The sequence below is a fragment of the Neltuma alba genome, unplaced genomic scaffold (assembly GCF_004799145.2).
Source record: "Neltuma alba isolate B1F8T4 unplaced genomic scaffold, ASM479914v2 tig00010758_pilon, whole genome shotgun sequence".
NCBI classification, from domain to species: domain Eukaryota; kingdom Viridiplantae; phylum Streptophyta; class Magnoliopsida; order Fabales; family Fabaceae; genus Neltuma; species Neltuma alba.
This window is the reverse complement of record NW_021635583.1, coordinates 1-61,237: the sequence shown is the minus strand read 5'-3', so window position 1 is coordinate 61,237 and position 61,237 is coordinate 1. Positions and strand designations below refer to the sequence as shown.

The following is a 61,237-nucleotide window of genomic DNA, read 5'->3' as shown; positions in this document are numbered from 1 at the left end:
AATATATTGTCCATAAACTATTCTCCAAATCATGGTTTGGTTTCATCCAAACACCCCCTAAGTGCCAATCTAGCTAACAACATTATGATTTAGGAGGAAGATAATAATAGCCCACCAAGCTTTGAGAGGGACTCAACCCCTCCAGATAGTAACTCAAAAGAAAGGGAATAATGTTAAAATACACACACACACAATATATCATATAGTAAAAAAAAAATTCTTGAGGCAGGGAACATTTCATAAATTGCCACTGCTAAATAGAGAATTATTAAAAAAAAAATTTCATGTAACTAAGAAGTTACCTTCAAACAAGTTGCATAAACAAAAACAAAGTAATAATAAGCCCAAATTTACTTAATCAAATTGTCTGCACTACAGACATCTTTACTCCTTTTGAAGTTAGCCCTTATAATGCATCTTCATGCTAGCAGTTAGTCAGAGCATTCTTCTATCTCTTAATTTGTTGGAGGTTTTTTGGCTATCAATTTGAGTAGTTGTAGTAGTTGAATACAACATTTTTTTATGAATTGCCACTTTTCTTTAATTTCATACACAATTTTACCTTACACTTTATATGAGGGGGGGGGGGAACTTGTTAATAAGGGAAAGCCATTATATGAGAGGGACTTAAATATAGGAGTGCCATGGAATAGTAGTAAAAAGTTGTGAGAGTGACTGAGATGCTTCATGGGGAATGGTCTTATCCTGTGTTTAGAACAAAAATCTTCAAATCATGTGACATATAATTAGTCACGAAGGATTAAAAGAGATGAAAGGAAAAAACAAATGTTTCAAAAAGAGTAATAAAATAAAGCATTTGACAGAACAATGTCTAGAGAGAGTAAAAGGAATTTGGTAAACCACTATGTGCTTTGGTGAGTCAAAAAGGGGGAAAGAAGCATTCAAACGTTTTGATTGTTTGGTTGATTTTGATCTCTATCAACATCAATCTTTGCTTGCTCATATCATTTGATCTCGATTAACATTATGCTTATTAAGTGGGGGGGCCCTCCTCATTCACTGCCCTGCCAACTTTTCCTTAATATGCTCCTTGTCTCCCTTTTTATTCCCTCTTTTTTTTTTATTGTGCATAATACAATAAAATTGGAAGTGAGAATTTCATTGTTGCTGCCAAACAAAATATTAACCTTGACAAGTGAATTGTTCCAGATTAATGTTTTTGTTATATACTAGAGTTTGTTTAGTTGTGCAATATATATAGTGTGTGTTTGTTTTTTTAAAAAAATGATCATATTTTTGCAATCATTATTCACTTTAGTTTGAAATTATTGTCATTGAAAATAATATACATTTTTTTAAAAAATAAACGAAAATTATTATAAAAAAAAAACCTCGTTGCATCATTTGACTAAAATACTCTAATAATTAGTCATTGCATGTTTTTTTATGTAAAGTCAAGAATTAATAAATATTCCATTGTAATTTTAAAGTGATAATTGTCCGAGATGAAACCAAAACTCCAAACTCTAAAGCATCAGCTATTTTAAAAAATTATTCGTAAAATACCTAATTATCAGAAATACACACAATTTCCTTATCTTCAAGATTATCCTTTATTATCCATATATATTGAGTGCAGTAAACAGAACTTTACAGGACTGAATTAACTTTGTGTCAAATAAATTATGTTCATCTGAGGCTATCACATATATATACCCAATGGAGCATCATTTGTGCATCTCCAGGCATTGCCGAATTACCAATAATCAAGAGAATCTGATGAGTTAAAACCCCACCACCATCATGTTTACTTTTTTTTTTTGGCCAATACCATCATGCTTACTTGTTTGAACCCTTTTAATTTATTCTAATTCCTTAATAATTAAAAAAATCATCAAAGTGCTATGTGTTTCTGTACTAAAAGGTATGTATGTAGAAAATAAAATGAATTCAACAGTTGAACTTCAAGCTATATAAATGAAATCATGAGCTTCAAATTTATATTATTTGTACCAAAATTTGTTATACTATAGTCAATAAACCGTTGGTTGAGATGATAAGCAGTATCATCCCATTAGAAGGAGAACATAAGTTCGAATCCAAGAAAACGTACTTGTTAATGGGACTTTAACATTAAAACTCCTAACTCAACAAAAATCAGTTTCAAGTCCAAAATGACTTGAGAATGCTCTAAGTTATTAAAAAAAAAAAATGCTATACTATAGATAAATTCCTGCAATCCCTTACAATTAGCATGAATGAGCAGAGTATTATTATTATTAGTGGTAATAGTTATATATGATGATGCTCTCTACGTATATTCACAGCATGTGATTGGTTGGGTAAATAGTTCTCTCAAAGAGGAAAATTTCAATTTATAGTCTTATCTTTCTTTATATTGAAAAGAAAAGGGTCATGATAAAGCGATCGAGGTAAACCACACGCTTCTTATTATTAATTATGTCAATAAAAGTTATCAACTTTCTAACTTTTCTTTTTCATTTGTAAAATATGATATGATATGATTATTAGGATGAACAATCAAATGAGTAATTTCCTGTCAACTGAATCATGATGTCTTCTCAACCCAAATTTTTAATCCGACAATTATAAGATCAGGCCGTCATATCTTATTTCAGACCCACAAAATTAAAATAAATTAAAGAAAAAAAAAGCACGCGATGTTTCACAAGAGATTATCCCAATTCAGATGAGCTAATTAACATGTTTTATCAAGTACAACTTTAATTTGTTTTAGAGCTTCAAGTCATCAAATGATCAAAACCATCTTCCTAATCAAGAGGCTCCAAGCTGATAAGAAGCTTATCACAGCAAAACTTGGGGCATCCACATACGAAGATGAAGATTGGATTTTATTTGACTTTTTTTTTTCCCCCTTTTCTTCTTTTAATTTATCCTTTGAAAAAATTAAACAATATGTTGGGTACAAGGTTAATTTTCATTCCTTTTTAAGTTGAAACCTCCATTTTTTTTAGGCTTCCCGTCCTAGGAATCAACTTTATTAGCACTAAAACAAGCATCCAAGGACATGCTCAGGATCTTCTTAGCCAGTCCCCAAAATTTGATTAATTAAGGGTTCAATCAAATATAGTTAATTAAATGTACGTAATACGCGTCGTATTGTTACAGCATATATTCATAACATTTTAATGATAAAGCCTCACTCTTTATGGCAAATTATGGGGTCATTAACAATGTCCGTAGGACCAAAAACACAGCACATAAATGCCGAGGCCGCAACTTTAATTTAATTTTATTATCATGCATTTTATGTGTGTGTGTGTGTGTGTGTGTGTGTGTCATCTTCAACGTTAATTAAAGCGCGTTTTTATAAGTTCATCACCAATGAGTGCGTGGTGTATATATATTATATTATATGGTAAAAGTTGTTTATGAAGTACTCAATTTGTATTTATTATTCATCATTAGGACAATGGTATTGAGTGACGGTTTGCATAAGAATGCTGGGGCCTACAATATGATTGGTTCTTATACTCATAAAATAAATAAATAATAATAATTTTATTACAATAATTTTTTGTAGTGTTATCCATGGAAATTTAAGATATTTGCCATAAATTTCGACATTGATGAATTGTCAAATGCCAATAGAAAACTTCGTAGCGGTAAAGCAGCAATCACAACAGACTTTGCGATGAGTGTAATCACCACATAAGGAATCTCATTGTTGGCAATTTTTCACCTTTAAAATTTGAGTTGATTTGAGGCTGTGTATTACATCGATCAATGTAAGATAAATCGTTTTATTTAAATTGTACATTACATATGACATGAATATTTACGATGACTAGCATCAATCTTCATGTATAAATGAAAAATACAACAAAAAATCATATTTTGTTAACAATAATCTAAAGTGAAAAAAATTAATTTAACGCGGCAGGTATACAAGTTGAACCAGCTTGTGCACACAAATTACCTTTTATCTAATTTTAACTTTTTAAAAATCAGATTAAAAATAAGTGACTTTTATCAATCCAAACACAATTAAACACTACGCGTTTGTGTAATATGACAATCTTCATAATAATAAAGGCAAATTTGGCAACTCCCTACAATCATTAAAAAAAAAAATTTTACGTCAGGTGAGCCAAAACTTTTTTTTGTATACTTATATATCGTAAAATAATTTTTAAAAAGTTAATCCAAATGTTAATTAACGAAATATTTTTCCAGGGAAAAAAACAGTACACACAGATCAATACATCAACTGATGAGCAAGCATGGGCTAAATGATAACTAAATATTGTTGAGGCCTTTTGAAGCAATAATAATCAACAAATAAAACTCAAATATTGCTTCCAATTCACCTCAACTTCTGGTTGACCGGAGACAATTTAATGATTTGTAATAATGAATCATATTGAATGCTCGCTTTCGTGCAGTAGATATCAATGGAAGAAGAAACGAAACAAATCACTATTCAGGTACGACTTAAACGCGCAAACCGCTAGCTATGAATAACTTCTTCTTTAGTCTTTCCTTTTTGCCGGAACAAGTATATCCATATCCATCATTATCCATGAATAGCCGAACAGTGTAAAATTTGGCCAGTTTTAACTGTTAGTGTGCGTCATAACAATAATAATAATTGAAGTGTATCACTAAAAATCAACGATGGGTTGGGTTACATCAAAAATCAAAATGGATGCGCAAGCGGAACTCAAAACAGTGAAAACATCATCAAATACTTACAAAATTTAGATAACACACCTCCCTAACAGTTCATCTCTACCCTATATACACGCGCACACTCTCTCCTCTGCTCTTTAATACATGACCTAGTTGATGAGTTAATCCTGATCCTAATTACAAGACATATTTTTCATGTTTGTTAATATTTCTTAAATTATTCCTATTGGTAGTTCATCAACCATAACCAAATAGGGGAAAGATAGAAGATATTGAGAAAGATAATTATGATATTTTAGGAAAAAACATATCATATTTTTTTTATAATTATTTAACTTACTAAGCTTTTTTAATTTAATTAGATTAATTAAATAGATATTATTTTAAGGACCGGAAGAATGTCTGCCAATTCCTACCCTACACACATCTAGCTATAACACTTGATTCCTTCATTGAAAACAAATGTTTTGTCCAGCATTGAAAACAGTTAGTTGATCCATAGAACAAAAATGAATGAAATGTAAATAATGTGATCGATTTAACAATTTTGATGGCGCTATTTTAAAAATAACAAGACATGAGAATTATCAAAGGTAATGAAAAGAATGTAATAAATATTATAAAAAAAACCAATGGATCGCATGTATAATTTGGATTTAAAAATCTCTGTTGTTTTACTACATCAGGTGAAAGGAAAATACTTTTCTTTAAAAAAAAAAGGGGGAGAGGTTTACCATTGTTTTACTTAACCTTGATCTAAATTTCTATCTGTCATAAAGAAGGACCTAGTTATTTTTGTTATAATAAATTTATATAAAAACTGACGGGGGACTTATTTCTTTTGTCTAGTTAGTTTCTCTCTTCCTAATCACAACTTCTAATTTCTATCCTGAATTTGAACATAGGTAGAAATTGGATCGTATAGAATTAGAGTAGAGAAGTTTAGATTAGTGACGTTGACAACTTACTCAATTTCTCAATGAGATTTCATCCTCTGTCTCTTCGCATTTTTACGGTTGTCTTCCCTTTCTTTATATACGTGTGTGTATTTTTGTAGAATAATTAATATATTAAAATATATGAAAACAAACAGATCTATAGTTAGTTAAATCTTTATAAATTTGACATGTCCCCTTATTTATCTAATCTAATACTTAAATAATTTCCTTTTTTAAAAAATAATATTTTGGGGATGTTACATGGAACACGTTTTCTCCAGACTTTAGCATCTCCTATCACTTTCAACATCCAACAGCTCTGAAGATTTTTCAAATGTTTGCAAGGCACAGGCTATCAGTGAGTTTCTAGGTAGTCCGTTGGCAAACTCTTCTAATTTGCCAAACAGTTTTCTCTGGCCAACAAGTTTTCAAACGTTATTAATATTAACAGTTCAAAATATGTTTGTCTTGTTGCCTTGTGGATAATTCCAACCTCCAAGAAGTCTAGAGTTCAAAGATCTGCACCACTTTAAAGATTTGGTTGCTTTTGGGTTCCAAGAAAAAATCTAATAAATTATTATTGATCATCAATCGAGTCAACTATTTAAGATTTTAAACTTCAAGAGAAAAAGGGTCAACTTTTCTTCGCCTTCTTATTACCACAAAAAAGTCAAAAGTATTTACGGTGGGTGATGACCATCAGAACCCCAATTAAAAGATATTTAGATAGAAATAAAATCATAATTTTAAAAATCATTTTGACAATATACGAAGTAAGTTTACCTTTATTTATGAAAAGTATTTTTTAAAAGTATTTTTATAATTTTCCAAACAACTCCTTAATCGAAAAAGATTTTGTTGTATAACATAGCAACAGGCATGGATGTTGATCTTAAAAATGAGCATTGAAAACTTATTTTATCCCGAACGTCCAAATCAATCTAAATAGTTCAAGTTTAACATTTTCAATTCGTTATTTTTAAATAAAAATTATTTTTAAAAAAGTGATGGTTAAAAAAAATACTTTTACTTTATATTCTATGCCCATTGAAATAATTATTTAAAAAATGAAAAAAATAAATTTGGACTATGTAAATTAAATGAGCTTTGGATGATAAACACCTAAACCAATTCCTAGTAGTATAATAGTCTATTCCTAATTTCCTATAATATAATATTACCCCATCCATAATATAAAAACTAATTGAATAATTTGAGTAAATTTAAAAATTTAGTTAAGTTAGTTATTTGTAATAAATAGATATTTCTTTCTTAAAATACTCTTACTAATCATGTATATCAGCTAGAACTATCATTTAATAAAACATTTAACATGTATAGTTACTATAAGGACTACCTTAGAAAAAAATTACTCCCTCCGTTCCTTATTATAAGAGACACTTGATGCTTATGCCATGTTCCTATATATAAGAGACACTTACAAGTTGTCTCTACTTTTTTGTGTTGATTTACTATTTTACCCATATTTATTATCTCCAACTCACACTCTCTCTCCCTCCCACTTCTCTTTCTTTTAATAATTTAATTATTCTCTCTCATGCTCTCTCCTTATTAATGAGGGCATTTTTGGAAAAAAAATTATACTTTTTATACATTAATTGTTCTTAACTAACTTTAACTGTTTTTTTGATCAACGTACTTCGGTTATTTGTCTCTTATAATAAGGAACGGAGGGAGTAATAAATATGAGAGATAACACAAATTTGGGTCTTGTATTTATAATTATATTAAATATTAAACTAACTCTTATATTAATGATTGTAAGTATCAATACTGATGTTATCGGCCGCTGAAGAATACTAAACCTTTCGCATTAATTCCGACAAGAAATAATGGGATTAATTAGTTTCGATTGGTCGTTTGAACCAATCCAATTGTATTTTGTCCGTTCGTTATTAAACTTTATCTCAGCATGTAAGTGATTCAAACTAGAGTCTCAACTAATTTTTGGAAGGAGATTTTTTTTTTCATTCTTATTCTTAATTAATAAAATATAAGCATGCCTAACAATAAATTAGTTAGTTGAACTTGAAATCAAGTGTCTTTATATTTTCTTCCTTTGTTTTCTTTTTTTTTGGGGGGCCCACAAGCAAGTGTCTTTCAAATACATTAGAATATTAGATCCACTTACTCTTAGTATTAGAAAATCAAAATAATACATGCGCTTTTAAGGTACAACTACCGTTGAAATATTGCAATTCTCATTCACATGGGTAATTCCTATTGAAGAGTTGAAAACCGACCCCTTAATGAAGGCGACGATCAATCCTAGTTTCACACGGTCACTCATAGGGGAGCATTAAATAAAATAAATTTAAAACCATTATTATCTGTGCCTCACTTCCAAGTTTAAACATGCATATACATATAGATTTTGAACCTTGAACCAGGTTTGGGTCACCATATATCCTAAAACCAAACAAGATTGAAAATGAGATGAGTTTAATAAGAGGACAAAAGATGATGTATGCTACTAATTCGTGATTTAAGGTTTAGTTGATTAATTTGAAAAGATTAAAAAAGCTAAATAAATAACTTCATTATAACATATATTACATGATTTTTTTGAAATATTTATGTATATCATTATATTATATATTCATTTATGATCGAGGCAAATTAGTTTAGAAAAAAATAATAAATATAAATACTTTAAAGTAATTACTCAGCTTTTAATCTCCCAATTAGTCAGCTACTAGATCTTAATATCTCATATACTACCTCCAAAATTTAATGTAAGAGTTAGATAACTAATTTGATGATATTAAAAAAATTAGCTAAATTTGTTGTTTGTTATAAATAAATGTTGTCTTATTTAAAATATCCCTATCATATGTATTGAAACTACTCTCTTAGGGACTACTTATGGACAAAATATATAAATAAGTGAGGCAAAATATATTAGGGTTTTATGTTTATAACATCCTGAGTTTTATCGGGTTTTAATAGCCTCTTTTTGGTTGATTTTGAGAATAGATTAGTGATTTAATGTTGATCTTGGTGTTCGGGTAGGAATTGAGATGTGTTGGAGGAATAGGTGAACAGACCCCTCTCAGGGTATGTTCGCCGCGGCGAAGTTGGCGAACCGAGAGTTCCAAGGGGAAGTGTCTTTTCGGGAAGGTCTTGCCGCGGCGAAGGTTTTTTGGGCGAGCGAGAGTTTCTTCTCGGAAAGCTTTCGCCACGGCGAAGTCAGGTTTTCAAGCGAGTAATCCTTCTCGGGATTAGTTCGCCGCGGCGAAAGGGGTCGAATCTATATAGTCACGGGAGGAGTCTGGTTCTGCGAAAATTAGAAAATCTGAAGGAAGAGAGAGAAGCTCTGCTAGGGTTTCGGTGTTGTGGCTGGGGAAAGGTGTTTCTAAGGATCTATTACTTCAAGTAAGTGATTTTAACCTCTAATCTACTTTATTTCTTGGAATTTCTGAGGATTTATGGTGAAACCCTAAAGTTTTCTAGGTTGTTATGGAATTGAGGTTTTTGATCGATTGTTTTGAGTTTAATTGATTGCTTTAAGTTAGTCTAAGTATTTAATCGGTGTAGTTTTCTTGGATTTGAAGAACTTTGAGTTTTTGAAATTAGGGTTTATGGAAATGAGAGGTTTGTGATTGAGGATGATAATGTGGAGGTTGATTTTGAGTTTTGTGATTTGGGTTATGTTAAGGAGGGTTAAATTGGATGTTTAATCGGTTTAGAATGTTGTTAAGACTTCTATTGTTCAAATGGGATGTTTGGGTGTTGAATTCCTATAGTGGGTCCTTGAGGTTATGAGTTTTAATTGATGTTTAGAAAGGAATTAAGATTTAAATAGATTTTTACGACCTTGGAGTGTTGCCTTGGTGGTTATACCCTTTTGAGTTAGGTAGAGTTTGGTTGAAGTTAGGAATTGTGTCCCCAAATGTTGTTTTAACCACATTATTAGTTGAAAGCTAATACATGATGGTTGTGTGCTTGTGTAGACCGATTGTGAGCCTTGTTGGTGCACGGGGCCGTGTTGTTGGTTTGTTATTCCTTGCTCAGGCGAGAGGTAACCACTTTCTAATCCTTTATACATGCTTTTGTGGTATTGTGAGTAGATTTATGTTTTGTGCTCCGAGTAACAACTGTATTCAAAGTGTATGTTGTATATTAAAAAGGAAAACCGTCTTGTGGGGTTTCAATTGATATTGAATGAATTTGGAACTTGTGAAGGATAGGCCACTAAAAGAAGTTAATTGTGAAATGATTATTTACTCTTTGATTACAGTTTGAGCATGATGCATGAATTGGGAATTGGTGAGAGTTTTGATTGTTACTACCATGTGGTAAGGCCTCTATTAATGCATGATGGTTGGCTCTTTACGTCCCCCCATAGTGAGGGATAGGCCTTTTGGCTCCCTACGTCCCCCAGAGTGACGGATAGGCCTTTTATAGCTCCTTACGTCCCCTATAGCAAGGGATAGGCCGAGTTCGGCTCTTGAAAATCCCCCAAAGTGAGGGATATGGTTGATGGGATGGCATCATTGCACTTGCATGACTTGTTGTGGCTATCATTTATCATATTACTTGTGAACTGCCCCACTTGACACCTCACGAGCACCTATTTAGTAGTACCTTCAATTGGAAAGATTGGTTACTAGGACGTTTGTCTCACCCCATGGTTTACAATGTTTTCAGGTGAAGACTCTAGGCGTGTGCCATCGGGAAGAGACGCAAAGGCTTGAGCTTGGTTAGCTTTAGGCCTCTAGCCCTTGTATATGTATGGCTAGTATATATTGCCACCTTTAGGATTCCTTTTGAAATATTTTAATTGCCCGACCTTATTGTAAACTGGAGGGAATGTTATCTCCTTATTTTGGGTTGGCCAGAGGCCATTTCTAGTGTCTTATGAAACTCTGATTTATCTTGTTAGAAACCATTTGGATGGGCTGATGTGATGACTTTTGTTACCTGGGCCGGAGGCTCGGAGGCCCAGTGGATGTAAATGAACGATTTTAGTTGCATGCAACGGAGTTTGAGTTTGAACCGAGTTTAGATGTTAATTTCAAAAAATTATGTAAATTTCTTTCTACTATGGTAGTTTGTTGTAACAGCTTTCCTTTTCTATCATAGTAGTGATTTTATGACGAGTTTATAATGTTTTGAGGAAAAAGGTTTTACAATATTTATTACTAATTTGAATTTGAGAAGAAAGGTACTACCTCTGGTCCTAATTATAAGAGCTAATTGACTAATTTGAGGAGACTAAGGAAGTAAGTTGAGTTAGTTATTTGTCCTAAATAGGTGTTGTCTTTTCTAAAATATCCTTACTAATCAAGTGTATTGACTAGAACTATTATTGTTAGAAGGGTTACTTTGGAAAAAAATGTATAAATATAATAGACAAAGTGGATTGGGGTCTTATATTTAGGACCAAAATAAAAATTAAAACAGGGTCTTATATTAAAGACCGGAGGTAGTAGTATTTTAAACGATAAGGATTAAGGAACCTGGTGACAAAACCATGTTTCCTTTTTGAAGTGAAACGTAGAATGTGGTCACTTCAGTTCTCTCCACACACACAGATATATGCTTTCCATGTGCTCTCTCCTTTAAGCTTCAGCCCCTTCCTCATGTACTATCCCATCATCTTTATTAATCTCTCCTTTATGCCTGCAATACTCTCTCACAATAATACATATATAATATTTCGGGACAAACAATTTCTCACACGCACAGACGCATCCTTTAACGTTTCCGATTTTTAAATCGCACAGAATCTGTACTAATGCTTCTAAAGTTATGATACGTCATGAAAGGTTACTATAATAGAATGTCAATTATAGATATAAATCTTATATATAGAAGTGACATTTGTTACATTATTTATAAAAAAGACTTGTAAAAAAAGGTTTTTATTTTTTCACTAATTGATGTGTGTGTGTGTGTTTTGGTATGGTTTAGGTCATGTCAATTCTTGATGAGCATATCTTGGGAGAGAGAGTACTCAGATATGATGGGAAACATGAGAATTGTGAATCCACTAAAGAAATAGAGTGAAAACAAGAAAAAAGAGATTCTTGTATATCGATCTCTGCTGGCAATAACTTAGTTGGATTCCCACCCTATACATTTACATAATTTAGTTGCTTTTATGTGTTTGGCAGCGTCTTTTCAATCTAACCCACATCAAAGCAAATAAAGCATATCAGCCTCACCTTGACCATATGAATTTGCGTTAAAACCCACCATGCATGGAGTGAAAATTATGAGACTGCCATTTTTAATAACAACAAAATGCTGCCTCATACCAACAGGTGTTCGTTTAGCCAGAAGGGTTAGTCCCTTATAATGTGATAACTGAAGATTCAAATACCTGTTAGGAGAGACATTTACAGTTAATACCCGAAAGTGCTTTAAACAGATTCTAATTTTTCAAAAGTGATTTTATCATATACCAGATAAGAATATAAAATGAGTTTTATCTCAACTTAAGTGAAAATATTTTTTTTAAGTGTTTTTTGGAGTTGTCAAGCACCTTCATCCCGAAGAAAAGATCATAGCAAACGAAATATGAGCTAGACTAACTCTTCACGTGCCCAAAGAATTAGGTTTGAAAAGCCTGTTCATAGAAGAAAAAGATAAAACAATTGATGTCACAAAATTTCTAATTCAAATCATAAATATTAGTAAATATTAACAAACAAAAGTGGTAAATTATTGTCTAAATATCCAGAGCTAAACTAAATCAGATAAGTATCCTGAATCCTAGTACAACCATGTAATTTTTTAATAACAGTCAAATAATTGAGGTACGCATTTGACCATCAAGATAGTAACCCTAAAAAAATGCTTCCTACACTTCTATCTCAACTCACTTAGCAACTTTCCTACTTAAACAATAAGTATTGTCCTACTCGATGGTCATCCCAGTAAAATACTATCTCCTGTTCTTAATGTAAAATCTTGTTTGATTTTTATTTTGGTTCTAAATATAAGACCCCAATCTACTTTGTCTCTTATATTGATTCATTTTTTTCTCAAGATAATTCTTCTAATAATGATAATTCTAACCAACAAACTTGATTAGCAAGAATATTTTAGGAAATATAACACCTATTTATTACAAATAACTAACTTAACTTGCTTTTTAAATCTATTCAAGTTAATTAACTAATTCTTATATTTAAAACCGGAGGTAGTACTCATGAATTATGGCTACTTGTAAATTTTAAATGATGCGGATATGAAACCAGCGGAATGAAATTGAAAAAGGGTGACCCATTAACCAAATATCATGAGATGCATTTTGATATGAGGGTGGGCCGGTACACATCCCACGAATTAGATTTTTTTAAAGGAATTTGTGTGTGTGTGTGTGTGTGTTTTTTTTTTTTTTTTAAATTTCCTGCGTTTATTAAGATGCATCAGAACTCGGAAGCAGACTAGGTGGGGATTGGAAATGACAAAATACAAAGTAAGACTATTTAAGAACTTAAAAAGGAGAAAAAGATTCTGAATTCAGTTCGTTTTTTCCCTCTTTTGCCTTTCGGATATTGACCAACACTAGATTTGGATTGGGCTGGGCTTATACACATGTCCAGTTTACTCTAGTTTTTCATATATTTATTATAGACATTCAAGTGAAAACTATGCAACTGGTAAGGGCATGTCAAAAGAAACTAAGGTTTGAATTTTTGTTCAAAGAGGTATTTACATTTAACACCTGATAGTATCTCGAATAAAATTACATGTAATAGAAAATACCTATAACCTAATAAAAGGAAGGTGGAAAAGGTATATGTTGTTCGGGTATGCTATTTCCTCCTTTTGGGAAATTTCGGTCTCTTCGGAGCTAATCTTGGCAAAGCTAATATCTGTGGGTCATTTACAGTGATTGCTGGCATGTCTGTTTACACTTACCTTAACCTGAAAGAAAGAAAAGTATACATTTAAATTAACAGAGTTAGGTCTAATAGAAGAAGCTAGTTAGGTCTAATAGAAGGAGCTAGTCTTTCACAACATAACAAATTAAGTTTCAAATCCTTGTTGTGCCTTAAATAAAATTGTCTTCAATAAAAAGATATCCACGTCTAGGCAAAAAAGTATAAATTTATAAAACATAAAAAGTAGAACATGACAATATATACCTGGCCTTTTAAATTTAATTTAATTAAATGTTAATCAATTGAGGGTCGATAAATGTTCAGGTTAAATATTTGCGCTTATTTAGGGTTTGAGGGTTTGAAAAGGACCTGATATTTTTTTTAATAGAGAAATGGTAGGTTTGAAAACCGAAATTACAATTCCATTCCTTTATTTTTTTTTTTTTGGGTACAGAATTCCATTCCAATTCCTAAGCGGAAATAAAATGTTAACGTCATGAAGCCCATTGAAAAGAGGCCCATAAGAAGCCTGAGAGATAAAGCCCATTTATATGTTCAAGCATTTATAGCTGTCTAATTTCTCCCGTCAGTTTAATCTCAGCCGTCAGATTTAGGTTTGGAAAAACCCTAATTGGGCTCCTCCTCCTGAGCTGGTATAAGAGACCCCTCCACTGTTCCACTTTCACTCTCAGCCTGCAACCGCATTCTGCGTGCTTCTCTCTTACCATTTCTTCAAAGACGAATAGAGGTTAAAGAGACGGCGTTGCTCTGCTGTCCGCCTTGACCTAGCTCTGCTTCGTCTTGGCCCTCGATTTTGCTTCACTCCCATCAATTTTTACTTCTAGTTTCTTTAGTAGCATCATCAATGGCGGTGAAACCCACAAAGGCCGAGAAGAAGATCGCTTACGATGCCAAATTGTGCCAGCTTTTGGAGGAGTACACCCAGATCCTTGTGGTGGCGGCCGACAACGTCGGATCCAACCAGCTTCAGAACATAAGGAGGGGTCTGCGTGGTGACTCGGTGGTTCTCATGGGCAAGAACACCATGATGAAGCGCTCTGTTAGGATTCACGCCGAGAAGACTGGCAACGATGCCTTCCTCAACCTTATCCCTCTGCTTCAGGTGAGTAATCTATTCGTGGCTCCTTTACGCACGACGGGATTGAATTAAGTCGTTTCCCTTAAGCTGTGTTTATGGCTTAAATGAACCTTTCTTTGAAATGAAAGCGTATGAGCATATGATGCGCGTTTGGCTATTTTTTCCCCCTTCCAATGCCAACGCGGGCCTTATAATTCGTCCATTGTCTTAGGGCAACGTGGGGCTAATTTTCACTAAAGGAGACCTGAAGGAGGTTAGCGAGGAGGTTGCCAAGTACAAGGTGAAGTATACATTTTTCTGCGATCCTATTATATATATTATGACGAGGTTAAATCATTCTGTTGACCCTAGTTAGCTTTGAAGCTTTGCATACCTTTGATAATTATCTGCAGTAAAATGGCGATATTATTTCACCAAACCTGTTTAGCTGTGGTGCTTTATTTTATCATTGATGTACAGTCTGCTGAATATACAGTATTTAGGAATGTTCACTTCATTTTAACAAACAAGCCTCTTGTTAATTCTGATCCTTATAATGGCATCTTTTCATTGGTGAAATTGACATTCACTTTCTGGTGGTTTTCTCCTTGAGTCTTCTAAGGAAAAATCCTTTTTTTCAAGTGTTTCCTTTATTTTGGTCCTTCAGACAGTTTTGATTTTGAAAGGTCTTCTGCCTAATTTTACAATCTATCTGGGTATCTCCTTGATGAACTAGTCTGCTGCCAAATTTTACAATCTATCTGGGCATCTCCTTGATGAACTAATTCTTGGAAAGTGTGGAATATGCTGATTTTATATACTTCAATTTTAAAGCCCTTGTAAATATTTTAAGGATTTATGCTTGGGCTATTCTGTTTTCCTATACCCCTCCATTAACAAGTGTCTGCATTTGTACAGGTTGGAGCTCCTGCCCGTGTTGGTTTGGTTGCTCCCATTGATGTCGTTGTTCCTCCTGGCAACACGGGGCTTGATCCCTCCCAGACATCTTTCTTCCAGGTAATTCGCAATCTTGAGTTGAAACAGTTTCAGTTCCATTCTTGAGAATACTGAGTCCATGCCTTCCACATTTCAGGTCCTCAATATCCCCACCAAGATTAACAAGGGTACTGTGGAAATTATCACCCCTGTGGAACTTATTAAGAAGGGAGACAAGGTCGGCTCTTCAGAAGCTGCTCTGCTTGCAAAGCTTGGGATAAGGCCCTTCTCTTATGGGCTTGTGGTCCTATCTGTGTATGATAACGGTTCTGTGTTCAGTCCCGAGGTTCTTGATCTTACTGAGGATGACCTTGTTGTGAAATTCGGGACTGGTGTTTCCATGGTGACATCACTCTCTTTGGCCATTTCATACCCAACAATTGCAGCTGCACCGCATATGTTCATCAATGCCTACAAGAACGTGTTGGCTGTTTCCGTGGAAACTAGTTACTCTTACCCTCAGGCAGAGAAGGTTAAGGAGTACTTAGAGGTATTGTCTTCAACATTTTATGTGGCTGTGACTGTCAATTATTTCTCCACTATATAGCCCTTCGAACCTCAGTTCCTAATTGTTGTGTATTAACTACAGGATCCCAGCAAGTTTGCTGTTGCTGCTATTGCAGCTGCTCCTGTTGCTGATTCTGGTGCTGCCCCAGCTGCTGCTGCCGAGGAGAAGAAAGAGGAGCCAGCAGAAGAATCTGATGATGACATGGGTTTCAGCCTGTTTGATTAATTGCGGGTCTCTTTGGAAGTTAAACATCATGTTTCTTTCTATATGTCTTGAGTCGTTAAATTAGGTTATTTCCCTTGTATTGAAGATATTTAGTAATTAAATTTTTGGATGCTTTTTTTGGCCAAATATTTCTTAAAACTAAGTTGTAATTTGATATTCCTAGTTACGATGTGTCCTCGTGCTTTGCCTGGTTTATGCGCGGTTGTTTGATGTTTCATGTTTTTAAGCGTGAAGGCCTCTATGAGTTGGCTACTACGTTACTGTTACTATCGCTTTTTAGGTTTTGCGATCGAAAAGGCCTAACATTCTCCTAGCGGAAGTGGGAAGAGGCTATTTGATCCCAAGTCTTGCCCGTGCTTGAATAATTTAGTATGGAAATTTAAATTCGAATGTAGCTTTTGTTTCTCATTCTTTGTCCATGATTTTACTGAAACATTTTAGCGGCGGAAATATTAGATTTATGTAAAATCAACTTTAAAATTCAGGTTTTCCTGTTTCCGTTCCTTTCTTGGTCACTTGCAACTGGATGTCTAACTCAAGATTGCCCGCCGTGTCATGTCGAGGTTGACCCTCAGTGGATGTTGTACTTGTAATTCTGGGCGTCAAAAGCAATGATTATCAGTAACTGAATCATGGTTGTGAGGAAGCTAAATAACACGGGAATTAGTTTGCAAGAGACCATGTGCTTAATGGGCATGTTTTTGTACTTCTCTTTTCTTCTTGTTAGTTCTGCATTTACATCTCCGGAGGTTGCAAAACATGAAAAATCTGTATTAATTTTCGGCATGCTTCGGGTGGGGTTCATGAATGAATTGATCCTGTTGAATCTCATCACCCGCCTCCCACTAACACGGGAGTTTTTATGCCACTAGGCTATATTAAATTTATTATTTTGTTTTGCTTAATTTGTGCCTTATTCTTTCGTATCTTTGTTTTATATCAGCCTTCACCCAAATATTGTCCATGTTTGAACTCAAGTGAACGTACTGAAATCATAATGGAATGGAATTTATGTGGTTGCTTTCTGTATTGTTTTGAACGTGGCCTTTCAATGGCTGGTTAATTTGTGATTCTTTGTCGTAAGTGGTGGCTGGAGCAGCCACATTTTAGTGCCCGACAATTATTAGTCACAAATTTAATTTCGTCAGGAACTTAACTGTCATTAATCGCATATCTTGGGACTCGACTGGTATTCTGCGGAAAATCAATTAAAAATTTCGAGGAAAATGAGCTCTGATGGCCACCTACGTTTATCCGAAAAAGAAAAACACCACTCATTTTAGTGGTTTATACTTTATGCGCGGAGATAACTATCAGAGAAAGAAAAACACAGAATATGGAAACAAAATTGGGAATAAATGAATGGATCAAATTCAGATGGTGACATCACATTCTGTTACTGGGGCATCGCATAGCCAACGTTGGAGCTCAGTTACCCCAAATATGATCGAAGATGACTGGTTTTGTTTGATGAAAGACATGATTGGCATTTCCCCAGTTGTTGTGGGATTGATCGGTCGCTTTGCTTTTTTATCTCATCGAGTACCCTAGTGGTATTAATTTTATAATCTTTTTCGGTGAATTAATTGTGCTATATTTTCTTTTACTGCAGTTTCTTTTACTAAGGGATCATTAATGTTAATATTTTATTAATGAGATTATTAATTCAGTATTTGAATAACGATTTTGTCAAAATAATAAAATGATTTTAAAAATGTTCTCAAATCCCATGACATGTGTTCCGGAGGAATCATTTAAGCCAATCTGAAAATAAATAAAATGGAACAAAATTTTTTAAAAAAATTATTCAACGATTTAAGCAAGCAGATCTTTGTTGCATGTTTATTTATTTAACTAATTATTTCCGTGGGGAATAGATTTTTTTCCAAAAAAAAAAAAAAAAGGAGTGTTGCGTGTTGAAGTGAGAGACGGCTAACGGATTCTGACCTATCAAAGAAAAGAAGTGCGAGGAAAGGGCGATGGATGGGTTTGGATAATACTGCTAGGTTGCGCGCCCCTACGTGCTAATCCCTTTCATTTCCTATGCTCTTCAATTCACCCTTATCCCCCCACTCATCCTTTCTCCCTCACCACAACCCTATTTCAAATGAATTTGAAACAAAAAGTATTTTCATAAATAATACTTTCTTCATTTTTAAGAATCTATTCCAAGATTCATATGCTGACGCAAAACATGAAAATTATATAGAGCTGGGTTATTCATAAGTCATACTCTGTATTTCCAAATACAAGGTCCATTTGAGACTTTTAGTTTGTTTTAATTACGAAGTCCAATTCTTTCTTATTTGTCTCCTATTATCTCTGGTTTTAGTCATAGAAACTGAATAAAGTTAATCACAGCTGCTTCACCCTTTCTTATTAACTTCAATTTTGGTTTTAAAGAAATAGCACAAAATTATCTGAAAACATACGGCCCAAAATTCAGTAAATCTGCTAATAAAAACATATAATAACATTATTTTTCTAATATTTTAATGCCAAAAATAATTGATACTCCCCACGAACCAACTCTTCATTATCATAACTAATGGCCCCGACTTTTTACTTTTAATACCTAATATAATAATTTTTAATACTTTCTCTTATTCATAATATAAAACAACTAATAAATGCGTTTTAAATTGACGAAAACTAGTTATTTCACTTTTAGATAAAAAAAATTCTAATAATTTATTATGTCAATCTCTTAAATTCTTGCATCGAAATTTTGTTTTAGGAGGATTTTTATATGGATAGGACGGGAAGGATTAGCGTGCAAGCCAAAAATGTAAGGTTTCAAATTCAATCTCCACGTGGCGGCGTTTAGCATGGCGTATAGTTGGTCAACCATTTCTGTAGTTTCTGGTGCCCCACTTTTGCCGACAGGACAGACCCTCATCACTCCTTGTCGCCTTGACACGTGTCATAGGGTTTCTGGGCCAGCAGCATTGTGGGTAGGTTGAAGAACAACTGGCTTTTCCCTTGATTATCTCCGGTTTGGCATCCTGCTAGCGCTGGTGACAAGCCAAGCCCCTACTATTTGTTTCTGCCCACAAAATAGAAGTAATAACTCACAGATCTCATTTGGAAAAAAAAAAAAAAAGGTAATAACTCACAGAGTTCTATTTGTATTTTATTATTATTTTCTTTTGCAGTTTATTTTTGCATAAGACTTTTAATTTAAAAGAAATATTCACATTTAAAATTGAAATATTTTATTGATATACATGGTCGCCAAAATAATTTCGTGACAAATGTTTTACAATTTTTAATATAAAAATTTAATTTTGAGTTCTCTAAAAAAATTAATAGGAAAGTGTTATTTTTTAAAAATAAAAAACTTGTTGAAATCATCAGCGCAGGTATAATTAGTCCTATGGTGCTATACATAGGGAAAGAGAGAGTATTTTTATGCTTAATATAGGTGATGTCATTAAATTTATCAAATCAAAATATTACCCTTTCAATCCTTAATATAAAATCTAATTAATTAATTTAAATAAATTAAAGATATCAATTAAATTAGTTAATATGACATATTTTTTAAAATGCCATAATACTTTACCTTAATTCACTTCATCCCTCTCCTATTTAATTATTGTCGATAAAATATCAATAGGGTCAATTTAAAAAAAAATTGATAAATATATGAAATAGATCTTATATACAAAACTAACATTAACTCTCAAACGATAGTACCATCTCCAGTCATAATTATAAGATCTTATTAGACTACAAACGAGATTTTATAATTAAGATTATAGATGATATAATTTTATTCTTAATTTATTATTTTTGGTAGGCACAACATTGATATTCTAGAATAGGGGTTTCAGATAAAAGTTGTGATCCACTTGAACTATCTGATGGTGGATATCTGCACGCCTCGTATCCTTCTTTCTGATTTACTTGCAAAATATTCTTCTTATCATGGCAACTTGCTCCCTTCTAAAATTCAACACGGTTCGGTTACGGTCCAAAAACAATGGCTCAGTTAGCATCGTACATATCGATATTCACCCTTTTTGTCATGTTATTATTCTTGTTAAACGTTTTTATTACGTTTTAAGAAACATTTAGAAGAGAATGAGATGTGGCATAATTAAATTATTTCTCACGAGATACAATTGGTGAAATAAATGTTTCAAATTAGAATTAAATCGAGCATGGAATCAGTCGGTTAGATACATAATAAAAGGCCTAACAGTAGGAAAAGCAAAAATAAAGAACCAGAAAAATATGTATGGCTGGAAAGCTCAGGAATTCATTCGAAACTATAACCTAGTTGTTGAATTAATTTTAGTCCTAAATATAAAACCTATTTCTTTTTTTATCAATTTTTTCTAAATTATTCCTATGAATATTTTCTCAATCATAATCAATAGAAGAAAAAGAGATATATCAAGAAGATGATTATGTGTTTTAAGAAAAACATGTCATATTTCTTGTAAGTAATTAACTTACCTAACTTTCTTAATCTAATCAAATTAGTTAAATAGGTCTTATATTAAGGATTGAAGGAGTATCAATTATTATATGCCTCCGCGTGCTTAGCCTAACTGTTTTTGAATTGGTTCCCAAATCCCAGATTATCTCATCAAATTAGAATTTATTCCAGTGCAACTTATCGTTTTCATCACCACAAATTTGGTTGACCTTCATAATTTGCCTGATTAAAACTATCCAATATTCTAAAATTCTTCGTGAATATTCAATATCCAGAATATTCTCCGTGCAGAGTTGAACATCCAATTCCTGGTCAAAAAAAGAGTTGAACATACAACTCACCCTAATGAATTTGCGGACGGTAAGCACATTCTAGAGACTTTCCCAAGGCAGAAACTATATATCCACCAGTGAGCTGATACAAGCATGGAATAGAACCATTAAAACGGAATAAGCCAATTGGGTCCGTCTGTTTAAACCTTTTTAAGCGAAAAGTCAGGCTTGTATTTTAGAAGGTTCAAAAGAAAATTAGACTTAAAAAGTTAGCTGACACGCACATATATATCATTAAATACTTGTTTATTTTACATTCGTACTTGTTAAATACTTGTTTGGGCACCCAAAAAACACCTGTTTACATAAATTGGAATAAAAATCTTTTTATATTGTTTTTAAAGGACCATACGGCCATTCCAAACAAGTGCTTAACTATGAGCACGTAATAAGACAATTTGACAAATATCTGAATTCCGCATGAAATAACGGCTGGATCCATTCATTGAATAAATGAACAATAAATGTGTGATTAAATAAAGAAGATTAAGGGACATGGAGTATGATGTGGCTATAAATTAATGTGCGACGACAATTTTGCTTGCCTACGATGAATGCACAACGTAATATGTCCTCTGTGTTTACTTCTTCCTCAATTCCAAGTGACGTGTCCCACAAGCTCAACATACTAACAGACGGATTAAAATTAAAGTCATCTAATCTTAGTTTATATATGTGTGTAATTAATCGCAAAATTATCGGCCAATATAAACAGACGGCTAGCTAGCTAGCTCAAAAATAGATAGACTACAAGAATTTTCAGTTCTTGCTTCATTGACTCGTGAATGTGATGACTTATCGCGCAGGTTATTTGCTCGTGAATAGATAATGCTAAGTTACATATAATTTTGATGAATTAATGAAAAAGTTTCAACAATAATCTACCACTTGTATTGTGTCCGGCCACAAACTCTGAGACCATACAAAATGATACTACTTCTGGTCTTATTTATAAGATCTTATTTACAGTTTATAAATTAGATTTCATAATTAAGACCGGAAGAGAAATATGATTGTATAATATATATTTGCTGGAGACATATATACACATGTAGTATATATTGAATGCTACAGTATATTGCTAATCTCGAACGAAAAATCAAACACCGAATCTTAAAGCTTACACGTGTCCAAGGATTAATGAACCAAACACGAGATTTTTCATGATGCAATTATACTTGAAGCATGCGAAAACAGGGACATTAATCTGAAATTATGGTTCATTAATTTTTTTTTCAACAGTTCCATGTAAATTATTATTAAGAGGTTAGTGATTTTGGACCACAAAATATCAGCTGGCAAGAGTGTGTCATCTTGTTATTTGGTTTTTTTTTTTTAAATAAAATGTACTCCTATTATTTGTTTTATAAATTAGGACGAAGAGACGGGAGAAGGAAAAGAAGAGGGCGTAATTGGCGGGAACAGGCGAAAGCGGAGGGAGGAGGCAGAGGCGCAATCAGAGGGTAAAGCCGAGGCAGAAACGCGGCGCACTTGTTTTCCCACCAAAGTATTGACCGCCAATGCCTTTTTGCCCTGCGCCCTTCCTTCTGCTTTATTGGTATCGCCTATCGGTTCTAAGTTTCGATCCTACATGGTAGTGTCATTTATACTTAAAAAGAATAAAAGTTAATTGACCGAATAAATAAAATAAACAAAATAAAAAGAGCTGAGAGCGTGGTCTTTATGGGACGGCTCAGGCGTCTGTGCATAGAAGTGGCCACCCTGTCAAGCGGGCGGCCGCCTCTTTATTCATCACTTCTCCTCTTTATCCCCCAGCCTACCCGATATTCCATCTTCCCATTATTATTATTATTATTATTATTATTATTATTAAATTTTTAAAAACCATTCAATTCATAAAATCATATTTCATTGAGGACCTTGATTTTATTAATCAACTTCATTATTTATATATGTGATCTAGAATGTTTATTAAATCATTGCAATTTTTGAAAACTTCTTTATATTATTCATATTTCTTTTATATCCAGCCAAACTCCCGCGCTTTTACCTAATTACTATGAATCTTTTTATCTATTTAATTTCCCCCCTTATTATTCCACATCCTCTTGTTTACATTTTTCTCCTCCAAGCTGTTTTTATAAAATAGTTTTACATGATTCTCTTTATAATTAATTTTAGCCAAGAAATTAAGCCGGGCCCTGATTACTGATTAGAGAGTATATTAATTTACGTTCATCTTTATAAATAAAACGTAGGTCACTTCTCAGGTCCCGCAAGATGCATCGTATGCATATACGTACGTGTGTACGTATGCGTAGTTTCTTCCATTGGACTCTCCACGTACAGACTAGCTGATCAATACCTGTAATAACGTAATGAAGGGAAAATGATAAAAAAAAAAAGCTAAAAATTATTAAATCTCAACCCAGGTATAGTAACAACATTTTATTTGGCGTTGATAGTATTGAATTTGTAAATGACAACAAATTTTTATTGACATTTAGTAATTTTCTGTTTTTTTGTCATTTTTTCTATAATGATTTTCTCAAATTCACTTAAAAAATTCATAAAATCCACTATCTGATTAATAGTGTAATAATTCAACCATGAATTTTTGGACCTAACAGAAATTAGTTTTAAGTTATATTTATTTCACCTAAAAAATAAATTCAACCCTAAGTTTGGATAGAATTCGCAATTTCATTTATATATAAAAAAAGACAAGGAGAAAAAAAAGAAAGAAATGGCGCCGCAAGAGGGTGCATGATTTATAAGAAGTGAATAATGATTTAAATTATAATCACAGCCTTGAAATTATTTTATGTTGGAGGCATGAATAATGTTATGGTTCGCATGTTAGGAGCGTCGGTGCCACTCGGGGCACGCCCCCACAAATGTCACTGCTCCAATTTCCAACTGTCTCTTTTTAACCCTATCCTTTTCCTAATTAATTCACATTTTCGTAGATATGGATGAAACCCTCTCCCTTACCCCCAAAAAGTAATAAAAATATGGGCAAATTGCAACACGATCCCATATAAGGGAATTAAATATAAAAAAGTCTCTTAAAATCATTAAATTATTCTGAAGTCTGAATGAACCTTACTGCAAAAGAATTTATTTATTTAATTACCAAATTATCTTTTTTTTAAGTTTGTATTCATTACTGAAAGAGTAGTTGTTGACTACTTAAGGTGTAAGAATTGACAACTATTATAACAGGTATTGACAATTCTCAGCATATCACAAAATATAATGTATGAGTTCTTAATACCAGGCCTAATAGTTGTCAGTCATTACACATAATGTGGTCATTGATTGCTTTTTCAGTTGTTAATACAAACTAAAAAAAACAATTTAATAATTAAATAAATAAAATGTATTGCAATAAGGTTTCTTGAGACTTTAAAATAATTTGATAAATTTAAGAGATTTTTTTTATATTTAATTCTCTTAATTGAAACCTTATTGCAATTTTTCCTAAAAATATATAACTGTGTTTAGAAAAAGAAACAACCGATGATGAAAATAAAGCAGTAAAATAAGATTAAAAAAATCGGCGGCGTTGGAATAAGGATGTTACTTTTTTTTTTTTTTTAAATGCTGAGTTATTAACGATTTCAAACACAAAAGATAAATCCAAATGTGGAATAATCCATTGTCCCGGCTTATCCAGGATAGACGTATACCCGAGAATCTTCTGGAGTCACGGGAAGCCCGATTTTGATCTCATACTAACTCCGCAAGTCAATATAATTATATAACGCATTCATTTACATTTCATAGGATCCGATTCACATGAAAATATAAGGTTGTCACAAGTTTCTTTTTTTCTTTAAGAAAGAAAGCAGATTTCAAGATAAAAGTTCTGATACATGAGAGTATAGAGACATGAATATGAACAAGTTAGATGATGCTCCTCTATCTTTTTTTATCAGTAACATTGTAGTTCATTACATAAATCAAAATGTTAGTTAAAACTAGTTAAAAACAATAAATATATAAAAATTAGAAATTCTTTTTCTAAAATGCCTTTATTTATAGGGAGAGGTATAAGAAAGAGAATAAAAAAATTATTATAATAAAAAAATTATGGAAGAGAAAGAATATGTGATGGAGAGATGATTGTTTGAAAAATAAAATAATAAATATATTAAGTATTAAAATAAATAAGTAACGGGAGTAAAATAGATAATTTACTTCAAAAATTTAAAACAGCTTGTAAATACTGTTGATATTTAGGAATAAAAAAAATATAAGAGGCACTTTTAACACCGTCTATGTCGGCAAAAAAATAATAATAATATAGCAATAAGTTTTAAGACAAAAATTTACCCTGTATTTTAGTTGTGAACAAAGGCTTTTCGGCCCTGTGACGCACGCTAGGATGCGGGTTCGACCCGCGTTTCCTGCACGCGTTAGCTTTTAATTAATAATAATCAAAAGAAAATTAATACAACGGGGAAAAAAGGGCAAAATGGTGCAGTTGGAAAATGGATGAGAGAGAGAGAGAGAGAGAGAGAGACGGGAGTGGGTTCCATTAATTGGAACGAATCCATTATTTATTCACACTTTCAAAATCCAACACCACCATCTCCATTCCATGTTAGGTGTTTTGGATAAGCTTCTACTCCTCTTCCACCATTCTTATTTTTAAATATTTATATTTATTTATATATATTTGCCCACACCGGCCTCCTTATTCAAATTCCTTGGTTCCTCATTGACCTTCCTGTATGTCTCGGTCCACACGTCTTTCGTCGTAATTTTCTTCCAAATTACACGACCCTCCTTTCATCTAAATCCCTACTATATATATCCCTCCTTCTCTTCTGCCTCCTCTATCCAAGTTCAAAATTATTCAACTTTCTTTCAAAAAATGGTCGATTTGCATTGGAAATCCAACATCGTCGGCTCCGATATGCCTACCAAGCTCTCTCCCGCCTCCGCCACTATACCCCGTGTCATGTCCCTTCCACCTCTGACGGCGCCGTTTCAAGCCGCTGATATCTCTGCCTCGTCTTCCCCGGCCTGCTCTGCTTACGACCACTATCTTCGCCTTCCTCAACTTAGGAAGCTTTGGAGCGCCAGCGACTTCCCCGATTGGAAGAGCGAGCCTATCTTCAAGCCCGCCCTCCACGCGCTTGAGATTACTTTCCGTTTACTCTCCACCGTCTTGTTAGATCCCAGGCCCTACGTCAACCGCCGCCAATGGCTCCGCCGTATCGAATCCCTAGCCGTCGCCGAGATCGAGACCATCTCGTCCCTCTGCGAGGACGACGAAGATGACCCCGACACAAGTGGCACCGCTCCGACAGCTGACCTCAGCAAAAGCGAGGGTGTGAGTTACAGCGAGGCGAGCTTGCTTCCTCGCTTGGCCACATGGTACAAATCTAAGGACGTAGCGCAGAGGATCCTCCACACCGTCGAATCTCAGATGAGGAGGTGCCCCTACACTCTGGGTTTGGGTGAGATGAATATAGCCGGAAAACCAAGCCTCCTGTACGACGCCGTATGCAAGCCGAGCGAGATTCATTCCCTGAACAAGGCGCCCAACGACGATGTCATCGAGAGCTGCGAAAACCAGACGGTGTACACGACGCACCAGATCATAGAGTCGTGGATTCACGTCGCCCACCAGCTTCTCGGCAGAATCACCGAGAGAATACGAAGCAAGAAATTTGATAAGGCCGCGGAAGATTGCTATATGGTGGAGCGGATCTGGAAACTACTTGCCGATATCGAAGAACTCCACCTTCTAATGGACCCCGACGATTTCCTGCGTCTGAAGAGCCAGCTTTCGATCAGATCGACAGGGGAGACGACGGCGTTTTGCTTCCGGTCGAAGGAGCTGGTGGAGGTGACGAATCTGTGCAAGGATCTGAAGCACAAAGTGCCGGAGATATTGGAAGTGGAGGTGGACCCAAAGGGAGGACCGAGGATTCAGGAGGCGGCGATGAAGCTGTACGTGGACAAGAATGAGAAGGGAGGGTTCGAGAAAGTTCAGCTGCTTCAGGCGATGCAGGGGATAGAGTCGGCGATGAAGAGGTTCTTCTTCACGTACAAGCAGGTGCTGGTAGTAGTGATGGGGAGCTCGGAGGCGAGCGGTAACCGAGTTGGGACGAGGTCGGAATCGGGCGACTCACTGAGCCAGATATACCTTGAGCCCACCTATTTTCCGAGTTTGGATGCTGCAAAGACATTTCTGGGGTACTTCTGGGATAACGAGCACCGATGTTACTAGTGTTGTAGGGAGTCATTCTCCAGGATACTTTCGTAATTTACACATTGAAACACGCGTGAAAGAAAATTAGACACTTAAAAAAAAATTCTTTTTTCCCAAAAATATGAATTAAATTATTCTTGTAAGAGGGTGTATCATTATCTGTTTATAAGAGATATTTAATAAGATTTTTTTTTGCACCATTGCTCACGTTTTGGATTGGAACTTTGAGGTATATTCTAGGCGGTCAGCTGTGATAGCAACTATGTTATCCTTTTCCATTTGTGCATTTGAAGAGGAAGCGATAAAACTAATGTTGCGTTTGGAATTAAAATTTGATAACTGTGTGTGTCCATTCCTTATTTTCAATGGATATAAAAAATCAAAACATCATAAAGACGCTGTTTTCCAGAGATAAAAAGGCTTAATTTGCGCGTATGAAACATAGTTTTGATCAAACGTTCCTTTGAAAACTAGACATAATAGAAAAGAAAATGTTGACCTTTAATAGAATAATTCTGAATTTTGCCCAAGAAAATATTTGTGAATTCGTCGTCGTAAGAGTGAGTCTCATCACTTACATCTTTTATCCTGAAAAGATATTTATCATTGTGATAAACAACGAGTGGAGTGGAGATTAATATAATTTAGCTCCAATTTTCATATGGCCGTCACCCGCCTAAAGTTGTTTTGTTAAATATTTCTTTCATGAGCAAACCAAAATATATATATACTACCTCCGGTCCTAATTATAAGAGCCAGTTGACTAATTTGAGGAGATGAAGAAGGTAAGTTGAGTTAGTTATTTGTCTTAAATAGGTGTTGTCTTTCCTAAAATATCCTTGCTAATCAAATATATTGACTAAAACTATCATTGTTAGAAGGCTATTTTGAAAAAAAAATATAAATATGAGAAACAAAGTGGATTGATGTCTTATATTTAGGACCAAAATAAAAGTCAAACAAGGTTTTATACTAAGGACCGGAAGTAGTATATATATATATATATATATATTTCTTTCATGTTTAAAGCCTTTTCAATTGTGCTCATATGTTGGGCACTCTTTTAAGTTTATTGAATTGAATTATCATCCTTTTCACAGGTTGTTTAATATTAATAATTGTATATATGGGATCCTTGATCCATCTGCATCTAGACGCAAGCGTTGTGGTTGAGGTAATATTCAATAAATGTGAGATATACTTGATCTAAAAGGGAGAGGCGAGAGGGGCCCAGCATGATAGAGTCGTTGGAAAACATGGGCGGAGAACAAAATGGATAGTGGTTGGGGGAGGAAAGCTCCGAGGAAGGAGCAAGTTTAGTGGGTCAGAGTTGTGTAATCAAATCGGAATGGATAACTGCCAACAAAGATTGCTTTCTCGCGGTAATAAATTAGCTCATAATTTAAGAAATTGTGAGTTCAGATTTCATTTTTAACGAGTTTTTAAATCTAATTTTTATATTGTCAAATGACAATATTTGTATCAAGTTTTTTATATCTGTCATGTCAAGTTTTCTAATCACATATAATTATATCTTTTATTTTTAAAATATTAAAATTTAATAATAAATCCACATGAGATATAAAAAAAAGATACATGACTATGCATAGAAAACTTAATATAATAAATATAAAATATTTGACCTAACTTTTTTCCATTATCAAAAAGTGGCAATGGATAACTGCGAGATGCTCCTGAGGGTGAGCATCAGGCGATGAGCACCCAGGAGTGATGTGACGCAATATAAACGATAAAAAGCCCTAATGTTTTTTTTAAAAACCAAAATAAAAAGCCCTAGTTAAGACAACACAACTGGGCAATTAGTGGATTACCAAGCAGGAAGGAAGGAAGCAGAAATTGAGTCAAATTTGGCAGCAAATTGGAATGAATGTGTGTGGCTGTCTCCCTCCCTTTAGATTTTTCTACGTTTTACTCTCTCAACACACAAACTGGCTCTCACTGGATAAACTTCTTCAATCACTGTTATTATTATAACAATATAACTTTTCTTCCTCAGCCCCATGGAAATTCAATTGATGTCGTCAACCTGTATCTCAAAAATTCAAACGAATAGTTTATTCACGGTCAAAATTCATTTTTAATTTTTTATGGGTGATTTTAATTGAATTAGATCAATTCGTTATTTATAAGAACAAATCAAAATCATATATTAAATAAATTCTAAAATTAAAAATACAAAAAATCACCATAATTTAATATACCTGGAAAAGTCTGCTAAGCAAAACAAAATTAACTGTTAACTATTGACTATTTCAGTTCATATTTGACTGATTCACCTTTAAACGTAGGCCAGACCAGGTTCAGAAGTTTTGGTCATCTAGATACAATTAACACTACTTATATTATCTGTGATCCTTAATATAAGAACTAGTTTGACTTTTATTTTGGTCTTAAATATAAGATTCTAATCTACTTTATTTTTAATATTTATCCATTTTTCTTAAAGTAGTCTTTATAACAATAGTAGTTCTAACCAATACACTTGATTAGTAAATATATTTTAGGAAAGATAACACATATTTATCACAAATAACTAGTTTAATTAGTTTTTTAATTACTCAAATTAATTAATCATTTTTTATATTAAGGACTGAAAAATAATATTAATTATATTTCATAATGATATTGTGTTTTGTAGAGAGGGCCTTTTGATGTAATGGGCCATTTAGTCTCAAAACAAAAACATATAAATGGGCCATGGAGGTTAGAGTGAATCTTATTAATATTAAATAGACCATCATATTTAACCTTAAAAATTAAAAAAGGAAGGTAACAACATATTTTCGCCGTTAGGACTGTGTCTCAGCTTTTAACTTTGTATATAGACAAGCTTTAGAACGGGCAAACCATCTAGCTAGATTCTCTCATAAGGCGGTGGATGATAAATATTTGATTCTTAATTCTCATTACGGTATATTCGATTATTTGGGTTTGGTTTAGTTAGATTGCAAGTATATTTACAAATATTTGACTCTTTTATTTAGTAAATAAATAAATAAACAAAATTGTGATCCGTTTTCCTCGTCCTCCTCTTAATCAAGGACAATGAAATAAATTAAAATGAAACAAGTTTAAAGGTTACATAAAATAAGCAAACCAGCAGAAAAGGAACTAAAATTTAAAAACAATATTTGGAGATAACTTTAGGAAAAATGGAAAAAAAAAACAGCCGAAATAGAAAAATTACACACAGGGATTAGTTTGTAAAAATTGTTAAAACCCAAACTAATATTATTATGGGTCCTTATTTGCAATTTATCTATTTCCATGATCTTTTTTGCCATTTTCCCATAACTTTAACTGAGAAAAACCATGAATAAACATAAGAATTTCTCGCCGAGTGATAATAAGAAATTTCTCGAAGCTTGAACGAATCTGTATGAATCTTTTCTGTTTCCAAAATTTAGCAGAGTAGATTGATGGATCCCAAATAATTAAGACAGATGATACGATGGCAATAATGTCTAACAAGCCTTTTTAACCTTGTATTTGCCTACTTCTTGGAATCGGCCAAGGCCTCGTCTCATGTGACTTGGATTACCGAATACCGATCACGAAATGAAGTAACCCTCACCTGTCAATTCATATTATTTATTTTCTTCAAAACATTAAAAAGATATTTGGATAAGAACAAAACTATAGTTTCAGAAGTGTTTTTTTAGTTTATAAAGTAAATATATAAAAGAATTTAATTCAATTTGTGAAAAAACACTTCTGATTATGAGGTTATCCAAACACCAATATATGTTGTCACTCTCTCCACACCACCGCCAAGTTAATCTCTATCACCTCTGATCTGGACCCACGTGTTATCCACTCAGACTTTTCATCACCTACACACCCGTCCTGCCCCAAAATTTTCTTTCTTTTCTTGGAGCCCTCCTGTATTCTTACGATCCAACATGCAGTAGCTATCTTCTTCTCTCTGTTTTATTGCCTTCGCCATGGATTTCTTACCTGTTTCAGTCTCCGGAAAATTTAACATAGATCACGTCCCGCATTTTTGCTTTGTACATACCTTCAATTAATGCCCCATTTGATCTCCCAGAGGCAATAGTTATCATTTTTCCTTTTTCGTTTTTTATCTCTTCGCCTTTTGACTGCTTCTCCGTTTCAGGGTACATTCAAATCGTAGAAAGCTCCGATCGCTGTTTCTTTCTCTGGTTCCCTTTGAGATCTGATTCGAGTCTTTCTAGATGAGGAAAGAAAACTTTTTATAACACCCTCTTGGAGGGGCTTATCGGGTTTGTGACTCAATTCCACTGCGTGATTTTTTTTTTTTCCTTCATATGTTTTTTGGCCGCAAATCACCGCTTCTGGGATATGGGTTTGAGAGTGTATCAGAGTCCCAAGCGAATGCAAAGTTCCTTGTTCAGAGCCCCTCGTTCTGTGTGTCATCCCTGTAAGCCCCCTTCTGTGTTTCCCTCGTCGTCTTTGAGACATCTCAATGATAGCAACGTTGCTCTCTCTTTCCGCTTGGTTCATCGATTCGCGTTTCGGGGATCAAAGGTTTTGAGACTTGAAAGAGTGAGACGGACTTGCAATGCCGATTCTGGGGAATGGTTCGATGAAGAAATGATGATGAATCTCGTTAGGCAAGCTGCGAAGGAATTTGACATCCCATACGAAGAAGATGAAGATGACAAAAGAGCTGTAGAACTGATTCACAAAATCTCAGAGAAAATCCAAAATACAGAGCAGCTAAGTAGCTCAGAAAAGAGTTCTTTGGAGCAAATTTGGACCACGAAGCATGATGTTTTGGAGCCTTCTGAGTTGGGAATTGAGCCAGAGCCATCGAGCTGGCCGGAGAGCGCGAAAATGCCAAGAGCGTACTTTGAAAGGAAAGTGAACTATTTGGGAATCCCTTTCTCGATTCGGATGATTCAGAAGAAGCTGCAATGGCAGAAGAATCTCACAGAGGCGAAGGAATGTACTTACTGTTCTGTGAAGAAGACATTCTCGTCCGTGGTTTTCATAATCCATGAGCTTCAAAATTATGCCCTGAAAATAAGGGAAAACCTGTACTGTGAGGACTTGCAGGATCTGGTGAGAAAAATCCAAAGTGATGTCGATGCTTCATTTGTATGGCTCTTCCAGAAGATTTTGTGGAAGACTCCAAGTCTTATGGTCTATACCATGGTCCTCCTAGCAAACTTCTCTGTACTCTCCATGAATAACAACACTGCTCTTGCAGCCACTCCTTTGATTACACGAGTACAGATGTTGACCGACAGGAAGGGTGAAGGAGGTTCAGAAGTTGATGTTGATGCTGTTTCTGAAAAGATTCTATGGAATTCGATGCTGGAGGAAGCTCGTAGATTGCAAGAGTTAAGGAGTGAGACGTTGGACAATGAGACAATGAAAATGTTTGTAGCTCCAGTGTCTGTGGAGCTTGAAGGAGATGCATATGAGGAATACGAAAGAACTGAGCTCTACTACAAAGAGCACATAAATCAGGCACCTCGTAGCTCTCTTCTGCTTTCTAACTATGCACAGTTCCTCTACCTTGTTTATCATGACGTTGACAGGTGAGTATTTCAGAACTTTTCTGCTATATTCTTTCTAGCTCTCCTCCATATTAAGAAGGTACTAGTTTTCTTTTCCCCGTATTCTTAAACTCCAGAATTTCACAATATTTCTGCTGGTCATTGCTCATGAGAAAGGGAGGAAGAGGCATTTTACAGTAGTTCTGAAAATTGAATTTACGTCACTCCACGAGTTACTCCATTTGATTCTAGGAGGTACATTGCTCGTTGCTGATTATCTGTCGTCCTACTTGACCTGAAAAAAATTGAATGTGAAATGGCAGGGCAGAAGAATACTTCAGGCGTGCGGTGATGGTCAAGCCACAAGATGCAGAGGCATTGAGTAGATATGCCGACTTCTTGTGGCTGGTAAGAAAGGATCTAAAGGAAGCAGAAGTGAGATACCTGCAAGCAATGCAGGTTGATCCTGACAGCACTCATTACAAGTCCAAGTTTGCCACTTTTATTTGGAGCATCAGTGACCAAGGAACTTGTTCTCCTTCCTCAGTAAACTCCGACAGCCTCGATCCAGTCCCATGATCTATCTCAGATGCGAGATGCTGTCTTGACTTTGACATGACATCATCCAACGTTTATACCAACACCCCAAATCGATTTCATTGATATGAGTGAATGTCAATAAATACGACATCACGTACATACAATAAATCACTTAGATCAGCTCTCTGCCTCTATTCCCAGAATATAAATCTCACCCGCAATAATATTTTCAAGTCTTCTGTTGAATAAGTTTAGATGCTACTAAACAGAGCATGTCAAAACGATGGTCAAGTGAACCGTCCTCCTTACAGAAACTAAAGCCATTGAACCTTGTTCTCACACAAAAAAGGGGCAAGTACATGAGATGGAAGACCAGAGTGTAAGATTCCTGAACAAGTTACTTCACTAAAGGATATAAAAGTCCGTAAATCTACAATCACTTCATAATGAGGAGACAAAAAGCACGCCAGGGTGGCAGCACCCTTGTATTAGCTGTCAATTATACAATGAATCAATCAAAGGAATTTGATATGTTACCTTTCACCACAAAAACTTGTGATTTACATATAGGATTTCATATAAAACAGTAGAACTAAAAATAAGAATCAGATAGCTAGCTAATTCAGGATCGTGGAATTTCTTTTCAAGCTAAACTTGAACCTAGATAGGCATCACCAAAACCAGGCGTTGCGGCTGTCAACAGCCTTCACTGAAGTATACACCAAGGGCATCCTTCCATACTCTGCAGCAAATTTGTTTACACATTCTGTTCTTCTTTCACTGTGACCACCCAGGCTGCTGATTCCGGTTGATCCTATCTCAAATATTCTACCTAGAAGATTGTAAAAGAAAAAAAGTATCAGTAAATTTGATATGTGGATGTATCCATGCACAGATGGGATATGTCAAAACTGTGGATTATATATGAGCAAGACAATCTAAAATCAAGCACCGACTCATTCACAAGCTTCAATTGGTATAACAAGTAATTACAGGTTACTGACTACGTACTTTGATGAATTGCATCACTAGGCAACCAAAAGAGGGGTATGGTAAAAGATGAAAGCCCCACCCGAGATTTGGATTCAGTAAGAGACAGTTTAAATGGATCCTAATCTTCCGATTACAACTTAAATAAATGAAATGATTCTTTTCTGTTCAAGCAATTTGGAGCATCTGGCTGAAAATGATTGAGATAGAATCTCAACGCCTCTCGCTGAATCCAAAAATAGTTATTGATCGTGAGAGGCTTCAGATTGACATGAATGGAACAATTATGATGATAGATATATGAGTAGCAGAAATGCCTACTTTAGCTTCTCCAATTCTTCAATTATGAGATATAACATACGTTCCAACAATTTAGAAATAGTTCCCTCTATACACAAGTTAGAACATTGCCGGTTTAGCAGAATTTTGCATTTCTATTTTCTTGCGTCTATTGAAAAAGGATAAAATAATGCCTTTGTACCCAAATAACAGCACATGATGTCGTCATCCTCATAAGATGGGCCAAATGTTCACAATATCTCATGGACAAGGAGATGATCTGTTTCAGAGATAGCAATTACCTTTCACCCATATCGGTGGTGCACCAGTTGCATTAGCAACAAGGAAAGACATTGCAATATCTTCACAATTCCTGGTGAAATCATTTAACAACAACGTAAATAATATAGGAATCAGATAATTTACAATATTCAAGTCTTTAAACCAAGAAGGAAGCAATTAATTTTTTAAGAGAAAGAACCTTTTCTTGGTCACATATTCTCTAATTGATGCAGGCATCTCATTCGTGTAGAGACTAAAATACTTTTTGTGGAAGAATGCTGCCTTGGAGAGCACCATGCTGTACGTACCAGTCCACCACACAGACCACCACCCACCGTATTCAAATTTATCACCATTTCCTTTCTGCAAGTGAGTTGAATAACTTGAAAGGTCAACATAAGAAGTTTTAAATGGGCCCCATCCTCATAAGAATCTCACTAAAACCAATAAGAAAATAACAGTCATAAAGACAGACAAACTTTCAAGGGTTGAAGGATTACATAAATTGAATTGCAAATTCACATCAAGAATTACAGATGAAAGACACTAAACTACAGCTTCTAGTATATCGGATCACCATACTAAGAGACACTCTTAGTTAACAAAAGAAGTTCAACTTTTCTTTCCGTTTAAACTCAAATCCTCGCTGACAATGATATAACAGCTCCCCTGTTTATGATGGTAATCTACATAAGAATCAACAAGTTATCTTGCCATAACCCAAGTTGTAATCAACATTGGTTTTTTTTTTTCCCTCTCTCTCTAAATTACTTGTCTAAATAAGACTTACTTTTGAAATGGAACTCCACTCAATCTGTCCCACAAAAACTAATTTGCTTTCTATTTTTGGAAACAGAATGTTGAAAGGTACCACCGTCAAATATAATGCTAGTTAGAGGTCCTAACTCATATACCGACATTGTTCTGTACAAAAGATAACCAAAAAGGAAATATTATGTGATCAAAATTATAAGGGATAACAGACAGCACAGTAGAGGGATTTAAAAATAAGTATAATCATACCGAGGAATGTACCCAATGGGCACGGGGAACAAATCCCACCATTGTGTCTGGTGCACTTTGCCAAACATCAAATGCAAATTCCACAGAAGAGCAAGGAAATATGACATCATCATCAATGGAAAAGACTGCATCTGCCTCTAAATCTTTGATTGCCTTAAACCTATTGTTTAAACTGTCTTCTTCATTGATATCAAACTTCAATTTGACGTGTCGCCCATCTTTAGAATTGGACTGCACTACATGGTGTAAAAACTTTAAAAGGGAATCTGAAGGAGGATTAGGTTCGCTCCACACAATATGTATTGATTTTAGCCGAGGACATGATGAATAGTGCTTGATGGATTGCTTTAGGAGATCATATCTCTTCCATGTGTTCATTACAATAGAATATCCTTTCCTGTTAAGAAACATAGAATGAAATAAGTTCCCAAACATTGCAATCTATATAAGCTCAACACCTGAAGGAAAATGAAAATTAAGAGCAGCCTATATTTATTCATCTCACAATGCTCTCCAAAAAGCGTGACAATGTGAGGCAGCGTGTCCTCCAGACTCCATAAGAAAATGGATAGTCATTCATGATAAAATTAAGAGCAAGTTAGAAAGCAATTATACCGTAGACCAAGCAAAGGGTTATGGTGATTTGAAGAGAATCTATAAGAACTAAAAGTTGTGATTTAAACTCTAGACCCTGAAGGTGTCCTCACCAGTCTCGTTTTAAGGTCCTGTCTCCAACACCCCATTTCATGAATTAGTTTGGTAACATAAATTAACCTAAACGGCTAAATCCCCAAGCGAGAATTTTAAAACTCAGATAAATTGTGACTTGAAAAGCCAACCTTTGTCGGAGAGAGGATATGGATATTACTCAAGCAGACATTCAACGTGCCACAGTAGCACTAAAAAAAGAGCCTTATCGGACTATATCCACGCTTTAAAACCTTTATATATCCAAGGTAAGCACAACAATATCTACTTCATAGAATGGATTTGCAACTTTTTTTATGAAGATTTGCAACTTCGTTTACCTTCTTTCTTTCTATTTTTAGTGGAAAGGGAAACTTTCATTTGCCTTTATCAATTCACTGTCCTACTCTTTTTCTTTTGTGTCTATAGAAGCCGTTATAAGCAAACTATCAGCTGCTGGGGATCCCTTTCAAAATATTATTGGCAATATTTCAACCAAAAACTGAAATGATCTAAGTTACTTGAGGAAGGCAATCTTTTTTTCCCCCCTAGGTTCGCTTCCCATGCTCGCCCCAAATAGAAATTTTGAGAACTAGTAAGTGGAGCATAACATATGCAAAGGAATAACCAACTGATCCAAAAACAAAAGTCCGTTAGTATAAAAATCCACGAACCTTGAGGCAGAGTAAGGAGTGAAAACAGGACTCTGATTGGTCCATACCGCGAAGGCGGAAGCACTGCAGGTGAGCACGAACACCGTAAACGCAATGCAACAACAGAGCAAAAGCTTGATCTTCACCGATTTAACCGGGGCTACCAGGAGCTGCCGGAACCTCTGCTCTGCCCGACGATTCAACTTCAACCACCAGCAGCTCCCTCTCATCACCGCCAGCTTCCTATATATGGAGAGAAAACAATACACCCTCGCAAGGGACGCGCCAGAGCAACCCGATCCCTCCGACAATGATCCGAAAGTCTCAGCAACAAGTCGGATCTTCGTCCATCCGAGCTCCTTCGCAGCCGGTAAGAGAAGGCAGAAGAGCTAGTGATCCAGCGTGGCGGAGGTGTACAAGGGAATCCGAGAGGGGGGAAGAGGAAAATGAAGCAGTTTCCCAGTAGTTAGGTTCCCGTCCGAATGCTGTGTCGTATGCCCAGACTGGTCATCCTTCAGATCAGAGAGGACGCAAAATTGTCCTGGGCGCGGCACGAAGACCGTTTCTTCTCATCACCAGGGACATCCGAATTAGATGTCGTGACACGTGGACAGTCATGTACCGTCCGATGGAAGCGTCCGGCGACTTGATTAGATCTCGCGGTGTAGATTACTGCTCTATTGGAGAAGTAAATTTCATAGAGCCCCAAATAAAGCGTGGCACGCTTGTTTTTTTCTTAGGTGAACAGTGCGGGAGAAATGAGACACAAATATATGATGGATATCACATGTAATTACACGTGGAGGGTGATGATTAATTGAATGGATACTTAGGTTTGAAGAAAATACTGTAACTGTTTGGTTCAGTCACATTCACTGGATAGGACACATGGAATCAACACATTATTTGGTGCTCACATACTTCCATCAATCTCCCAACGGGTGTGGTTTAAAAAAAAAAAAAATCTACCAAGGAGATTCGCTGGCAAAAAAAATTTTTAAAAAAAAAGCCACCAAGGAGATTGACTACTGATTATTTATTCTCTGTTTTTCTCCTGCAATCATGAATCCGGTTAATTCAAGGCATCAAAGGCAGCATCTTTGGCATGAATAATTACCTAAAATATTAAAAGGTTCATTAATCTTGGATTATACACCTTATATATTGAATACTATCTCTTATCAATAACATTAAAAAAATTAGTTAAATTAGTTATTTATGACAAATTTGTATTAAGTATTAACTTTCTTAGATTATATTATTATATAAATAATAATTTTATGTATTGAAATTACTCTCTCTTTCTTGTCATTAGCTCTGTCCTTTTCAAACCTCCTCCACCCTTCTCCTTCCACTCCCCATCCCCGAAGCCTTCTCCTTCTCCAATCACCTCCACCACCACCCTTCTTGTCTGATATATTCTGTTTCAACGTCATCGTCATCCTGTGAGTGACGGTGTTCATGTAATTCTGCATTAGTATTGGAGGGTAACAAATCTTTTAAATAATATACATGCATTAAACATACGAAAGGTTAAAAATTGAAGGCATGTTATTTTTCTTGATCATGATGAAACTCAAACCTTCAAGTTGGTGAAACAACAATCTCCTCATCATTTTCTTTTTTCCATCTCGTACCAAAGACTTATCTTTTATTAGATTACTAAAGTTGCCTCAACTTTCTTTGCATTCTTGAATCACACTAATGTTATCTCTTACAAGGAGAATTTGCAATTTTTTTCTAGTTACTCTTTTACAAAATTGGTATTTTACTAATTTTTTATTTCCTAACCTTTTCAACGCAGAACTTAACTATATGACTTTTTTAATTTTATAACATTGATCTTTTTATTAAAAAAATGTATATGACATTGACTTCTAAACAGGCCATTATCAATCAATTTTTGAGGTTCTTTATCGTATTTCCAACAATAATGATGAACAAGAAAACAAAGCTAAACAGGGAGAACAGCGCCTGCGAAATTCTTGCATCATAAATCATCCTGCTTACTTCTACGGCCATGATAGAGCATGTAGAATCATGAAGATGATATTGAACTTGATCATGATCCTCCAGATACGGCCCAAAAACCAGAGCAGAGTTATTATTGTGCACTTGCTTTTTAGTCCATGGCAAAGGAAAAAAAAAAAAAAACTTATGTTGTTTGTCTTTATGTCTAAAAAATCATTCCCGCCTTTTAGTGGTATTCTCTAGTTGAAAATAATTCTATTTGAGACATTATTAAATATTAAACGTGACTACCTCTCCTAACTGAAATTAAAATATTAGTCCGTCACAGGAATCTTTGTTTTCACTTTTTTGTTGTTGTTGTGCGGTATATGCATGTAATTCTTCCTTCTTTTCTTTTTTTGGTGCAAACATGTAATTCTTCTGGTATGAGCAAGAAATGAATCTTCCACGTAAATTGGGCCTAATAGTTATGTAAAACAAATAACAGCAGGCCAATATTGCGTCAATTTTGTGCCCCACATGATCCGAAAGAAAACCAGCCTAATGTAGTGGGGAAACCAATGGCTTACGAATATATCATCTATAGAAATTTTGTACTCAGTGCTTAGGAAAAATCTCAAGAGAAGTGTTTAGTCATACCTATATCTCAAGTATTCAAAAAGAAAATCAACGGGTGAATGGAAAAAATTTATTTAGTAAAATTATAATCTATAAAACAAGTATGTACAATATCTAATAAAAAATTTAAAATTATACGAAGTCAATCGTGACCAATTACCCGCAACAGATCCTGTCAGTGGATTATGGGCCAGTGCTTTGACTGATTCAGAGATTAATTTCTAATATGCTACTGAGGTTTTTAGTATAAAACCCAGTTAATTAATTTGATGAGATTAAAAAATTAGTTGTGCCTGCAATTATAGGTGTTTATAAGCGTTCTTCACATACTTACTTCGTATTTTATATGTTACGACTGAAAAATTGCTTTTAAACTATTTCAAATAGGCCCTTGGAAAGTTAAATAAATTATTTTAAAGTATTATATTTATCGTTTTTGTTTAAATTAGTTTGGTTGGCTTATAAACTAATATATAATCTAATGATATATATAAATATTTTTAAAGAAATCATGTAATAGTAATTTTTTTTAACTTTTTAATTTCACTAAATTAGTCAGCTATGTTTTTTTTTTAAATATGTTTCATATTAAAGACAGGGTAATATCAGTTTTGACACACATACAAACGTGTGTTGGGGGGTGATGTGTGAAATTTTTGTTATTTTTTATTTTTAAAAGGAATGGCCCTAAGCACTTGGTTTGCCCGAATTCGTACATCCAAACCCGGAATTGTTCATATATTAGTTTATATGCTTTTTTTTTTCCTTCCAGCGGGTTTATATGCTTTTAATACAAATTTGTAGTCTCTTTATTTCTATCTCTTCATCTGCTATTTTCCATTTAAAAGTGTCATACGCCAAATGAAATGAGACTTGCTATTAAGTGTTACAAACTGTTGACCAGGTTTACATTCTTTTTTTTTTTTTGGGTTTCTTTTTCATCTATTTTTCAATGCGAAGAGAAATAAATATTCATTTAAAGCACCTTCAATAATCAAAACCCACAATAATAGAGAGTACGTACAGCCCCATTTCGCCTTAATCACATGGCAGGACCACCAAAACAACAAAAAAATGATGCTAAAGATCATGAATTTAGAGATGGACAAAGACACTCTCATACAATGAACAGCACAACTTAGTGACAGGTCTCAAAAACTCCACCGCAGCCCTCAAAAACTTAATTCTTCTATGATAATTTCAGAACTTAATAAATTTACTCGTAAACATGGTATTTACATTAGGATTGTACTACCTAAGTTTTTTAATATAAGATCCCATTTGATTTTTATTTTGGTTCTAAATATAAGACTCCAATCCATTTTGTCTATCATATTTATACATTTTTTCCCAAGGTAGTCATTCTAATAAGGGTAATTCTAGCCAATATACTAGATTAGCAGGATATTTTATGAAAGACAATACCTATCTATTACAAATAACTAACTTAACTTGTTTTTTTAATTTCTTCAGATTAGTATTATTCAAGGAATGAAATTACCTTTAGATCCAGCATAATCCCCTAAAGTTGGGAGCTAGTCCATGGTCCTATGACATAGCTAGGGTTTTAGATGCTGAGAAGCTAAGAGGTAGTTCAGTACAGTTAAGAAGATGAGCTGGTTAAAAGTAAGAGTAATCTTAAAATGTCAAGTTTTTAACACACGCATCTAAATTTTATTCGAAGTTGTCAGGTTCTAATACTATAAACAGTTATTTTTTCCTCCAAAATTTTAAAATGGCTAAGTAAATAAAGAATAATCTTCCCCATGAAATAAAATTCAGGGTGTGTTTGGATTAGCAGTGGAGAAGTAACTTTTTTTCAATCTGACTTTACAGAAGTCAGATTGGATAAAAGCAGCTTCTTTAAGCTTATTGTATAAGTCCGTTTTAGTGACAGAAGTCAAATTATAAAAATGTGATTCCAAACATATCTCAAATCAAAAAAACTCCTTTTGCCGGTAGAAAAGTCAGTTTGAAGGTCCAGATGTGATTCCAAACACACCCTCAGTGCGTTAGCAAGATGTCCTATTGAATGTTGACTTAACAAAAAACTTTCATCATTAGACTAAATGATTTCTTAGCACCTCTTGTTTATGTGTACCACAAAAGGGATTCGGTTACCTTTGCGTCCATCCGAAGATTTGCAAATTTAAAAATGATTTTTTCTGAAATGAAGAAGTTAATCCTTTTTACTCCAAATACACAAAAGTAAAGCCGGGCAAAAGCACACCGTTTCGCGTCATGTCATGTGGAGTTTCGAGAATAAGAATAATTAATAATGAAGTATAGTTTAGTTTAGTTTAATTAATTTAATTTTAGTTTCAAGGGACGCCTGTGGAAGTCATATTCGTCCACAGAAACCTGTGGCTCCAATTTCTCCGACGGTCCCTGCTTGAATTATTACTACATAATTTATCATAGCGTCTCTTGTCACTAGCTCACTAACTTTGCAGATAAGCATATTGTTTTATCTAATATTATATGTGAAGAGATATAATAAAGTTTTAGTATCCACACAATTATTTTAAATTTTGAAAGCTTGTTCCGCTCTCAGCTGAAGGCGACGTTTGGCCGACGGCCATGGAAATTCTTAATTTTAAAAGCAAGAAGCGCCGTGGGAATAAGAGAAAATTCTACCTTATCAAATCATGCACAATATTTATTTCCGCGAAAGTCTCACAGTTCCACCGCCTATTATGTTAAAATCGAACCCTCAAAATTAATCATCATTCAAAGTCATTTTTAATCTACAAAGTAATGGCCAAGGAGATATAGGTATTTGAATTTTTCTTTTTGGCTCGGTTTTGTTTAAAAAGAGCAAGGCCTTATTTTTCGTTGAAAATGTTGGCAACATAAGATTTTTTTTTTTGGCTACATATAGGTATTTACCTATTAGAGATATTATCGGATGCTAAATGTAAATACTTTTTCTAATAGAGATATGAATTTTGATTTGTTACGTTGTGAGCAATTAACCCTGACGTTAAATCTAACACTAATTGGTAACGTTAGATTTTTAATGAAAAGAGGATATCACTCCCTTTTTAATGCTTCTGGGCCAAATTTTTGTTCCCAATGCTTGCACGGTTCCTTCATGACTGCTGTAAAGATAAAAATAATCTCGATTGTGTTGACAGAAATAGTCTCTATCGTTGGTAAGGTTTATTCTGTGCATACAGAAATAATCTGTGCTAAATCATTTATATACAGGTTTTAAAATGTAAGTTATTTTTATGATATTAAGAAAAATTCAGGAACATGAAGAAGGGTGTGTGTATATGAACAGCCATTTGTGAGAGGAACACAAGAGGTGGGTGGGTAAGTTAGTTGTCCCATCTGGAAAAGAAAAGAAAACAACAGTACCATTTGACATAATTATGGTTTTTTTCCTTCTTTTTCCGAGTGTCTCAAGTAGATATTGATTATTATATTTGCTTCTTCATTCAAACCCACAAATACATGCAAGAGGAGGAACATGGAGGGCCATGCCACCCCCACTCCCACCTGGACAAACAATCATGTTCCTCTTCTCTTTCATGTTTTTGCCAGAACACAATAGCCACCAAAACTTACATAAGATTCCCCCATTCTTTTATTTTTGTACTCATTTCCAAATTGCTCTTTAGCTGTTTTATATATTGGTGAGCCGTTGAGGCCTCCTTTTGGTTTTGTATTTAATGTTATCCGAACAAGTCATTCTCACTAATTTGTCGACTAAACTAATTAAGATTAGGTATCATCATATCATTTCTATAATCATATTCCAACCCCTCCATTTTTTTTAATCTTCCTCCTCCCCTCCTCCTCTCGCTTTTGGCTTCCCGTTTTGTACTTATCTATCTATCCATCTCTCTCTTTGAGATCGAGAATCCAATTGCCAGAATACGCTTGTCCATTAACACTCTGTACATATGCTCAATCATTAATGGCCTCATCCCCTCGTTCCCACGCAAAGGAACGATCTGCATGAGAGAAAAAGTCGTTATTGCCTCGAGTTATCTGTCTCTATATTATTATTTTTTTCCTATGTGTTAGTACAAAATAATTTGATTACCATGAAATCTATATTTGGTAAACAGTTTTTTACTAGAAAAATAAAATAGATAGAGATGAGAGTTATATATTAATAATGAAATGAAGATGACTTCAGATTCTATGTTCTGGAGCCTTCTTATGAATTACCCAAAAATCATGGTCCACCTCATAACAATAGAGACAACAAGAATACTAAAAGCGTGCTCCTAATATTTAACGGTTGGGTTTTGAATAATAATAATGCATCGATGATTTGGAATTTCAGCTAAAATTTTGATTTGATGGTATGTTTTCATATTCACTGTTAAGCCAGTCCATTCAGCATATTACACGAACATTCCAACTTCTGTGATAAATTCATGTGGGCACGAATTTGCATTTATTCTCCAATCGTATCGCGTATTCCGTGGAAATTCATCAATCATCTGTGGTAATATATTAGTATTTCCTCCGATCCTAATTATAAGAACCAATTTGAGGAGATTAAAGAAGTAAGTTGACTTAGTTATTTGTCCTAAATATGTGTTGTTTTTTTTAAAATATTTTTATTAATCAAATGTATTGACTATAACTATTATTCTTAGAAGAGTTATTTTAAAAAAATATATAAATATGATAGATAAATTGGATTAAAATCTTATATTTAGAATAAAAATAAAAATCAAATAGAATCTTATATTAAGTGTTTTATTCTGTGGACATCAGTCATCAGCAGCAGTCAGCATGTATCCATAGCGACTTACGTGTTGAAGCGTCCTTGCCGTTCAGTTAATCACGACACTCGGATAGAGGACACGTGTCCTGACAAGAGGCTCGGGTTCAACGTGATGTTTTGTAGGTTTGAAGTTAACGGCTTATCCCGAGCACACAAGAGTAGAATTCAGGCCCCCTTACTCGTGAGGCAAAATCAGAACCGATCTCTGTTCCAGTGCGGCGCAGAACATGGTCGGTAACGTGCGAGTGGCTAGCATCATGCCAGCTGGCAATGTACCCGCTAGGGCTTGGACTTAAACCGAATAGGCCAACCAAGTCACTGTTCAGCGAAATGGTGAATGTACGAGAAAATGAGAGGACGGCCCTAAGATGAGAAAATGAGTTCAATATATTACGCCTTATGGACCCCACCACTTCTCATCTTCATCTTTCTCAACTAAACTTGATTCCGCTTATAAATCCGTAACAAGTGAACCCCTCGTCATACTCATCACTACCTCTCAGCGCTCCGTGTCTGTCACAAACCTTGGAGAATCAGCAGGGGGAAAAATGGAGGGGAAGGAGCAGGATGTTTCGTTGGGAGCGAACAAGTTCCCGGAGAGGCAGCCCATCGGGACAGCGGCTCAGAGCCAAGACGACGGGAAGGACTACCAGGAGCCACCGCCGGCGCCTCTGTTTGAACCATCGGAGCTGACGTCGTGGTCCTTCTACAGAGCCGGGATCGCCGAGTTCGTGGCCACTTTTCTTTTCCTGTACATCACCGTCTTGACTGTTATGGGCGTCAGCCGTGCTGACTCCAAGTGCAAAACCGTCGGAATTCAAGGAATCGCCTGGGCTTTCGGGGGCATGATCTTCGCCCTCGTGTACTGCACAGCTGGAATTTCAGGTTCGGTCTCTTCATCTGTTTAAAATTTAAATCAAATAATCTTAAGGCGAAGGGGAAAAAAAGAAACGCCCACCGTGGGGCTCGAACCCACGACCACAAGGTTAAGAGCCTTGCGCTCTACCGACTGAGCTAGACGGGCAGCTGATTGAGAAGTGATTTTTTCTTTTGTGATTGGGTGGCAGGTGGTCACATAAACCCGGCCGTGACATTTGGGTTGTTTTTGGGGAGGAAGTTGTCGTTGACGAGGGCACTGTTCTACATGGTGATGCAGTGCCTGGGTGCGATCTGCGGTGCTGGTGTGGTGAAGGGTTTTGAGGGCAAGAATATATACAGCATTAATGGCGGTGGTGCCAATAAAGTGAACGACGGCTACACCAAAGGGGATGGCCTCGGTGCTGAGATTGTCGGCACCTTCATCCTTGTCTACACCGTGTTCTCAGCCACCGATGCCAAGCGTAGCGCTCGCGACTCCCACGTCCCCGTAAGTAAACTCAGTTTGAAACTTTCGACGTCTATATATAGTTATAACATAGATCATGAAGTATTTTAGTTTTTGTTTTGTGACGTTTGAGTATATATGAATGAATTTTGGACCAGATTTTGGCACCGTTGCCGATTGGGTTCGCTGTGTTTTTGGTTCACTTGGCCACCATCCCCATCACCGGAACCGGTATCAATCCAGCTCGAAGTCTCGGAGCTGCCATCATCTTCAACAAACACGATGGCTGGCATGAACACGTAAGTGTTTTTAGCCGATCTGATATATTATGTCCTATTTCTGTTTAATATATATGACGCAGATTTCACGGCGGAGGGCATTTATTTATGATGGATGTGTTTAATTATGTTGCAGTGGGTTTTCTGGGTGGGACCATTCATCGGAGCAGCACTGGCGGCAGCGTACCACGTGCTGGTGATCAGGGCCATCCCGTTCAAGTCCAAGTGAGGATATATATGTATGGGATGTCAAAATTAAATGAAGCCTGAGTTTGTGGGTGTTTTTGTATCAGCAAAATTTCAGTGTCCGCTTCTTCTTATATATTTGCTGTAATATGTAAAGGATGTATTTAATGTTTGTATTACTGCTCTGGGGACTGCATGTTGCGTGAAGGGCCAGCTTTCCTCTGCTTTTAGAAGTTGGAAGGGGGCTCAACCCGGTGTGTGTGGGCCTCTTTGTATCGCTGTGACTGTGTATCTGTTAAATCATCCAATAAAGAAAAGAAAAAGAAAAAAATATATTGTCTTCTTCGTCATGGTGATGGTCATGCACAAGAGTAAATGGGGGTGAGAAATGGATTAGGTTATACGCCAAGGAGGGGGAGGGTGGGGCTGGCTGATGATGATACTGCCACCTAACTCTGGCCCACACCGTTTTTTTCTTAATCTGGGTCCTCAATAATGGGCTTGCCAACGCAAGTACCTTCGTAGCCGGAGGTATAGCCTAGTGGTGGATAATAAGTACTCTTCTAGTTTTTAATATAAGATATAATTATTGAGTTAGTTTTGGTTTTAAATATAAGACTTATTTTTTATATTTATCAATTTTTTTAAATTATTCTTATAAATACTCCTTCAACCATAATTAAGTATAAGAAAAAGAAAGGGTATTAAGAAAAATAATTATAGTATTTTAGAAAAAAATGTGTCACATTTCTTATAATTAAATAATTTATCTAACTTTTTTAATTTGATCAAATAAGTTAAATAGATCTTTTATTAAAGATTAAAAGAATATATACATCTCGCAAGACGAGGCACTAACATCACACACAGGCACTAACATCGCCATTGTGTGCACAAGACGGGGTGTTTGGCGGGTGATAAAAATACTTTTAAAAAATATTTTTTTTACAAATTAAGAAAAATTTGTTTACATATTTACTTCACATATCATAAAATTATTTTTAAAATCATGGTTTGATATCTACCTAAACACTTCCTAAATCATTATCTTCCAAGTGTTGGAGTAAAATTTATATCTCTTAACATGTAATTAGTGATTAAGTGAAAAATATCCTGTAAGCAACGCGTCGTCCCCACTTTAACAGTTGAACAGGTTCGTTAAAAGAGCAGGTTCGATTATGGTCAAGGTCCTGGGAGAGGCATACCGTGCTTGAGAAATTTGGAGTTAATTTCTACGGCTACGCGTTGTTCTTCCTTAACTAATGATTTAGGCACATCGAAGTCACCTAAAGAGCCGGACTTCCAATACTTATTACAAAATTTAGTTAATTAATTTGAAAAAATTAAAAAAAAATTATTAAATTATTTTAAACTATTTATATTTGTTGAAACTTTCCCAATTTGTCAAATCTCAGAACTGCAGATAATATTTCATAACCAGGAAGTCGTAAGTTGGATTCCGTCTATAATCTCAACTTATTAACCTGTGGAATATATTTCTGTGCACGTTACCTTCTTTTGGTAAAATATGAATTACACAAGCGTCAAATCATTAGTGGCTAATGATGATGATTTAGGCTCAAGTTGCATTATCTTTTTCAAATCTCAGCTCGTGATAACAACGCCACACAACAATTAATTAAAATGGGGCACTATCGCGAATGGCATCATGTTTGTTTAATTAGTACACTGATTTCTTTTTCTACCTAAACGTTTTTTTTTGGCCCAGCCTTTTTCTACCTAAACATTAATTCAGCTATCAATAAATATGTATATACAATTTTAAGACTGAAAATGTTATTTTGTAGCGTGTTTGGCTGGATGCACTTTATGATAATGTTTAAAGGGCAAAATAGCTGATAAAAATATAAAAAATTAATATAAACAACCAATATCAACAACAATATTAATGTAAATATCAGATATATAAAATTATAATAAATTATATTGTATTCGTGTAATATAATTTAGTGCCCGTTTGGATTAGTGGTGAACAACTATAGATCATCATAAATTTTATAAGTGATACTAGCTATAAGTGATATTGATTAATCATGATTTTTTGTTTGGATTTTTTTTAATAAGTGACTTTAAGAATTGCCATCATATTTGGTTTTTATTTATTAAAATCACTTATGAATATATAATTACCAAAAAGACATAAATTTAATAAATATTATTAAATATAATTATTTGGGAAGAGATTTTTTGAAAGAGTGTGGGAGGATGGATCAGAGAAAATTCAATTGATAAAAATTGATCGGGATTCTTCAAATGTATAAATTATTCTTTGATGCTTATCCTAAAAGTGCAGTGGAAGAGTAAAATCATAATTCATCAAGATTTCATAAAAATTACCTAAACAAGATAAACATGCTTCATAATTATTCCATCAGTCCTAAAAATAAAACCTATTTTACAGTATAAATTTAAAACCCATTTTATAGTATAATTTATACTATAAAAAAGAGTCTTATATTTAAAATTGGAAGGAGTACTTATTTAGATTTAAATGGGTTTGTTTGAGTTCTCGCTGCTTAACCGAACAGGACGTGCAATTACATTGCGAGAATTGAATTCCGCTCCTACCGGGTATACATTATTTTGATCGTCCTTACCCTTTTTGCTGAAAGGCAAGCATCATTTTGATAATCTAAACCTACATAGCTTGTGCACGCCAAGCGTTGATTGATTCTGCATGATACGGATAGAAGAAGATTATTTAAGAATTTGTTTCTTCTGTCGAGGAGGACATAAAGAATCAAAAATGGGTAGAAGCTAAGCAAAGAATGAAAGCGACTCGCACCGAATATTTGAATCAACTTGTAAAAGCTGTTGTAACTTAATTAAAGGTCATGAGTTTGATCTTTTGGAAGAGTACCAGAATAGGTGACAGGGTTGCTGTTCATATGAGTCATCTCATGGTTGGATTTGAATTAATTTGGTTTGTAATTCTTCCGGAGGAGAAAAAAAAGTGACTTGAAAAATCATTATACATATATTTAATACTCGTGGTGATCAATTATCATTAGGAAAGTGGTCACCAGTATTGAGTTATAAAACTAATTTTGATAAGTCCCCTTTCTGCCTGTAGAATATTCAAACCTGATTACGAGCTTGTTCCGAGCGTAATCATGCCGGCGTTGATGCGTCAGAACTTAACAAAACTCTTGCTAAGGAGAGACACGTATTAGTTTTTTTCCCCCTAAATCCAATTTTAACACTAAGAAGACAAATTTTAAAAGAAAATATTAAAATTCAGTTCCACTAATAATAAAATTAAAAATAAACATGCTTTAGGATGTTACTTTTTTTGCCTCGATTCATAATACATTTTCTCCTTTGTTTTGATACAGATTTACAAATACATTTTCAATCGCAAGTCAATTAACTTCGAAGTGCATGCTCGTTCATTAAAGAATGTGAGTACGATACATAATGTTATCATGAAGAAGGTAAAATGTAGAAGTACATACTATTGGGAAGTTGCTCTGATGACAATGTTACCTGCAATATTTGAACGAGATTTCAAGTTCAAGCTGAACATTGATATGTTTGTATTGGTCTCTAGCTCTCTATGTAATTAGTGGGAAAAAAAATTAAGAAAGCCCTCCCAATGTATTTTAAAAATGCAATATTTTTTAATACCAGTTATATGGTACATGATTCTATTAATCATATCCCAGTGTTGATGCCAATTATAGATGATTCGTCTCATATAATTTTTTAATCACAAGGTTTAAAATCTCAACTTCATTTAAAAGAATTTAAATAATTTTAAATTCGCATAATCACTACTACTAGTTTTGTTAATTAAAGATGGGCACCCAGCCTTATCTTGGTGGCATAGGTCAGCTTTTCTTTTTCCTGTATCGTGTCTAACCAGCCTTATCTTGCTGGTTGCTCTCTGTATCGTTGCTCCTTTCATTAATAAAGTTCTTTTTTTTTTAATAAAGCTTTTGTGTTAAAAAAAATATCAGGTGGTAAGAATAAAGATAACGCATTGGATTAAATGGGAGAACCTTCTTGCTTGTTTCCCCCGACCAAGTAGGATAACCTTGATATCGTTTAAAATGGGCTCTTTTTTCCCTCAACAAAACATGAAAGTTTTATTAAGGAGAAAGGCTCGTTGATTTGGGCTCTCCGGCCCAGGTTTCTGGGATGAAACGAGTTAATTGTGAAGCCCATTCAGCCCATATCTAAAACCCTAGCGTATTGCCGTCTTACCTTGCTGGCTCCTTTGACTTTGCGCTCTCTTCCTCGCACGCCTTGTTTGGTGAATTGAACCCGCCGAATCAAAGCTCCAAGCATGGCGGCGAGCGAGCGCACCGTGTTGCAGTTCTCTTCCTCTTCGCAGAGCCTATCTGCTAAGGTTCATCCTCTGGTTATCTTCAACATCTGCGACTGCTATGTCCGACGTCCGGACCAAGCGGAGCGCGTCATCGGAACACTCCTTGGTTCTGTCTTGCCCGATGGAACCGTTGATATCCGTAATTCCTATGCTGTTCCCCACAATGAGTCTCTAGGACAGGTATGCGCGGTTCTTGTTCTACGTTCGGATTTGTAGTAGTTAGGGGGCGATTTTATTCTATTTTCTAAACCTAGTAGACGTTATTAATCTTCAGCCCTGTGATTAATCATTTCAATTATTCAGTTTATTGTTGGATGAAATCTAGAGGTACCAATTATTAACCCCGGATATTTTGGGGTCCTTCGTACATTCATTGCTGATGCCAGTTCCATAGTTGATCCGAGACATGTAACATGTTGCCCATTTTATGTTTTCTGTCGTATTATTTGCTTAACATGTAGCTCTAATCATCCCCTGTTTGATTTTCGTCCGTTGAAAGGTAGTCATAGTATGTTGCATTCTTAATTGTTTCCCTGGTCTCGGCTTGATCCCGTTTCTCCCGTTGTGATCCTTGTATTGACTTATGTGCCTGGAAGGAAATCTGGTGCGCTGCTTAAATTTCATGCCAACGAGGGCATGTAGAACTCCGGCAGTTATAATGAGTTACAAAGGATTGGTGTTTACTGGCGGCTTGCTCCCTCACTAAGAACCACTTGTTGGCAAGCAAATGTTTTTTTAAAACTGATAAGCTTTATTCATTTGGAATAGATGAGGGATCTACATGGGGTGACGATGAATTTTAGCTCTGGTTAAAATATTGCTTCAGATGAATTATCTATTGCCTGTTCATATTGAGGATTGAGGGTATTGATCATCTTTTCCTCCAGAGATGGTTTCTTTTTCTCCACGCTGGTGTGGGGTAAATGATTTCATATATAAGAAATTAGAATGGACAAACTTCATATGTTTTTCAATGCAAGTGATGAAATCCATGCCCATAGGCTTCTTTTGATTGAAAACGTGGATAACCCTGGGTGGTACGGGGATTGGATGCCTTTGTAGTTGACTCTATCAGTTACTTATCTAAATCTTGTCCTTTCATGGCGTGATTTTTTAAAATCAAATATCTTTCCTTTCTAATCTTTATTTTATTGTTACAGGTTGCTTTGGACATTGAGTACCACCCACAATATGTTGATTTCCCACCAAAAAGTGAACCCAAAGGAAGTCATAGTTGGGTGGTAAGTCCAATGTTTGTAAACTTTGTAGTGTTTGTAGTGTTTTTAAGCGTTATGCTTAAGAATCAAGTGCTAGTAACGGTATTTTCATTCGAGAGTTTCAAAGTCTTACCACATGACTAGGCAACTTATTAGGTTTTATGAGGTTGTGTCAAGAAATCATTCATGGGGCTTAGGATTTAATTGATGACTTGATGATTTGTGATGGCGAAGCATCTTCACTTGTCACTGTAAAGTGACGATCTTATATGGACTGGAGTTCAAGAACTTCCTTATCGAGTTGTTTATCTCATCCACGACTTTATTAGTTAGTTTAACTTCTTGGTATGCTTGCATCTATAACTGTTTTGTTTATCTCCGGTTTCTTATTTCTTCTACTCTGGGGAAAACCACTTATGCTAACTTTGGTATTTATGCAGGTATTCAACTGGTCTTGGAGTGAATGGGGGTAGTGCATTAATCCATGAATTTTATTCTCGAGAAGTTCCCAATCCTGTACACTTGACAGTTGATACAGGATTCACAAATGGAGGGGGAACCATAAAAGCATATGTATCACACAATTTATCTCTCGGAGATTGGCAAATTGCTGCTCAGTTTCAAGAAATTCCTCTGGATCTTCGCATGGTGGAAGCTGAGCGAATTGGATGTATGTTTTTATTGCATCTCAACGTTATAGCTATCCTTTTGTTTTCTTTACAGAGCTTGCGTTTTCTTTCTCATGTTAAAATGCATGTTCTTTCTTTCAATGGTAGATGGATGCATAGAGATGTCCTTCAATTTAAAAAATATCATCTTTTACTTAATGTCTTTCAAAATTATTATATGGCATACTTTTATGCAAATTTCAACCGATGTTAAGTATTTTGATATTATAGGTGGCTGATGAGTTATTTTATGCTTCGTTTTCAGTTTTTGTATAGACTTGCGAATCAGAGGAGTTATTCTTGATGATGATTTGAATAATCTAAGTTTGCTTGTTTCTTGTTTCTGGCGATGGCAGTCGATACTCTGAAGGCAACAACTGTTGACAAAATCCCAAATGATTTGGAAGGGATGGAAACATCAATGGAACGTCTACTCGCCCTGATTGATGACATCTACAAATATGTTGATGATGTTGTGGTATGCTGACATTATCTTCTGAATATTCATGCCATGCATAGTTCTTTAATAAGAACAAAATTGATTTTTTAACCGCTTTATAATCAGGAAGGGCGGGCTGTGCCAGACAATAATGTCGGGAGGTTTATATCTAACGCTGTAGGTTCCCTTCCCAAATTGCCCCCTTCAGCTTTTGATAAGCTCGTGAACGATAGTCTGCAGGTAAAGATTTTGTTTCAATGGGCTACAGGTTTTTGGTTATTTCTTGGTTTATGGGAACATCCTAGATTTGCCGGTTGTAATTTTGTTTGATTGAGTGTTTGTTTTCCTTGCAGGATCATTTGCTTTTGCTCTATTATCAAGTATCACAAGGACACAGCTGAGCCTGGCTGAAAAATTGAACACAGCTGCTCAGATTCTGTGATTCTTTTTGTCGATCGTTGTGCCTAGGCGATTTTGCTGGTGAAGTTCCTTTTGTGTTATTTACTGAAACACGTCAAGTCTTTTCCCCCCCCCCCCCCCTCTTAAATTTTGTAGTTTATTATTATTTTTTGTTGTTTTTGGAGCTGAGATTCATAGGCTTCTCTTAATTATATCCAAGTTCCAGTTTAACGGTTCACCCGTATTGTAATCCCTCATCTTCTAAAGAAATCTGGCCAGATCTTTTTTCAATGCTACCTGGCACAATGTTTATTTACCTGGTCGCTCTGTCAGTCCCCAGTCGTTTATTCGAATGGAGTTTAATGGAAAAAGAGAAAGTAAATTAAAATTGATATTCGCTTGGAAAAATTGAGCTGGCTAAAGATGTAAGATTGTATGAGGGAGAGTTGATGTCCCTTTCCAGGCTCCCGCGCTCTCTCATCGCTGCCGGGCGTAATATATCAATCTAAATTGCGTAGTCTTTGGGGCTGGCCACGTCTTTTTTCTCTTTTCCTTTTTTGTCCCTGGGAGTGATGCGGCGGAATAAAATGAAACCAGAATCGTTGGAAACGATCATATATTCATGTGAGTTGGAGAAGAAAGTGTTTGAACTGTTAACTGTTGGATGGAGTTGCCTTTTACAATTATGGAGCCAGATAAGTTAAAAAGTAACAGGATTACATGTCCTCAAAATTCTCAAATTTGTCCCCAGCTCCAGGGGCATGTTATACTATTCCATCTGATTTTGATGCATCCTTTTTCATTGTCATCAAATTTCTAACTCGTCTGTTTATCCAAGCACGAATCATCCATGAGGCCTCCTAAGTATCATAAACAATTTAGGTAATGACTCGTTTAGTCGGGCAAAATTGACAGTATCAACTATACACGCCTTCTAAAATAATCCAAAATCTGCAAAAATTATGGCTTAGTAGACGGAAAAAAGGAAAGGAGAAACAAGGATGTTAAATTTTTGTTTAGAACATGAAGAACTTTATTAAAATAACTAGAAAAAATTTTGAGACCAAATCAAAACGTGAGTTATAACTGAATTGTGAAGCGCATATATATATATATATATATATAAATATTATAAATAATAAATCACCATTATGTACTAGTGGCTGAAATAGAGGAAGTGATGGGTGGGCCCAACTTGTTGAAGGGTCATGGCTGGAGAATGTTCCTATGCATGTCTCGCCTAATCTCTGCTATATCTGTCATTATCTGTATTAAGCACAAATAATGGCACTCTATTATATTAATACCCCAAAGGTATCACACATAATATGCTTTTTGTCGCGCATGGTGATGATGGTGGTGGTGGCCGCTTGCTGTTCCCAGAAAAAGAGAAGCAACAGATTTAAGGTTTATGGAGACAAGAAAGTAAACAAGACACGGATCTTACGGAGCACAGTAAGCCTTCTATCTTTCACGCCTTCCCCTATTCCCCCCAACTTCTCTTTTCTTTTGACACAATTTACTCTTAGCCTATCCAGCAAGATCTAAATTATGTTAAACACCAACAAGTTAAGAGCGTTTCAACCAGAGTCTGATTTCTGAGTTCTTCCGCCCGATCAAAACAGCCAACGATCACCAATCATCTCGAAAAGCTGATATTCTGGAGATAAGTGCCCTGTTTGGTGTGAATACTTGTATTAGCTCATTCCATATACAATTTCCAACGCTTCTTCTCCTTCAAGCAAATTTCGCAACCTAAAATATTATATCATTTTATGTACAAATCAAAGAAGAAACTTGAATTCAAAGCATTATACACGTATCTGTGACCAAGAATGTCTGTGTTTCGAGACTGAGCTGCTCGATGATAAGTCATATAAAACCAAGTGGCTAGCTGCCTAACCTATGCACAGTTGGGTTAACAGCTTCAGTCCAAAGCCCCTTGAAGTTAGAGAAGTCAAGCCATTGCGCCAAATATGAACAGACAGAATGAAACTACGCCCTTGGGAATTGCAGAAAGTCGCCTCTGTCGTCTCTAGCAAATTATTAACTCCGGTCATTAATATAAAAGCTTGTTTGATTTTTATTTAGTTCTAAGTATAAGATTCTAATTCATTTTGTTCTCTTTTTTTTTTTCAAGATAGCCTTTGTAATAATGATAGTTCTAGCTAATACATTTGATTAGTAAGGATATTTTATGAAAAACAACACAAATTTAATACAAATAACCAACCTAAACTAATTTTGTTAATCTATTCAAATTAGTCAATTAGCTCTTATATTAAAGATCAGAAGTAGTATTAAAATATGAATGAATACCAGTGACAAAATACGCAAGACAGGAGCTAGTGACATGAGAAAAGCCAAGTGGCATCACTTTTTTTTTTTTTTTGCCCCTTTTGGTCATGAGTTGTCTGTCTCTCCAAGTCGTGTCACCTAGTTTATGTTCCCACATAACCTTAAAAAGAAGATCTTTCATGAACCGTAAGTCAACCTAACTCAGTATCTCTTATGATCACAACCGTCCAACTCACATCCCACAACGTGCAGCTTTGACTTTCACTTCCCACTTTGAACTTTAGCAGACAGCCACTTCTTTTAAAAACACCGAGTTTTGTTCAATTCGCATGTCTTGTATGTGATTACTATGCCAAGCCTTGATTAAAAAATTCACTCCAATACACATAAAAGGCCACTACATATAGAATGCTGATAATAAAATAGATTGTGATCCATTCAGTCTTAGTGTGACCACGTAAATCCCAACACGTGATGTGTAAAACACATGAACTCGAGGAAATTAAAAATATAAGTGCGAATTCACACAGTGGCTACTTTTGCGCATGTCTTTATCTTTGTGTTTGCTTTTGCTTACAAAAAGCAGCTCTCAACATAGTTCAATCTCGAATTCACCAAATTCAAAGCGGGCAGAAAACTATCAACATGTAGAGCTGATCATCTGCGATACCCGACAAAAGAAGTTAAGAGAAAAGAGACAAGGATTTTTGGTATTAAATTATTCAGTTATGGCATGTTTATATATGCTCAAACACAGAGTCAGAGAAAGCTCAGAGCCTAAAGTAGAGTGCTCAGAGGCAGAGACAGGGGCATATCTGTGATCTGAAAGTGAAGGATATGGAAGATGGCATGTCAGGGTTTTGTATCAGACCAGGAAGTTTTCGGAGAGGTGATAGTAACGGGAATAGTGGAAGTAGTGGAACTAAGTGTGGGCGTTGGAATCCGACAACAGAACAGGTTAAGCTTCTTACTGATTTGTTCATGTCTGGACTGAGAACCCCAAGCACTGATCAGATTCAGAAGATCTCCACTGAGCTTAGCTATTATGGCAAGATCGAGAGCAAGAATGTGTTTTATTGGTTTCAGAATCATAAAGCCAGGGAAAGACAGAAGCGTCGCAAGGTCTCATTCCACGACAAGGATCTCAGTAACATTGGCCGTCAAAACTCTCTGTCATCTCCCGCACACAGTGAGTATTTTCCTTATTTTTTGTTACATGACGTTGTTTGGGTTCTGAACCTTTTCCTAAAGATAGTTCCTTTTGACAGATTTTGCAGAGGCGGATCAAGGTCAAGAGCCAGAGAGAGTGATAGAGACTCTTCAACTGTTTCCCTTGAACTCCCTTGGTGAATCAGAAGCAGAGAAACTGAGGGCACAAGCGAATAGATATGGGGATGATAGTAGCATGTTTCAGTCCTCAATGGCAGAAAATATGGATAGCCCAGCATTAGATTTGCGCTTAAGCTTTCTGTAAACACAGTGGAGGGAGGGTAGAAGATGTTATTTTAACATAATTCATTACTGTCACTTGGTGAAGTTAGGTTTAGCAGAAACAGTAGAAGAAGTAGTAGCAGTTTTAAAAGTATTATTATAGCTTCAAATTATGAATGACGTACTGACATGTAGCTTTTTTGACTAGAGTATTTGAAATGTCTGGACATTCTCCTCTGCTTGGTCATTCAACGTGGTATTATCTGTGTCTGAGTCTAGTTTGTCGGATTATATTTTAATGATGCTTGGAATTCTGATTGGCTTCTGTAACAATCACACAAATGATCCCCAGATAATATAACTCAAATCAATAATAATGAACCGTTTATAATAAAATTCTAAGCTCAATACATTTGACAGAGTTAACAATATTAAAGGAAAATAACATAACTCTGATTCAATGGAGATTAAGAAATATAGAATGAGAGTAGCAGGAGAGAATAGAAGATCCAGTCACTGAGATAGTGCAGCTGGCCAGGGAGAAGAGAGACTCAAGGAGGCGGGAAGACTACACATAATTCATTTCACACCCTCCCCTGATGACATCTTGTCTTTTTATATGGCATCTCAATACCTTTTTGCTGCCTCTTCCTCTTAGCATTGGTTCTTCCTTCCTGGGCTCCTCATTGGGCTCCCTATCCTGGCCCAATTCTTCTGTGACCATGACATTACCTCCCCCATTAAAATAGACCTTGTCCTCAAGGTCTAGCTTGGAGAAAATAACTTGAGCAACAACCAAAAGGTCCCATATGGGAGGATCAAGACAATTCCAAATGACCAAATAGTGATGGCTCCAAGAAAAATGAAATGGTGTGTTAGAGGAAATAACACTTTGTTGGAGTCGTAGATGTACCATAACAAGCCATAGAAAAATTAATGGAATCCCAGTTTGGAATTTGTCTTCAATTACAATAGTGTAATCTATGTGTAGGGGAGCCATTTGGTTAGAATGACACAAGGAAACCTCTAAACAACTTACCTTGATAACCGTTCCTAATGTCCCAAGAGTATGCATGTTGAGAACTACAAGGATAACCGCAGCACTATTATAGAAATGACCCATAGTATTAACACTCATTACCTCTTTGTATAGCTTGGCCATGCAGCCATTACCCGTCTTCAAAATTTGGTCTGAACCTTGATAAACTTTGAGAAAATATTCTTGGTTTACAGATTTCAAGGTGCCACTTCCAGAATTTGCAACAACTTCAGCCCAAAATTTTCCATTCAGTCCGGTCACATCATCAAATATTCTAGGCCCCCATTTAAGATACAAATCTCTAACATGAACACTAACCAAGGCCGATGCAAAATCACTAACCAAGGCCGATGCAAAATCACTAACCAATGGCATTGAAACTCTCGATATATAATAAGGGTAGCACATTGAAAGGAATGGAACAAAGATGTAGGCATCAGGAATATAGCTCAAATAATTATATGACAAATGATAATGTCCAATGATCACTAAATCAAGGAATTGAAGGACATTTACCATAAAGGGAGGAAGCTCGTGTACTGTCATATGCCAAACTAAGATTAATATACGTCCATGATACACCATTAGAATATTAATCCATCGACCCTCTTGTAACTTCACTATTCCGGCTAAAACCTTTACTAGAAACTCATGACTCACTTCAATAGCATCAATATTTTTCAGGTGTATTTGAAATGATAATATAATATAATTCTCATCACACACAAGCACCTTTAGTCCCATCAGAGCATCATGGAAACTCCAAGCTATCAATATTACCATTTGTGTATCCCGAATTGAGGCAGGCAACAAAGGGAATTTATAAATGGCAGCATCAAAAACATAAATGGAATCCAATCTTGTAGCCCAATGCCGACAGTGTATTTTAATCCATAAGTGGTCATTGTCAAATAAGAGTTCGTTGAATCCATTAAGAGTCCAAATCAAATAAGAGATAGCAGAAAGAGGAGGCATTGAAATTTCCAGAACATTACCCACTGTCCTCATATCCACCGCATGTAAGAGATATGTAAAACAAGTTACATAAGTCTGCAGAACAGATTTAGATTGGGTATATGCAAAGCGATCAAACCTGTAACATGTCGGCTGCTCATTCTCAGCAAATCTGTGTAATCCGTAAGGAATTTCTATTATTGAGCCAGGATCAAATACCCATTGAACAATCAATCCATGAATCGTGCCCTCAATCTGATTAGTCATCGGTAACAAGGCTGCCACTGTCAGAGGAACGAGGCAAGAATGAGGCCGCAGAATTTCGCTATTCTCGTGGCTGTCAGCTAGCTTCTGTCTCTCACTAAGAATGGTGATGCAGCGCCTAGGGTAGCTGAAGGGGAATTGCAGAGGCTGAATTTGGGTTACATTGAAGTTCCCAACGTCACAGTTGATAGAGTTAGTAATTGTACGACCGTTGATAGCCATCTCTTCAGCATTCGGTTTGCGTAATGATAGGAAGTCAGAGTTCACAAAAATGCGACTGTCTATCCCATCTCTCTGTTCTTGTGGACATTTGATATCTGATTGAGAAAAGGATTCATGCGCTGGCAGCGATTGAACTGAGTTTGGTCTCTGCGAAGGTGGAGACTCATAGACTAATCCCGTACTGCTCATGATCCTAGCCATTGTGGCCTCCATTTGGTCAATCCGGGAATAATCCTTCATCACGTCAACAGTAGTCTCAATCTCTGTAAACCGATTAAGAAGTAATGATGTTGTAATCTTATTTGCTTTAAAGCCATCGATCGAAGGAGATCTATCCTTCAAAGTAGATTGTGACTGTTCAGTTCTTTGATTCAAGGCACCGATTGAATTGCTGAGCCTTTGCAGCAGATGTTCCATTCGGTCGAAACGATCATCTATTCGCTTAAAGCGACCCCCAGCCTCATCGATGAAATCATTTACCTTCTTCATATCAGCTTGCAACTCGCTCATAATCGTACTGTCCGCCATTAGGGTGAATAAATCTCTCAATGAAAGCACCAATTGTAACAATCACACAAATGATCCCCAGATAATATAACTCAAATCAATAATAATGAACCGTTTATAATAAAATTCTAAGCTCAATACATTTGACAGAGTTAACAATATTAAAGGAAAATAACATAACTCTGATTCAATGGAGATTAAGAAATATAGAATGAGAGTAGCAGAGAGAATAGAAGATCCAGTCACTGAGATAGTGCAGCTGGCCAGGGAGAAGAGAGACTCAAGGAGGCGGGAAGACTACACATAATTCATTTCACACCCTCCCCTGATGACATCTTGTCTTTTTATATGGCATCTCAACCTTTTTGCTGCCTCTTCCTCTTAGCATTGGTTCTTCCTTCCTGGGCTCCTCATTGGGCTCCCTATCCTGGCCCAATTCTTCTGTGACCATGACAGCTTCTTTTCAAGAGTATTCACCTAGACATGCGTAACAGGAGAACACTCGAGTCTCATGCAACAGGGTGCTTCATCTTTGAATATCACGAACCGTTTACACACGAGCAGTGGTTTGGAACTGCACATGGGATCTATATAGTTGGGGTTACCATTCTTTATCATCCTTTTCTCCAAAAATAATTGAAAACTAATTACCGTTTGATTATAAAGATGGGGACTTGGGTAATGTTGGAAACACTGAGAGAAAATAGAGATTCCCCTTTGACGAAAGGATTATGGAGTGGCTTTAAATGCAACAAGGTTAAAAGAAAAATACTTTTGCCTATTCTTATTACATGCAGACTTTTAGGCTCTCTGTTGATCCACATGTTGTCTTGTTTCAATTCAAAACCAGATTTCATTTTTGGTGACTAAACTTGCCAATGAAAAAAAAAAAAATTAAAATGTAGTGATGATGATGATACCGAGGCTTTTTCTTATATAGAGAGCAAAGAAATAATTCCAGCACGAATCTATGTCAGGACTATATCCAAAGCAGCAAACAATGGATCATCTTCGCTCCTTAGTATCATGAGACGGAAGGGATTACCTTCTATCATTGGTATTATAACATAACAGCAATCTACTTTGTCTATTATCTTATATATTTTTTTCAAATTAGTCCTTATAAGAATTGCATATGCTAAATATTTTATT

The 61,237-nt window shown here is 35.3% G+C and overlaps 5 protein-coding genes, 1 non-coding gene and 2 pseudogenes across 7 annotated transcripts; 6 read left to right on the top strand and 2 right to left on the bottom strand.

Annotated features, from left to right (window-relative positions):
- The first annotated feature begins 14,122 nt into the window (after positions 1-14,122).
- On the top strand, positions 14,123-16,465 carry LOC114758847 (60S acidic ribosomal protein P0). The gene is made up of 5 exons (XM_028947936.1): positions 14,123-14,555; positions 14,743-14,811; positions 15,429-15,527; positions 15,604-15,996; positions 16,096-16,465. Exons 1-5 carry the CDS (start codon positions 14,298-14,300, stop codon positions 16,237-16,239), a joined length of 963 nt encoding a protein of 320 aa, XP_028803769.1. The 5' UTR covers positions 14,123-14,297; the 3' UTR covers positions 16,240-16,465.
- A 9,240-nt stretch (positions 16,466-25,705) lies between these two features.
- On the top strand, positions 25,706-27,476 carry LOC114758855 (nematode resistance protein-like HSPRO2). Its single transcript, XM_028947944.1, has one exon. It carries the CDS (start codon positions 25,862-25,864, stop codon positions 27,224-27,226), a length of 1,365 nt encoding a protein of 454 aa, XP_028803777.1. The 5' UTR covers positions 25,706-25,861; the 3' UTR covers positions 27,227-27,476.
- A 3,466-nt stretch (positions 27,477-30,942) lies between these two features.
- On the top strand, positions 30,943-46,642 carry LOC114758833 (probable aquaporin PIP-type 7a). 2 transcript variants are annotated; one of them, XM_028947920.1, is made up of 5 exons: positions 30,943-30,954; positions 45,040-45,393; positions 45,576-45,874; positions 45,991-46,131; positions 46,247-46,642. In XM_028947920.1, the coding sequence occupies exons 2-5, from the start codon at positions 45,057-45,059 to the stop codon at positions 46,337-46,339; spliced, it is 870 nt and encodes a 289-aa protein (XP_028803753.1). In that variant the 5' UTR covers positions 30,943-30,954; positions 45,040-45,056; the 3' UTR covers positions 46,340-46,642. The 2 variants fall into 2 exon arrangements, with proteins under 2 accessions (XP_028803753.1, XP_028803752.1); XM_028947919.1 differs by lacking the exon at positions 30,943-30,954 and having other exon boundaries at positions 45,022-45,393.
- Positions 31,553-33,521, top strand: LOC114758826 (uncharacterized). The gene is made up of 2 exons (XM_028947913.1): positions 31,553-32,757; positions 33,039-33,521. The coding sequence occupies exons 1-2, from the start codon at positions 31,553-31,555 to the stop codon at positions 33,292-33,294; spliced, it is 1,461 nt and encodes a 486-aa protein (XP_028803746.1). The 3' UTR covers positions 33,295-33,521.
- On the bottom strand, positions 33,657-37,699 carry LOC114758832 (glycosyltransferase family 64 protein C4-like; annotated as a pseudogene).
- Positions 45,460-45,532, bottom strand: TRNAK-CUU (transfer RNA lysine (anticodon CUU)). Its single transcript has one exon. It is a non-coding gene; the product is annotated as a tRNA-Lys (tRNA).
- Positions 46,643-50,536: 3,894 nt separating the features above from the next.
- LOC114758834 (eukaryotic translation initiation factor 3 subunit F-like) lies at positions 50,537-53,686 on the top strand (annotated as a pseudogene).
- Positions 53,687-56,505: 2,819 nt separating this feature from the next.
- On the top strand, positions 56,506-57,142 carry LOC114758831 (WUSCHEL-related homeobox 7-like). The gene is made up of 2 exons (XM_028947918.1): positions 56,506-56,857; positions 56,937-57,142. The coding sequence occupies exons 1-2, from the start codon at positions 56,506-56,508 to the stop codon at positions 57,140-57,142; spliced, it is 558 nt and encodes a 185-aa protein (XP_028803751.1).
- Positions 57,143-61,237: the final 4,095 nt, after the last annotated feature.

Coding starts and splice junctions, on each gene's coding strand:
- LOC114758847 (XM_028947936.1), top strand. CDS start 14,298: ATGGCGGTGAAACCCACAAAGGCCGAGAAGAAGATCGCTTACGATGCC. Junction 14,812..15,428: donor AGGAGGTTGCCAAGTACAAG/GTGAAGTATACA, acceptor GCATTTGTACAG/GTTGGAGCTCCTGCCCGTGT. Junction 15,997..16,095: donor AGGTTAAGGAGTACTTAGAG/GTATTGTCTTCA, acceptor TATTAACTACAG/GATCCCAGCAAGTTTGCTGT.
- LOC114758855 (XM_028947944.1), top strand. CDS start 25,862: ATGGTCGATTTGCATTGGAAATCCAACATCGTCGGCTCCGATATGCCT.
- LOC114758826 (XM_028947913.1), top strand. CDS start 31,553: ATGGGTTTGAGAGTGTATCAGAGTCCCAAGCGAATGCAAAGTTCCTTG. Junction 32,758..33,038: donor GTTTATCATGACGTTGACAG/GTGAGTATTTCA, acceptor GTGAAATGGCAG/GGCAGAAGAATACTTCAGGC.
- LOC114758833 (XM_028947920.1), top strand. CDS start 45,057: ATGGAGGGGAAGGAGCAGGATGTTTCGTTGGGAGCGAACAAGTTCCCG. Junction 45,394..45,575: donor CTGCACAGCTGGAATTTCAG/GTTCGGTCTCTT, acceptor ATTGGGTGGCAG/GTGGTCACATAAACCCGGCC. Junction 45,875..45,990: donor CTCGCGACTCCCACGTCCCC/GTAAGTAAACTC, acceptor ATTTTGGACCAG/ATTTTGGCACCGTTGCCGAT.
- LOC114758831 (XM_028947918.1), top strand. CDS start 56,506: ATGGAAGATGGCATGTCAGGGTTTTGTATCAGACCAGGAAGTTTTCGG. Junction 56,858..56,936: donor TCTGTCATCTCCCGCACACA/GTGAGTATTTTC, acceptor TCCTTTTGACAG/ATTTTGCAGAGGCGGATCAA.